Here is a 72,089-nt window from a genome sequence, read left to right as displayed (position 1 = left end):
TTACCAGTTTTATCCTCATATGTGCAGGACTGTTTGACACATAACATGCTACACCCTCTTTCACGAGTAAATTATCTAAAGAAGAACGCCTGTTCTGCAAGACCATTGTCCTGATTACCACAAGCTCAGAGTTAATATTTGTTAAAGCACTGACTTGTTAGTAGCGAGGCAGTAAATCAAAGGAGACAGTTTTCTAATCTTTAATTTATTTGAAACTACCCCTACAGAAGAAATAATAGCACCAGAGTTGTTAACTACTACTTGAGTGGCACTACTCTTGGCTCTTTCATGATCTTGTGTGTCAATTTTGTCACCTAGATTATTACCTTAGGATACACTTGAGCTGGGTAGCAGATATCAATGCATTTCACAGGGAGTTAAAAATATGCATCCTTTCCACAGACATTAACAAATCCCAGAGACAACATCATCCTTCATAGAAACTATCTGCTCACCTGTAACTTCCAATCTCTTTACACGTTAACAGCCAGATCTTAAATAATGACGTATAGTTTTGCAAAACCATTGCCCTGATTTCCACAAATGCGGAGGTCAAATTTGTTTAAGCACTGGCTTGTTAGTACCGAGGCAGTCAACCAAAGGAGACAGTTTTCTAATCTTTAATTTATTTGAAACTACTCTTACAGAAGGAAAAATGGCACCAAAGATGTTGCCTACTACTTGAGCAGTACTACTCTTGGCTCTTTCATGATCATGTGTGTCATTTTTGTCATCTAGTGTATACACCTTAGGAAACACATGAGCTAGTCAGCAGATACCAATGCATTTCGCAGGGAGTTAAAAATATGCATACTTTCCACAGACATTAACACATCCAAGATACAACTTCTCTTCATAGATATTATCTGATCACCTGTAACTTCCAATCTCTTTACACATTCACATTCAGATCTTGAATTTTGACCTACTGTCTCCACAGACTTTGCTTCAACATATGGATTACACCTCTTAAACAAAGGCATGTAATCTAAAATAGGTTATAATTAAAAAAAACAATACTCAAAACCACCCGACAGAAAATGATGTGTGACCCCCACTCATGTGGACCCAGGAAAGCATATACAACTATAGCAATCATGTGCCTGTATGGCACATGAGTATTTGTGGAAAATGTTAAGGAACACAGTTTCCGAAATGATTTCCTTCAGACCCATTCTTCTGTAAAAATGGTCATGTTAAATCTATGATGACTGTCTAAATATGTTGAACCAGGTTTTGCTTTGATGTAGCATGGTCAACAGAAGAAATTAGACCGACTATTAGGCCAATCATTATGATAACCAGGGCAATTGCTACAGGTGTTATTACTACTCTAAATTTGTTTGGTGAATTGTATGCCATGATTTCACTTAAGTCAGAAGAAAGGAAAACAAAGAGCAAAAATCAAAAGAAAATTCTACTCATTGTTTCTACTTTCCAAGTCAGCTAACTTTAGTTCATTCGAGGCAAGTATATTAGTTAAATTGACTTCATAAATTTGAACCTAACCATACAACATCTTTTCTCTATTAAGGACAGCCATATTGGACCCTAATAAATTCAAAGTATATGCAGAAACTAAATATAAACTTTCAGCATTTTGATGTGTGTCACCCTAATTTACTCAGGTAACCCCTTAACTGTTAGGCCTTTGTCCCCCACCCCCCTCCCAATACAGAGCCCTTTTTTGGCTGTTTGGGGTAGTTTGCGCTTTGGGTTCCATAACTTTACTTCCAGATAAGGTATCCATGCCAAATATGCATCCCAGGGTTTGTGGATTCCCTGGAGGGGACCCAGAAAATGGTCAAAATAGCAACATTTTGAGTTTGTTTAAAAATAGGGAAAAAGTGCACCAGAGTGCATCAGATAAAAGTGTCTGTTTTTTCCTAAAAATGGAATCCACAAATGGTTAACTGTACTAAAATCACCATCTTCCCAGCTTTTAGGAACATGTACATGTAAAGCTGAGGCAGAAAACCTTGCCTATTTTCCCTATTTTTTGTGCTGTCTACTTCCAGATTGTGGTGGGAACCTGTTTGAAACCCATGGGAGATCCAGAAAAACTATAGATTTCTAAAACTTAGGCAAAATTCTGAATTTAGCAAGGGGTCATATGTGTATATTCCTCAAGGCAGAGACGTATAAGAAATGACGAATTTGTGCCAACTCAGGGATTGAGATGTAGGTTGATTTCTTTAGCCCATGAAGGACACCTGGGTCAAACCCTCACCAAGAAAAGGCTACACAAGGTGTTTTGGTGGCCCAGAATGGATGAGGATGTTGTTGGTTGGGTGACAAGATGCCAGGAGTGCAAAAACAGTGAAAAAAGACTGAAAATAGGTTCAAAGTCAGAGTATGGGAATATTGAAAAAACTGGGGAGCCTTGGCATACCATCAGTATGGATTTTATAGGACTAATGAGTGAGTTGAAGCCTGAATTAATGTATGCTCTTGTAATGATGGATGTGTATTCCAAATGGTTGATGGTGAAGTTTATGAGGAATACCATTGGTATGTTAGAAAAGGTGTTACATGAAGAAGGTTACCCTAAAATACTAATTACAGACAATGGTACTCAACTTACATCTGGGGGATTGTGGGATTTCTTATCTGGATGTGAGATCAAGCACAAACGCACATCGCTGTACAACCCGCAAGTGAATGGTTTAGTGGAGAGGGCCAACTGGTTGGCAAAGGGCACCATTTTGATGGCTCTTGGGATGGTAAAGAGGGTGAGAGAATGGCGAAGGACTTAGTTTGGGCTCATCGCTCTACTGTTTGAGCGTATGAGTGGACAGAAGCCTGAAGTTAAACTTCTTCCTGCCTGGTTGCTGTTGAAAAGTGATGATATTGTTTACAAGAATAGTGCTAAAGGATGCTGGGAGTGACAGGATAAAAGTGGGAGAGTGGGTGAACTGAAAAAATAGATGTGTGGGTGGAGGGCTGTCTAAATGTATGGACCTGTTTAAGGTCAAAGCTATCTATAATTAGCATATTGTGCTTGGTAATGGTGATAGGTGACATAAGAGGAGGATGGCTCTCTATCAGGAAGGAAGTGGAGTGTCATTGTCACTTGTTTCTGGCAAATGTATGAGCGTGTACATGATGATGGATGCCAATGAATTGGTGGGAACAAGTAATTGAGGTGACAGGAGGGTTAGGGAGGGAGGTGAGTGTGTGGAAGTCTGGAATAGAGCTATCTGAGCTTGCAAACCTCCCTGTTATCTTAAAGATTATGTGGTGAAATAACTTCACAGTTTCCCTTTGGGGCCATGGTGATGTAGGGGGCTGTAGATTTAATTTAATACTTGCTGTATTTGTTGTATTGATTAGGTTAAAGCTATACTGAGTTTTTGTTAGCTTCCTGCTGCGGCTCTGCTTGCTTCCTTGTCCAGCGCTGGAAGACCCTTTTTGGGAAGCCGCGTGCTCTATAAGTTTCAATAATAATGATAAAAGATAAATTTTTACTGCTTTTTGTTAACTTTCCTTACTTGCTTTTGTTCACTATATTTTTCCTGTTGTGTTTATTTTTGTTTTTGCAATATGTCTGTAAAGGGGGAAGATGTGTTATGACTTGTGTCTTCCACTCTACGTAGTGTTTGGGAGCATGGATTCCACTCACTCTCAGTTGCTCCACAGCTGGCAGGAGGGAAGCCACACATCCAGCAGGCACCAATAAAGAAGGTTATAATTGCACCCACCGATGTGTGAGAGGCTTTAATTACCACACCTTTCACACATGTCCGAGGCCCACCACGGCAGAGCCTATGTGCGCAATGTGCACTGCCATATTGATTTAGCATTTAAAATGCCTTGCCAAACCATAAACCTTCTTTTTATTGCATATGCGTCACCTCTAAGGTAGGCCCTAGGCAGACCATATGACAGTATGCTTTGTAAGTAAAATGTAGGGCATGTACATTTGATTTTTGCATATCCTGGTAGTGAAAAATACCTACATTCATTTTTCACTACTGTGAGGCCTACCCCTCTCATAGGTTACAATTGGAAATTAATTATTACACTTTTAAGCTGTAATTCCTGATTGCGAAGAGGTGGCTCTGTTATTTGTAATATCATTGGAATTGTAATGATAAATCCTCTTTGCTGACAAAGTTCAATTTTACATTATGATTTTGAAATGCCACTTTTATAAAGATGGAATCTCACTGCAGTTAGCTCTGTGTGCCTGCAGCTTCTCTCCAATACACATCTAGGGTGGGTGACAGCTGGACTTTGTGCATTCCCTCTACACAGCCACACACAAAGGAATGTTAGGAGTGACTGAGTGGCCACCTGCATCATGATGGGTCATCCTGGGCAGGACGAGATGGAGGAATTGACAAACATGAATGGGCAGTGTCCTGCCCCCAGACAAATGGTTTACAGCCCTGCAGTGACTCTGGAGCCAGAGCTGGGAACGTAGGAACTTTGTGCATTCAAAGCCTCTCTTTGAAGTCACCTCCACTTCAAAGGCACAACTGGGCATAAGTACTGGGTCTCCGACCCCACCAAATCAGACACTACTGAACCTGTGAAGAAAATCTGCCAGTAGGAATGACTTCAGTACTGCTACAAGGGCTGTCACTCTGCTGGACTGTTGTTCTGGAAGAACTTAATTTCTGCTGCGCTGTCCTGCTGCATGCTACACTCTGCCCTGCTGCGTAAGAACTGGACTCTTTGACTTGAACCCAGAGTGAGCTTCAAAGGCATGATGGCTTGCCGCATGTTTTAAGACTCAGGGATATCAAAGTCTTACCCCCTGCTCCTGTGCCTAAATCATTGAAAGTGGATCCAGATGCTTGCTCACCATAATAAACGATACATCCGAACCACTGCATCACTGCCTCTGCTGGAGAGACGATTGCCACATCCCCTAGACTGTGTTGAGAAACCTGCCACATCGTACTACCAACAAACCATCTCAGAGCCAGCTCTTTGTCTTCAGAACTGGTGCACACTACCATTGCATGAAGAAATTCTCCATATCACCTCAGTTGCAGGATCAACACTGACACATTGCTTAGCTACACCCTGCATCTCTCTATTGCGACCAGGATCAAGGTATTTTATTCAGCAGGGCTTGCATGGCTCATTTATCTGGCCCTTGCTCCATTGGGTTCAGCCTGAGCTCTTTACTTTACCCCGTCCACCGCAACCAGAAACCCACCAAAGGCACTTATTGCTTCTAAGTGCAATTGTGTCTTTTCCAACTAGCTCCTCCTCTCACAATTGAACACTGACAGGACCAACAGCATGAGAAGTGGAATGAGGGTAGTAAAACTACCTTTCCCAGATGTTTATGTCCATCGTGGAGCTGACGCACGCTGGATTGTGTGTATCCACTCCCGTCACTATTTGAAGACAGCAACCGCGGAGAACGCTGCAGCGAATTATTGTTTTGTCCTTGATCCGGCTGCCGGTAGAGTAAGGGTGCTCTCGCACCACCACCTATTCGTTCTCTATTGTTTCTGCTGCGCTTGCGATACAGTGAAGAAAGGAGCCATGGTCACGATCCACTCTGAAGGTTACGATCATTACGTAACACACCCAAACAGATTTTCCATTAGTGAGGTTTGCGAAGGGAGCGCCTCTTGTTGGAAGTCTCGTTTGTTTGCTGTACAGGCAGTGTTTTTCATTTGCTTGGACGCCATGCTATGGGGGCAAATGACTAAGTTTGGGTCTAAAAGCCCTTACATGACTTTATTCAATGTTTAGTCCTTTTGATGGGATTGCTTGAGTATTCCCTGCAGGTATTCCATCCAGTTGGCGAAACCGGTTAGGTTCTCATGCGGGGAAGGATATTGGTTCTCTGAGCCAAGACTGCTCATTGATTACGTATGCCAGTTAGGCAGTATAAAAATATGTATTTCTGATTTTGATTCCCTGTTCTACAAGACAGGAGGTTCTATTCTGAGTTTTTACTTTTTTATTATGATCGAAATCAGCAGGATCTACAAACGCTAAACTTCAGTATTGTTTTGTTTTCTGTTCACTACACAGGGGGTATCATCTTCTGCTTGTTGTACTTGGTTGCCCCCCCCTTGTGAAAATCCCTGTCCTATTCTAACAGGTAGGTGAAGAGTCCATGTGTAATCTACCATTCAAGAACCAGGAGGACTTTGGTTAAAGCAGGTGTTTTACTTAAGTCTGGTTTTGCTGTTCCTTTACCTCAAGCAGCAACACACCAAGGTCCAACGGAGTGTATGTTGTCCAGGAGCCAAAACCAGGTTATCCCTTGCTTCTATTTTTATTTACAGGTATAAAAAAGGAACTGTAGGGTGCGTGTTGTGGTGTTTCCCATGGATATAATGTAATTGCTGTTCTTTATATCTACAGATCTCCCTCCCTGCTGTACCGATACTTTCCTTCCCTCACCTGATCCCTTCTTTGTATCACTACATATTGGAGTTGGAAAATAGAAAGAAGGTGGTGGGTGTGTGAAAAAGGAGTACATAAAGAAAATAGAGAACCGAAAAAAAGAGAACAGAGTCAATCAGAAACACACTTTTGTACTTTTGCACATTTGCACTTTTGCACTGATTTTCAGGTATAAATTTCTGTAGGGTAAGGTTGACTCTTACAGACAAAATGCTGTTTTATACGGACTTTTGGCGAGTCCCGTGGCACCAGACCGTAATGACTTAAACTGTTACCATCGGAAAGGTATCATGTAATTATAATCAATGCAAATAATGGCACATTGACTTCTTGGTGAGGTGGTGGATGGTTCTCTTGTGGCACTCTTTCTACCCCTCCCAAAAGGATGTTGTTGAATAGAGCCTGAATTATCCAAAGTTACAGTGTTGCCTCTCTGCCTCTCCCTCACAGAGTCCTTCCTGTCATTTCAGCCCTTTATAGTGGTGATGGCTTGGCCTGGGGCTGCACAGCACCTAGGGGTGATGTATCATCCTGAAAAACCCTCCAGGCGACCGCAACACAGACAGGGATGTTGACATAACTCAGTAAGATTCACAAGCAAACCATTAAAATGTTAGCAATCAATAGCAAGAAAAACAAATCCTGGTGTTTCAATAAATCTAGAAAAGAACTAGGGCTTTTACAGTCATTTGCATGTATGTCACATCTATGGGTATGAATAACCCCATTAACTCAACTTTAGAGTCAGTTTCAACAATACTAATCCAAAATAGAAAATCCAGAACAGTCAAATACAAATTAGTATTTCCGTAAATAAAACTCCCAGCACACGACTTGCCGACACGTGTTTCGTGTTTTCAAAAGACCTTTTCAAGGTTGGTATGTCAAGATATACACCAATAAATAAACTCTACACATATATAAATTTACACAGGACAACATAAACATTTACATTATTTTACACATAGTTCTGTTGTACAAATTGTATTAATGAACAATACTAATATATATATATATATATATATATATAAGCACATATATATATATATTATGAGATAAACCACATAACAACACATATGACAATGTCACACCTTAACTCAAGAAAAGGCCTAAATGTTAATATATACATATCGTCATGGAATCTATGTTAAGAACACAGAAGGTATTTAAAAACAACACAGGATGCCCAAGTGAAGTAAAGAGTTGTGAAAGATAATGAATAAACTCTTGTTTATATAGTTGAGGTAGAGAGCATCAAGGTCATGATATACACCCGAACGAACCAAAAGATAAAAACACCCACGAAGTTGGTGCAAAATGTCAAATAAACAAATAACCCACCATATAAATAGTACGTATCACAGAGATCAGGACCATGTCAAGAAAGGAAGTGAGAAACAAGTATGGAAAATGCAGTGAACGGTGACTGCCAGGTGCAAGAGAACGCTGTGAACAGAAGTAGGTAAACACATAGGAACATTATAAGTGGCAATAACCAGACAAAGAGAATATGATCACCTTATCTGGACCTGAGTAGAGAGAGTAATTTGACCTCAGCACTAGGCACCACCACCCAAGCAGAAGCACAGGGGTTGTCATTACAAGGCTGGTGGATCTCGTAAGACCGACTGAAAAGTCTGAGCGGTGATCAAAATAGGGAAATATTTCAATGGCTGCTGAATAAAGTGAAAAGCATGGTACCATTGTCTTCTTGAAAATGCTGCCTTTCTTCGGCACCAACAAAAGCAAAAATATTGGTGTCAGATGGAATTCCTGGGTCAAAACCTTTGACGATTTCAGTGATGTGCTAAAAGAAGGAAATGCCAAGAAGATCATCAAATATCTAAAGAATTTAGCTGAAGGTGTAAAGAAATGATAAATAAAAAAACCACAAGTTGATAAAGTGATGTACTGTGATATCAAAGAGGAGTTAAACCCCAAGTTCATCCAATGCCAAATGTCGACTAGAATGCCAGAAAGTTCCAAACGCAATGTTCTACACACTCCCACAAGGCCAAGCAGCAACATTAGTTGAGGTAAGTAGAAACTGAACAAAGTTGATTGGTATGAAAAGCTTCATCTAAGAGTTCCTCACAGTCATTGTCAAGCAACAGAGAGGACGATTGGTTGCGATGTCAATCTTGACTGCTGGACGATGTGCACATGCAGGATTAGCTTCTTCCAAGAAAGAATGCTGGGTGAAGCTACTTCAACAAGTGAAAGTGAGAAATTCATTTGAACACTGCTCCAAGATCACGCTGAAAATGAATGGGTGCCCCATACCTTTTATCGTAGACTGTGGTGTGTCGATAAACATTATGCTAGTGGAAAAGTACAATGAATTGTCTCCAGTGCTTCGTTTAACTCAGTCAAAAACCAAAATGTATACGTAGGTGTAGGAAGGTGGATACCTGACTATGGTTACCCCGGATTTTTAGCCTTGTGTTTAGCTGGTTTTCGACTTAGTTGGCCTGGGATCCTGCAAATCAGGGCCCCAGGCTATCTGCTCTCTCTTTAAATGGACTCCCTGTGCTATAGGTACATAACCAATTTAGTACTGGACACCTTGTCAGCCCCTGTACCATGCACTATAGGTGCCCAGGGCATAGGTTCATCCAAGGCCTACCAGGGGCTGCAGCATATCTTTTGCCACCCCTGGCTGGTACTTAAATCGACACAACTGGCTGTTCCCACAGCTGGGGCAAGGTGGTGTACTCACCCCTTGCTTAGATGTAGTATACCTATGTCTAAACCTATATCTGGACACATCTATACCTATCAGTCACTCCTATGGCAGGCCTTTACAGTCCTGGAGGCAGAGTGCATGGTTTTATGTGAGATGGTGCTCTAGCATGAGCTGAGCCTGTCTGCAGTGTTGGGACCAATTCCTTAATGCTGTTCCAGTGATACTATTAACTAAAGACATGTGATGCCAATGGTATTTTACTTACAAAGAATTTTTTGACAGAGACAGATACTAGAAATTATCTCTCTCAGAACACTATGATTTATACAGAACCAATCTATGACAATATTGATACGTTCATCTAGTGGCTATTAACACCAACTAAAATAAATGACACAAGCAAAAACACTATGATTAGTAATTTTCTAGTAAGTCAGACTTCATTTCCCCTCGTGAACTTTTTTTACGCGTGGAAGAGTAGGATAGTATGCGTGAGGTGCTGTAGACTTATAGTGTTATTAATTTGTCCAGAGTTTCTTAGAGTTATTGACATAGCCACGGTGTGTTATTCGATCATTCAGGTTCTTGAGTTATTGGTGTGGCGAGATATACAGATTAACACAGGCTGTGTTTAATGGAGATTTTTCACTCGATTTCCACCTGGAGGGATTCGAATTCATAACTGCTTTTTACCATGCTTGAATTGGGCTGGAAATTTATGACATTTTGCTGTGGTATGTATATCATCTTGCTTCACTTAGCATTGGCAAGTACTTGACACGACACTATTGGTGTATGCATGGGGACGATAGAGGTATGATATTAAATGGATGTCTAATAGAGTAAATTCACTTGGTGGTGGTGTGACTATGAACACTTTTCTGTTTCGGTGTGTAAATAGATCAAGATACCAGAACCTACAGGAATCTTCTCTCTTTGTAGTTGTGGGGGCACCCTTGGGTGCCTGTGTCCGTGAAGTACTCAGTCGTTCTCCTTTTTTAAAATGATGTATTTATTATGTTATTTTTGTTTTAGGTAAATCATTATGATTATTTGATGCCCATTGTCCTGATGAGGCCTAAAACTGTTTGAAAGGCCGGAACGCGTCGACAGTTATCACCAGTTTCGACACCCTTTTGATTTGGAAACTTCATGGATATAATCCCTAGGAGTACAATTTAATTTGAAGCTATAAAGACATTGATTATTGCTTCCCATGCTCCTTGGATTTTTGCTGTTCGAAAAGGAATTAAGGCCGTAAAAGACATTGCCAATATTTTCCTTGTATACAACTAATTGGGCTTCATATATAACCCATGGATTTAGAGTTAACAAAAAGAAAATTTGATTGTGTTGATTTCTTTCTCACAAGATGAAATATTGTGTGAATAGTTGATTCGTACATATGATGAAAAATGTAAAAGTTTTTTTCAAAGAAAATTACTAATCATAGTTTTTTGCTTGTGTCATTTATTTTAGTTGGTGTTAATAGCCACTAGATGAACGTATCAATATTGTCATAGATTGGTTCTGTATAAATCATAGTGTTCTGAGAGAGATAATTTCTAGTATCTGTCTCTGTCAAAAAATTCTTTGTAAGTAAAATACCATTGGCATCACATGTCTTTAGTTCATTGTATTTCACCCAGATGTCTCTTGGTTTACCGGGTTCCCCCTGTCGTTAATATTGATTTAATTGCACTTTCTCAAGTGTGAGGGTCTGAATAGGATTTCATCCAAGGTCCAGAGAGTTGGATCATAAGAAGGTTTGTGTATTGGGTTCATCTAGGGCTATTAATGTTTGTAATCTGTATATTATTGTATATAGACAATTTAATATTACGACTGTTTCACGTAGATACACCTTCCACGGTGAGAGAGAAGTTGATACATTTTGAATAAGACATGTCAGAACCAATTACGGTCACTTATAGTTCAGATGAGATAAGTGCTTTAGTATCCAAAACACCTTCACTTTTCAGTGGAGATAAAGGAGAGGCCGTAATTGCTAGTGTAGATAAAATTGAGAAACTTAAACAACTCAAGAAGAAAAATATACGTACACAATTGCACGCTCAGGTACTTTCTGAACATCTTAAGAATAAGACGATACCTGTTGGTTTACAGGTAAAAAATATTCCAGTGATTTTTATAACTGACAAGACTTATCTAAATAGATTTGGTGGTGTGGGCACTAAATGTTCTATAGATTGGATGGCCCTCTCTGTTGAGACGGCATTGAGATTGAATTAAGAGGAACTCAAAGCAATCGAAGAATTAGAGCCAGAGATTTTGGGGGACAGCACGATTAAAGATACAAAGAAATTACTAGAAGCAGCAGCAAAAACCATTGCAGATTTCGCTATACACAACACTAACTTAAAAACTTCAAAGGTAGCAAGGGACATAAAGAGTTTTAAGATCGAAGATATATATCCTTATTTGAAGGACGATTTTTTCACTACCAACAATCCGAACGCACTGAATCTGCAATATCGTGGTAGGTCCAGGAATAAATTCATTACCTTTTCTGAAACTTCATCGGATTCCAGCCAAGGGTCAAATAACGGCTATTATCCCTTTCAACAATATCCAAGATCTAGACCTCCTTTTTACAACAGAGGAAGGTTCAGACCATGGGGAGGGGGACCGAGATGGAGGGGGATCAATTACCAAGGGGATGTATATCCCCCACAGATGGTCTTCCAATCTGGAGACCAATGTCAGACCCAGGAATCAGAACCCTTTCGAACCAGGAAGAAGACCTACAGACGATAACGCTTCAGATACAGGACAGAGCACAGAGAGATATGATCCCGATCTATAATCTATCTGACCATATTCTGTCCAAATCAGAGATATCTATTTTATCGAAGGGCTTGACATTTGTCCCGACGAGACTACAAAATCCGATTGATAAAAAAATTGAAGTTTTGGCCTTTTTGAGAAAAATAAGGCTTAAAGCCTTCTTTCTAGAACGGGAAAGTTTGACACTACTCAACGTCAGTGGACTAAAAAATAAATCAAAGTTCTTATCTGAGAGTGTCTTGCTACCTTCAGAAATACTGGTTTTTGAGAACCAAGTACTTAGAGACTAGGACTTACTCCAAAATAAAAAATGCTTCTATAAATCTAATTGCAGTAAACAGGAAATGCTTGCACTTAAAGATCTATCTCAAAATCGAATATAACTGTGAAACCCGCAGATAAAGGCGGGGGGGGGGTTGTTTTGTGGGATACTGCTAAGTATGAACAGGAGATTACTAATCAAATTTCTAATCAAATGTTCTATAGGGCATTAGATGTGAACCCCACTCCACGTCTTAAAGAATTAATTAGGAATATCACACAAGAAGGTCTGGACTGTGGTTGGTTATGCAAGAGTGAGTTTGAATTTTTGAATAGTGAGCAGAACAGAATTCCAAACATATATGTGTTGCCAAAAATACATAAATCATTGACGACTCCACCGGGGAGACCCATTGTGGCAACGTGTGGCTCCCTATTGGAACCATTGGCCCAATATGTGGATGTATTTTTGTTCCCACTGGTAAGAGAAATACCAGCGTATATTAGAGATACCATGGATTTGATATCGAAGGTGGAGGGGTTAGAATTTGACCCCAGTAAACAACTGCTCTCCACCTTCGATATCGAATCGCTGTATACAAATATACCTTAGGAGGATGCCCTAAGTGTGTGTGAATTTGTTTTGGACTCTAGACCACGCCCACACCAAGTACCTACGAAATTCATTGTTCAATTGGCCCGAATTTGTTTGAAAAACAACTTTTTTAATTTTAAAGAAAAGTTGTAACTCCAAATCTCAGGAGTGGCGATGGGGTGTAGTTTTTCTCCCGAAATTGCCAATTTGGTGATGGGTCAATTTGAAAGGAGATGGATATATAGCGACACCAACCCATTTAAACATCATGTGGGTCTATGGTGTCGCTATATAGATGACATCTTCATGATTTGGAATGGAGATTCTGGACAATTGACTGAATTCCATACTTGGCTTAACAATAGAACCCAAGAGTTCAATTTCACCGTATCAAGCGACTCCTTTAAAATCAACTTTTTAGATGTGTATATTGAACATGAGGATGGGCATTTGGCTGTCAGTTTATATACTAAACCGACAGACCGTAACACACTACTACACTTTGATAGTAGTCACCCTAGGTCCTTGAAGGAAAATTTACCTTATGGACAGTTCCTGCATATTTGGAGGAACTGTAGTAGTAAGGAGCAGTATTTTTTTCATGCCAACTATCTAAAAGAAAAACTGACTGCACGAGGGTACCCTAAGAGACTGATTAAAGTGGCACTTAAAAGAGGATGGTACACACCTAGAGAGACTCTATTGGTACCTAAAGAGAAAAACAAAGGCGAAACTTCATTAACATGTGTATTAACTTATGATCCAAGAGCAAATAGTGTGAAAAAAGTCATTCAAAAAAATTGGAAATTGCTGGGTGACATTGATATTCCTAAACCACTATTTGCATTCAAGAAGGGTTCTAATGTTCGTAGCCAATTAGTAAGAGCTAAGACCTACGCGGTGAAACAGGCACCTAAAACTACGAGGGACTTATTAGGCCTTCCCCCGATAATTGGACACTTCAAATGCCACAACTGTGTGGCATGTGAGATGACAAAGGACTCGAAAGAAATTGACATTAATGGAAAATCACACACCCAGAGATCATTCTCCAATTGCAATTCAAAAAATCTTGTATATTGTATCAAGTGTCCTTGTAATCGATTTTATATTGGACAAACGACCCAGACTGTGAAAACAAGGGTCCTACAACACAAATCAAGAATCAAGTGTATGACCATAGGGGCGCCTTTGGTCAGTCACTATCAGAGATACAATCACTCATTCAACGACATATACTGGACAGTATTATGCGTGGTAATAAATAGAAATAAAGAAGACACTGAGACTAAGCTTAACCATCTAGAGGACAGACTTATTGAGAAATATCAGACTTCTAAGACTGGACTTAATGATAAAGATGAGATATGGTCTCTAATTGGCTGAAATGAGCTACCTGATTTGGTGGCAATACAGATTTGGAATTCTATGTAATTATGAAATGTGCCATGTTGATATGTTTTTTGTGTACCTGTATATGATGTATATTTGATATATATATATATTGTTGTTTTGTATCACATATTGTACAATAGGTTTCAGAATGGAAGAGGGACGAGGTATCTCACGGGGATAATGGTTTAAGCTTTTCCTCTTTTCCTTTGCCTTGGATTTGTTCAGCCTTTTATTTATGGTTACGTGAGAGGATTGATTTTGTTTATAATTTCATCCTTATTATTATTATGATTTGTTTTCTCCCCTTTGTTTATTTTTGTTTATTTTTATTTTGGAACACGTTGATACTAACCATATTAAATTAGTAGATGAAAGTGCACTTAGAATGTCTGAACGAGTGGTTTGCTTGTGTATAAAGATGGCGGCCATGTTATGTTGGGCCGAGTGTTTGGAATGAAGTCTGTTGTTCATGTTTACAGCAATAGGTAAAGCGTGTTCATTGGCTAAAATGGTCCGAGTCCGGCACTTATTTCTACTAATCTGTTAGAAGCACCGACTAATAGAAGACTTAGGCTTCTTTGAATAGCGTGTTTTTGTCGTAATGGGACTGGCGAACACAATGGGACCGTGAATAATAGGACGAGCTTAAGATAAGGTAAAGTTACGAACGCTTTAATGCCGTTTTTCCCGTAGTTAACTAGTGTGCTTGAGTAATGTCGGAGGTACATGTGAACCTCGGGGACATGTAAGTCAGACTTCATTTCCCCTCGTGAACCTTTTTTACGCGTGGAAGAGTAGGATAGTATGGGTGAGGTGCTGTAGACTTATAGTGTTAATAATTTGTCCAGAGTTTTTTAGAGTTATTGACATTGCCACGGTGTTTTATTCGATCATTCAGGTTCTTGAGTTACCGGTGTGGCGAGATATACAGATTAACACAGGCTGTGTTTAATGGAGATTTTTCACTCGTTTTCCACCTGGAGGGATTCGAATTCATAACTGCTTTTTACCATGCTTGAATTGGGCTGGAAATGTATGACATTTTGCTGTGGTATGTATATCATATTGCTTCACTTAGCATTGGCAAGTACTTGACACGACACTATTGGTGTATGCATGGGGACGATTGAGGTATGATATTAAATGGATGTCTAATCGAGTAAATTCACTTGGTGGTGGTGTGACTATGAACACTTTTCTGTTTCGGTGTGTAAATAGATCAAGATACCAGAACCTATAGGAATCTTCTCTCTTTGTAGTTGTAGGGGCACCCTTGGGTGCCTGTGTCCGTGAAGTACGCAGTCGTTCTCCTTTTTTAAAATGATGTATTTATTATGTTATTTTTGTTTTAGGTAAATCATTATGATTATTTGATGCCCATTGTCCTGATGAGGCCTAAAACTGTTTGCAAGGCCGAAACGCGTCGACAGTTATCACCAGTTTCGACACCCTTTTGATTTGGAAACTGCATGGATATAATCCCTAGGAGTACAATTTAATTTGAAGCTATAAAGACATTGATTATTGCTTCCCATGCTCCTCGGATTTTTGGTGTTCGAAAAGGAATTAAGGCTGTAAAAGACATTGCCAATATTTTCCTTGTATACAACTAATTAGGCTTCATATATAACCCATGGATTTAGGGTTAACAAAAAGAAAATTTGATTGTGTTGATTTCTTTCTCACAAGATGAAATATTGTGTGAATAGTTGATTCGTACATATGATGAAAAATGTAAAAGTTTTTTTCAAAGAAAATTACTAATCATAGTTTTTTGCTTGTGTCATTTATTTTAGTTGGTGTTAATAGCCACTAGATGAACGTATCAATATTGTCATAGATTGGTTCTGTATAAAACATAGTGTTCTGAGAGAGATAATTTCTAGTATCTGTCTCTGTCAAAAAATTCTTTGTAAGTAAAATACCATTGGCATCACATGTCTTTAGTTAATTGTATTTCACCCAGATGCCTCTTGGTTTACCGGGTTCCCCCTGTCGTTAATATTGTTCCAGTGATACTGCCCTACCATATACTCTTAAGTGCATTATAATCCTTACGGTTATTGCAACTCTGGTTTGGCTTTATCAAAACATGTCTTGTTTGGTGTCATACACATTGGAATACTGTCCCCTTGCCAGTCCTGGTAATGGGGATAGCATCCCACCCTTCTAGAGGGTGCAGGCATGTTACTTACTGAAAACGCGGTTAATTCTAACCAGAGCCCCAGCATCACAAAATGGATGCTGCTGCCACAGACACATGTCTGGCGTCCTGCTGCTGACCGAAACTTGGCAGAGGACGCCTGGACAAAGGGTTTCCTGTCACAGGGAGGTGTCACACACCCCAGACAGGAGATAGTGGATTGTAGCAGGGAGGGTTGAAAGAAACTAGACACTGCCTGGGGCGCACAAGGTGTCCCTGGGCAGATTCCAGTCAAACCGGTTCTGGGGCACTCCTGCCCCAGTCTTGGCGCGAAGCTGGACAAAGGGAAAGGGGTGTAACCACCCCCTTCCCAGGTCCCACCCATAGGAGGGACCTAGCAGGTAATCCAGCCCCTTGATTCGAGTTAAAAGTAGGAGCTGTGCCAATGCACATCAGATTATCCTGACTGAAACTTATGAAAAGAAACTCTGGACCCTTTGACATCCCACTCCTCGTGGAAGACTGAAGAATCTCCCTTGTGGTCAAGGAGTGACCACCCTGTGCAAACAGGCACCATCCAGCACCTCAATGTTTGCTTTGTTGCAGTTCCCACCGGAACTCGATCACCCAGCGTGCCTGCCTTCTAACAGCCCGATCCACAGTCCCTGCAGAGCTGAGACCCATGGAAGCAACCTGAAGCGTGGGAGCGGCCATCTTGGAGAAACAACGAAGCGCTGACCATGCAGCATCCAAGGCCTCCTCGAAGATGTGCATTGGAGTCTGAGAAGCTTCTGCCCTGAGCTGCTTGTGCACCGAAGCGCACCCCTCCACACTCGACGAGTGCTGCGTGGGGCCCTTTTGCATCTTTCTGCTTGACGCGTTGGTCTGGTCGCTTGCCTGTTGGCTAGTGGCCCCAGTACCGACGAAACCTTGAATTTACACAGCTAGTCTGGTTGCTCCAGACTGGCACTCGCTCCCCTGAAAAGGAGCACCCGCTCAGACCTTGCTGGTCCGAGTGTTAAGCCATCTTCGATTCCTGCGTGGGTTGCATTTGCCAAATCCTGTTGACTCCGATCTTAAAGCCGACACCGCCGACAGCGAGAACCTTTATGGGACAGCTAGTTATTCACTCCAGGACATCCTCGGTGCCCCAGAGACCACGTGGCAGCGGAGAGAAGCTACACGACATCGACCTGATTGCGCCCAACATTGCCTGGTTCCTTCTTGGTTCCTTCCTGGTCACTGGCTAGTGACCCAGACTCTGTCCCCTCTGCTTTCAGGTACTCTACAACTTCGATCCACCCTTGGATCGCACCGGACACTTCTCTTCTGGACGCCTGCAGCATCTTCATCTCCAGGCACCCTAGATCTTCGTGACGAAACCCGACACACCTTTGCACCTGTGCACCTGCTTCCTGTGGGTGAGGTAACTCTTGAACGCTGGTGCTCCTGTAGTGTTTTACACCTCTAGTGTCTAAGTCTAAAGTTTTGTCCTCCTAGGCCAGTCGGAAGACTCTTAAAACTGTAACTCGATAACTTTTACGCACCATTGACTTTACATTGGTGCATGCCTGTGCTTTCTGCACTGCACCCGAATTCCGCGGGCTACTCCCGCCCTAACTGCTGTTAGTGCATCGTAGTCCAAGCGATTCCCAAGGCCCTAGGCCTTACCCCAGATCGATTAGTGATTGTTATACCACTTTATTGATATATGGTTTGAGTGGCCACCGGCCTCATCCAAAACGTGCAACTTGTCTATGTTATACTGTGCTTTTATTTAAACGCTTGTGCTTCATTGCTCATAAAGAGTAGTGGGGATTATTCTAAGAATAAATACATATATTTTGATAATATATAACTTGTGTGGTGTCCTTTCATTTGGTATTACAGGATTGTATATGGTAAAACAGCTCGCTTTACTCGCCCTTTGAAGTTAAGCCTTTAAGGCTGCTTAGTCCATGCTACCCCTAGGATAGCTTGTCTATAAGGTTGACTTACAACCACCACCATAAGGGATTGTTTGGACTGATATAAGGTGCCCCCAGAACTGGAGACATCATACGTCAGGCCAACTTCTCACAGTAGGCTACTTCAACACCACTGCAGTGCTAAAGTTCATCCATAGCAATGGTGAAACATATAAATACGAAAGTACAAGCATCAATTCACGTCTTACCATGCACTTCATCGAGCACATGTCTACTCAGTTTCAGTATTGCTGCAGATATGGGGCTAATTTCGGTAAACTACAATGTCAATGCCTATCATGATATAGAGAATCAGTTTCCATCTTTGTTTCATGGGCTAGGAAGACCTATGACCATGAAAGTGCAGCTTCACATAAATGAGGACATCCGTTCTGTTGCTCAATGACATCAGTAAGTAAGTAAGTCAGTATTGGATTTATACAGCGCAAACTAAGCCCAAGGGCATCAACGCACTAATGAAAGCTGAAAGAGAAGAGCGAACTAGACAACATGCTCATACTGGAATATGTGAAACGAGACAAGTTTTTTAAGTTTTGCAGAAGAGAGAATGAGACGCCTGACCAGAAAGCTCTTCCGGTAGGACGTTCCACTGCCTGTCTGCAGCCAAGGAGAAGGCTCTACCTCCACACCTGGACTTTTTAAACCTGGAAAATAACAGGTTTTTGTTTGAGGAGTGAAGAGGCCTACTAGGAACAAACCGCTGGAACATCGCCCTGATTCCCTCTGGGCCTAATCCATAATAGGCATTGTGAGTCAGGCAGAGAGACTTGAACAGGATCCTTTGGTCAAGAGGCAACCTAATGGAGGCTGTAACGGAATGAAGTTTCTGAAGATTCATCACCAGCCTAGCGGCAGCATTCTGCACCAACTGCAAACATCTCACTAGACCCTTGTTAATGCCCAAATGTAGGGCATTACAATAGTCCAGTCTGGACGTTACCAGTGCAACAACAGCCTGTTTGCGTGCTTTAAAAAAAAGAAGATGAGCAATTTTTCTAAGGACCCTAATGATCCCAAAACAGGTTGATATGGTCCTGCTGACCTGACAATCCAGGGAAAGTGAATTATCAATGATCACCCCTAAATTCCTTCCATGTGAAACCGGACAGGGACAGGCACCTAGACTGGCAGGCCACCAGTCAGTAGACCAAACGTCCAATTTACTGCCAAAAACCAGGACCTCGGTCTTCTCTCCATTTAATTTCATGAAATTATTCACCATCCAGGAGGAGACAAGGTAAGGTCAAGTAAAATGAGCAGAGTCGTATGCCTGTCGTCAACTTTAGTACGGATATTATTAAAAACAGTAGTAAGTGCTGTTTCCGTACTGTGATGGCTTCTAAATCCGTGTTGGGACACATCGAGCAGTAAGTGGTCCTTCAGGTAAGTACTAAGATGGTAGTTAAGGTGGGTCTCCAAAATCTTAGCTGGGACCGGCAAGAGGGAGATCGGTCGATAGTTTTTCAATTGTCCCGGGTCAAGGGAAGGTTTTCTAAAAGTGGCTTCACTAATGGCATTTTCCATAGGGTGGGGTACTGTCCTTCAGAAATGGCTGCATTAAGGATAGCCGTAAGGTGTGGAACAATGACCCTACGTGTGATTTTTAAAACCTTGAGGGGACAGGGATCAAGTGGTGAGCCTGATTTGACTAATTCTAAAAGGTGATCAGTCTCCTCCGGCAGCAGCCTGGGAGACGTAAGAAGCCTGGGAGAGTCATCCAAAGGCACAGCATTACTGAGATAGGTTGAGATGTGAGCAGATGGAACAGCCCTGGGATTAGCGGCTTCCAACACAGAGTAAATGCCTGTGATCTTTGATTGAAAGAAATCTGATATACTATCACAGAACTCTTGAGAAAATTCTGAAGGGTCAGCTTCATGGGGAGAAATAAGGGAATTTATTATTTTCAAGAGATCCCTAAAAGAATTCAATGATCCTGTGATCTTGGAATAGTAGAAACCGTTTTCCTCCATGATAGCGGCCTTGTAATCCTTTAGGTACTGCTTGTGCAGTTTACTGCCTAGAGGCTCTAAGTTGGCATGCCATTGCCTCTCCTGTCTACGGCAGACCGGTCTCAATTTTCTAAGTCTTTCCGTAAACCAGGGAGCAGAAGGTTTTTTTCTCGCTGAGTAATGGCTCCTGACAGGGGCAAGGGAATCCATTGCCGCTGACAAATGCCGTGAGAACTCAGCTGCCACAAGGTTGACATCAAGGGACCTAACGGGTTAAACGTTTTTAAAGAAATTGAAGAACAACTCTTCACTAATAAGACTCAAGTTCCTCTTTTCCTCCACGTTTCTGAAACCCGGAGAAGAGAACTCTTATGTCGAGAAGCATAAGTCAAAAGGGAGGGCAAAGTGGTCTGACCAAGCGAGGGGAATAGGTTCTCCAACCCTAATACGAGGGTCATTAGAGAACACACCATCCAGAATATGCCTCGCGCTATGGGTAGCATTCTTGACCAACTGTGAGACTCCCCATCCCCTCATAGTATCCCCAAGATTATGAGTATCCATGCACTGCATATTGTCTAAGTAAAGTTAAAATCTCCCAACAGCGTGAGATTAGATCTTTCTAAAAAAAGGTTCTAAGAGACTACTAAAATCATAGCTAAAAGAGGCCCTAGGGCCTGGTTGTCGATAGCATAACACTCCGTAAAAACTCTCAGTAGGTTGCAGATTAATAGAAAAATAAAGTGCCTGAAAGGGATGAGAAGGGGTAGTAAGTGTTTTACCATGTCTTCTCTGTGAAGAATTCCAAGTCCCTCTCCCCGCCTACCAACCCTATATAGCCTAGAAAGAGTATAACCAGCGGGTATGGCGTCAACAAGGCCAGGACCTGAAGAATCAGAGGCACATGTTTCTGTGATGAAGCCCCAGGTAGGTCTTCTTAATGAGACAAAGTCTCTGAAAGCCACCTTGTTCCTAATCAACGATCTTACATTGATGAGGTACCCATGAGTCATTCGTTCTATCTGGTAGGAATTGGTCTAGTTTTCCCTCAAGATATTTCAGGAGGAGGCATGGATAACGGAAATCCCACATTCATTGCAAACCACAAGTTGGTCCTTAGTTCAAGGTCAATGGAGTGATAACAGGAAGTCCTTAAAGGCCGTAACTCTAAAAGTGCCCCGCTAGTATAACTCACCCGTTCCTGCTGCACCATGGAACAATGAGCAGCATTTCTGGCACTGGGCACGATCTTAGAGCGGACGGGTGCAGATGGGCTTGCCTTTGGCGCGCCGGCGGCGCAACTGCTGCGCGCGTCCGCTTCGCGCCCAGTAAGTCATGCAGACTTTATACTCCCCGAAGAATTGCATTTAATTCACAAGAGGGTGTTGAGAAAAAACTTGATACATTATTAAAGCACTACATCATTGTGCGATCCACTGGTCCGAAGTCATGAGTATCACCCATAGTGGTAGTGCCGAAAAAGGTTAGTAGAGGAGCCATGCGCATCTGCTTTGATATGCGCCAAGCGAACAACGGGATTGATAGAAAACAATAGCCAGGTCTGCACATTGCTGACATGATTACGCAGCTGAATGGAGCTAAGGTATTTTCCTGCCTTGATTTTAACAGAGGGTATCACCAGCTCAAACTGGAAGAGAATTACAGGTACATTACTACCTTTTCAGCAATCGTTGGTTTATTCAGATACAAAAGGCTATGTTACAGAGTGTCATCAGCTGCCAAACATTTCAGATGTCATTTGTTGCATAATACAGCCAGTCACAAATGCTTTTATTTACAGTGATGACATACTAGTTTTTGAGTTAACATAAAATGTTCATGATAAAGCTCCTACACAAATTTTAACTTTAAATGCAGCCAAGTGTGAATTTCACCAAACCAAACTCCAGTTCTTTGGTCATATCTTTTCTGATAGGGAAATGATACCGGATCCAAATAAAGCAAAGGCCTTGTCATCTGCTTCTACCCCTCAAGATGTAACTATGCTCAGATCTGTTCTTGGCATGGTCAGTTACTGTTCAAGATATATACATGAATTTGCCACTGTGGGTGCCCCTTCGAGAGACTTAACTATAAGAAATGTCCCATTTCAATGGTCAAATGAATATGAACAAAGCTTCAAGATAATCAAGTATGCAATGAAGAACACAACTGAAATGGCATACCTTGATCCGAAATTGCAGGCGGAGGTAGTGGCGATGCAAGCCCCATGGGGTTATTGACTATCCTTGCTCAGCACACTGGACATCTCAATGCCCCAATACACTATGTGGCTTATGTTAGCCGAAGTTTGTCAATGACAGAACATGCTTATTCCTAAACTGAAAAAGAAAGCCTTCCTGTGGTGTGGGTTTGTGACCATTTTCATGTGTTCCTGTATGGAAAACATTTATCAGTTTTTACTGACCACCAAGCAATGCTTATCATTTTTAGCAATCCTAAAGCCAAAATGCCCTCTCGCATTGAGAGGTAGGGGTTTCAATTTCAGGACTATGAGTATACAATTGTGCATTGTCCAAGAAAAGATTGAAACCCTGCTGACTAATTCCCACAGGTGCCAATACAGTGTCATGGCACTTGTTCCAAAGCGGCTGATGCCTATGTTAACTTCATTTTGAAGTCCAGTGCCTCTGGTGCCATATGAGTAGAACAAATCATTGATGCCCTGAGTACTGACAGGGATTTGCTAATACAAAAAGGCTTTATTATTCATAATTCGTGGTGAAAACACACTTAGCTTCTTCAGGATCACCTTGCACACCAGAAGTTCAAAAATGTGTAAGAAGATGTTTCAGTTACCACAGAAGGCTTCATCTTACAAGGGTCGAGTATTGTCCCAAGATCTTAGACAACAAGTTCTTGAACTGACCTATGAGGGACACCATGGAGTTGCTGCTATGTAAAAGCTTTGCGGGACCAAGTGTGGTTGCCTTGTCTTGATGAAAGACTTGAAAAATATTTAAAGGCATGCCATTTCTGCAACTGTTTATCATCCAGGAGAACTCCACATTTGTTAAAAATGTCTGATCTTCCAAAGATTGGGGTGAGTGACCCTCGTGGTATTTACCCCGATGGCCTGGTTTAGAGAATTTTGGATGTATAAGTAACCTGTGGCCTTCTGCCTTCCCTTTCTTCTCTGCTTAGAACTATAAACCAGGAATTTCCACCATATTCACGTGCTCAATCATCAATTCATTTTTGGACACCCACTGATACATCATCAATAGGTGAGTCATGGTCCAATTTAATTAATTACTAGTTGGCCTGACAGAAATTGGACGACTGTGCCTTTTGGAGATGGGCACTCGGTCGGTCTTTTTTGTTCTGTCTTTTCCAGGTGGCCCGTCCAGTCGCATTGGCGTGACCCCCACACATTACCAGTGGTAATGTACCCAACACTTTTAATTTGTAATTATTTTGAATCAAGTAGGAATCCCTTTATAGAATTAGCAAATCTAATTGGAATTTAATGACCTTTTAGGTTCCCCCCCCCCCGCCCTCTCCACCTTGTCCTGAAGAAGACCCGCAGCAGAGGTCGTGAATCTCCCCGTTTTTGCGCCAGGGTCGAAACGTCGACGATTATGCCCCCATCAATTTGAAGCCTACACCAATTATTCCTTGTCCCTGTACCCCCCTTTTCCTTTGTGTAGTAATACTATGTATATACAAATGTATGGGTAGGCCCTTGGTTGTTCAACTTAAAATTCGTTTTTTGAGTTGTACTAAATTATCTGAACTTTGTCCTTTGAGCTACTTTTTCTCTCTAATTCACTTGAACACCCTTTTCTTTTCACTTACTGCATCCTGCAGTTCCCCCTTTTTTTGATTAGTTATTTTACGAACTTGTAAATAAATTTGTTATACAAAAGTGAGATCAAATAATATTGCTCTTTGAATGTTTGTGTTGGGTTTGTTGTACCAATATCGTATCTTGCAAATAATACATCTCCTTTCTTTGGTTACAGATTTAATCTGTTCATTTTTCAGAGAAAACAATAAGATTTACATTAATTGATAATTTGGAGTTTTGTCAAGGACCACCTTGTTTTTATATATACTATTACCCAGGTCCTTTGACTCACTGGGTCAACCCCATTGTTTTAATGATCTTCCAAAGCATGCATGGGAGAAGATTGCAATTGATTTCTTTGAACCCCTTGACAATGGACATTATCTACTAGTAATTGTTGAGGAATATTCCTGTTTTCCTCTTGCCAAAGATCTGTCATCAACTACTCATGACAGAGTCATTGAGAGACTAGAGATTGTTTTGCAACATGCGGTGTTCCTTCGATTTTTAAATCTGACAATGGTCTGCCTTTCAATATCCGAGAATCTAAAGTTTTTTGCACTCGTTCATATTTCATGCATCAGAAAAGCACACTTCTCAGGCAAGAGGCAAATGGTGTGGTCTAGAGATTTATGAGCACTTTCAAGAAGCCCGTTCAGCGTACTGCACTGGAAAAATGTGAACACAAATCAGTTCTTCAGTCTACGCTTCGTGAATACAGCTCAACTCCCAACGTACACCAGCAGGTCTCTTGGCTCTGAGTTACGAAGTCAACAGTTACAAGTCCATGTCTAACTATATGCTTGGGTAAACAGCTATGTTTTTAGCTTGTACCTAAAGCACATGTAGTCCGTTTCTTGTCTCATAGTGTTGGGAAAAGAATTCCAGAATTGGGGTCCTTGCATTGAGAAACGCGACTCTCCTGTCCGTTTGCATCTAAATCTAGGGACCACCAATAGATTCATGTGTATAGAGCTAAGAGTGCACTTAGGGGATTATCTGTGAATCCTTGAGGATATGTACTCGGGCCTGTGCCGTGAATAGCTTTTCAAAGGATGCAGCCCATCTTAAACATAGATTGCTGCCCCACTGGAAGCCAGTGGAGCTCCTTCATCAAAGGCCTAACATGACATCATCTGGGGCCAGATGTGTGACCGGGGCATTTAGCAACTTGCAAATGGCACTCAATTGCAAGTCGCAATTTGCGATTACCTAAATGCCATGTACAACAGTGTCAGACAAACTGTTTGCGATTCCCAATGGGGTCGTAAATTGCATCCCTCATCAATATTCATGAGGCACTCTTAATTTGTGACCCTCTTAGGAATGGCTTGCCGTCCAAGGTAAGGTGGCCTGCTGGGCTCAGCAGACCCCCATGTCTGGGACCGCATTTCAATAAAGAAGTATTTTAAAAAATGCAGCCCGTTTTTCTGAAAGGAAAACAGGATGCATTTGAAAGAAAAATAAAACATTTTTGTCTTGTTTTTTAAGGGCAGGTAGTGATCCCTGAGACCAGTGCCTGCCCCTAAAAAATATTTCCCCCTGCATTTGCAGACGGGAAGAGGTCCCATAGGGATAAGCATGAGCGTAAAATCCGTTACGCTCGCGGATTTTGCGAATTTTCGGTAAATTGGCGATCCGCGAACTCCCGCGAATTTACCGCGAATTCGCAAATCCGCGATTGGCGGATTCCGGGGGCAAAAGTTCAAGCCTTGCTGGCCTGTTGTAACTATTTTACGATGGCGCCGGCAAGCTGCCAGCGCCATCCTAAAATAGTTACTAAGTTAGCTTCAACAGGAAGCTCTAATAGATAAAATAAAGCAGGTGCTCGAGCACCTGCTTTATTTTATCTATTAGAGCTTCCTGTTGAAGCTAATTTAGTAACTATTTTAGGATGGCGCTGGCAGCTTGCCGGCGCCATCGTAAAATAGTTACAACAGGCCAGGCAGGTGTGCCTTCTTCCCAAATATCACAATTGTATAGTGAACAAGCGCACAGCGTGTTTCAATTGTGGTTGGTATGTTAAAGAATAAAGTTAATTGGTGCTCTCAAGGTATCGTCTCCTGTCCTTGTGACGATAAGGAATCATAAGTGTTAGAAGTGCATCCAATCGGTGATTGTTAGCATCCCTCGAGGCACACAAACGTGGAATTCAAATGCGGGTTCAAATAATTCTCATATGCAAAAAAAGTTCAAATTATCGAGTTCATTTATTTCATTTTCATTGTTCCTTAAGTCATCTTATTTCAAAAAACATCAATCCATGATGATATTTATTATGCAACTGATTCACATGTGCTCCTATGCATTTCGGGCGTAGCCCTTCTTCCGGGAGCGTATCTATGAGTAAAGAAACGATAAACACTCATTCAATCTATTTTTTCATAAATTTCTGCATATCAACGATATTAGTAAATAAACAAATCAACAATGATTATTGGTGGTGACGGCATAAGGGTGTGTAAAAAAACCATGCAAGTGGATATGGTGCCCGTGAACAGTGAAAAGATCGTGATATGAAAAAACGCTTACAGAATTGTTGGGTCTGTGTTCCGAAAGATATCTGTGCGAGGAAAAGAGGGGGTTAGAATAACATAATGTCCGAGCGGGTTTGGCCTGTTTAAAGTTCGAGACTGGCCAGGATACTCACAAGAAAAGATGTCACGAGAAAAATACGGCGGGTGAGTTCGTCTGTTCTCGATGCCAGTCGCAATTAGGAAGGGCGCCCTTGAAACGCCCCTTCCTAATTGTGAGTCGCAAATCCTATTTAGCGAGTCTCAAATAAATTGCGACTCGTTAATTAGTTTTTGCATGCGTAAACGGGTCGCTAACCCATTTGCGCGTGAAAAAATGGGTCGTACATCTGGCCCTTAGTTTGATAATAGATGAGTCTAGCAGTTTGATTTTACATCAGATGTAGTCGATATTTCTGGTTGTATGGAAGGCCTAGATAACTTGCTTTTGCATAGTCCATTTTCGACAGGATCATAGCAATAATACTTTTGAAGGCTGGCCTCTCTGCTGAAAAATCTTCTAATTTTGAGAAATTTTTGTAGTTGGACAAAACAGGAGGAAGTGACCGAACCTATCTGAGAACTCATAGATAGATCTGCGTCAATTTTTATGCCTAGGCTCTTTATCATGTTCTTTCGATTTAGTGGGGAGCCTAGCTCCTGAGGCCAGTGAGCAAGAGTCCAATGCAGACGTTTATTGTTGGGGATAATAATCTCAGTTTTTTCAGAGTTTTGTTTTAATTGATTTTGGTACATCCAGTTCTTGATGAACAACATGGTGTTCCTTAGGGACTCCTTGGAGTCAGTTGAGTCATCAATATAAAAATCAGCTGCATGTCACCAGCATAGTTGTAGATTTTTACCTTCATTTGTTGAAGCGTGCATATTAGGGGAAGAATATGAATATTGAAAAGTTACGGAGACAGAGAGGAGCCCTGCGTTACTCCACAGCTCATGCTGACAATGGCACATCTGTGGGGCAAAAGACATACTGATTACTTTCAATCCTGTAAAAACTATTTAAACTAATTTAAAAACAGCACCTCTAGGACCCGCTGCAGTAACACGTTCCATCAGAATAGTATGGTCGATGGTATCTAAAACTGCAGATAGATCCAATAGGATCAAGGCCTAAGTGCAGCCCTCATCAGCCTTTTCTTTCAGGTCGTCCAGAACGGATAGTATGATGGATTCAGTGGAATGGGAGGGTCAAAAGCCTGCCTGGTTAGGGTCTGAAAAATTGGTTCCTTCTATGAAGGTGCTGAAAAGTTTGGCTACATGTGTCTCTAATGGGCTTGGCTGGGAAGGGGAGCAGAATGATCACTGCTTCTTTAAAAGCTAATGGCACAATCCCTTGGGTCAAGAATGAGTTTAGTAGGGAGAGGGCAGTCTTCGGGAAGGCTGTAAAGATGATTGTTTGTATATAAGGCAGACAGACATCTTTAGGAGAGCCTGAGTTTACCTTGTTAAGTAGTTCTATAAGTTGTTCTTTGTTAAGACAGGGAAAAGTGGCAATGAGAGGTCTATTGACCTTGATGAACTTCGAACCACTGATTTGACTCACAAATAAAAAATGAAGACCTGTGCAGAGAGATTCCACGATGCTCAGAACACTGTGATCAACATAAAAGTCCATGTTATTGCCAGGCAGAAACAGACATGCAAGTCTGATGCCCTTGTTTGATGCTGACCCACTGAGGGATGTGGCTAGTAAACAACACTTGGTGACTGCTCATCATCTTGGAAAGTCCATTATATGAGATTCTTCACATTCAAGCAACTGCCTCAACCTTCGCCAACTCTAGATGTCAGGAGTGAGACTTGTCCACCTGAGAATCCTGAGAGCCCAATGACTGTACCAGCTTTGTCACCAATGACGGTTATGGACACTTCTCTGGCATCTCCGCAGCCTTCCATTATCAAATCTGGGTGATTGATACAAGCACCAAAATGACATATTGAAGAGTTGTAATGTATGTATGTATGATTGGTACTATGTGTGAGTTAGAGATCACGGGACCCTTTTAGTTACTGAATAACTCTGTAGATCAGTGACGTAAGTGTGTGGATATGGGTGATGAAATTCACGATGTAGAAAGTTCAGTGAATGGTTACATACTGAGGAATAAAGACATGTAATATCAAGCTCAGTGTGTGGCATGATCAATTGCATGTACCTGGGCTTGGGAGGATGCTGCTGTTTTCATACACTCTGAGGATGCTTTCATGTATTTAGATGGATATGCATCTGCCACTGTGTAGTTTTCAAAAGAGGTATCACATACTTCCAGCCTAGATTTATCACCTATGTACCAGGTCTCTTCCTATGATCCTCGGCATCTCATCTGAACCATTAAAAGGAGTATAAGGAGACCCAGGGGAAGGCCCAGGTTTTTCCTTTCCCTTTCAACTTCTAATTCATGAAATACCCACATGCCCTCTCTTTGTTCTTCTGAAAGCTCTCTTCAATTGCCTAAGAATTAAAGCTCAGATTTTTACTAACCCACTCCTTTACATTAGTTGTATCAGTCAGAACAAGGCCACTATTTCCTAAAGTAGGATATGTGCTGTAGAAAACATCATCATAGGTCAAAAACAGTTCTTTTTGCTTTTGAACAACTAAGGTCAGGGGCCTACTTGGGAATACCTCATATACTGTATTTATTACAATGGCTTCTCATTGTTTACTCTGCACCCTTCTCAGCAGGTGATTGGCAAGCCAGTGGGCTGCCAATGGCTTTCTGAATGCCTTATGATAAGTACCCTATAAATGACTGTCCACATAACAGAGTAAGCCCTTTTGGTGGTATGCACTTGTTATTAAGGCTTGCGGAACAGGTGGATCATTTGACTGGTAACTAGTCACAGTGCTTTCAGCCATTTTTATAAATATTTAAGGATGACATGTGAAGTCTTCATTGTTAGATGTGTTATAGATTTGAGAATACAACTCACAAAAATAAAATCAGAATTGAAAAATCTCTACTGTAAGTACAGTTTTTGACTTTCTAAATTTGTTTATGGTTATACTAATGAGTGGCTGGATTCAGAAAATGCCCTACCAATGTCTGAGGACAGACTTTGAAATTAAATTGCATTTAAGAGGGAGACATATGCGCTCACAAGCACTCCCAACACTGAGGAACGGATTTAGATCAGGGAGTCCTTGGTTACTTGGCAGGACAATGGAAAGAAATTTAAAGCTCTATGTGTTGTAGTGTTTTCTTGCTTTTATTGTTTTGGGATTCTATGTGAGGTAATGGATTACCAGAGCTGGTGGTTGATGAGACCTTAATCGGAAGCTAGGGGTTGTGTTGTAATACCGAATACAATTTTTATTTGCTTAAACAAGAGTATTCCCCCACAAAAGTGGCAGTGAGGGTGTGATGTGGTTAAAGGTGTCCTGATGAGGTACAGTGGAAGACTAGACGACAACCGCCTCTGAGTCAAATAATGAAGAAAACAGGAAAGGGAATGGTAATGCAATTTGATGAAAAATATCAGATTTCTGGCTTACAAACCTCAGGAGATGTCTATGATAAGTTAAAGAGTGGCCATTGACAATTAATGTTGAAGGACTCTGATGCAACAGCTCATTTTAGGGAGTCAACTAAAACAGCAGCGAAACAATGGTGGCCACTTTATTTATGAACATTTACTATTTTAACAGCTGTGATGCATGAGTGGCAATGGTGACTACTTTATTTGTTTGTTAATTTTACAGTTGTGATTGCAGTTTATAACATATTTGTTCCCCCCACATTTCTATAAGATCCGGGCAATCCCATTATGGCAATGAAAGATTTCAAGGAGTCGTTTGAAACATATTTTTGAGGCTATTTGTGACAATGTGTTTGAAGCCAAGTTAGCTTAATTTAAACATTATCTGGGAGTCAAAGGTAGGAAAGCCTTGAAAACTTTGCCCATTGGTTATACAGAAGAAGATGGAGAAGCTGGATCAGACGCTGATGATGCTCTGACAAATATTTAAAGTAAATGAAAGCTCTGGAGGAGAATTTTAGGAAAAAATAAGCGTGGTGAAGGAGATGCACAAATGTTTTTCGTGTGCCCAGTCACAAAGACAGACTATTAAACAATACATAGCAGTGTTAGAAAACAATAGCCATTACTGACAAATTTAAAGAGATGCAAGAGGAAATAATACGATTTGAAAAGATCACTAGAACAAATAACATTAAAATCCAAGAAAAACTCTTAGGTCTCAAAGATCTTTCATCAGAAAAGTTGATTAGCATAGCAAGAAGTATGGAAAACACATTCTGCTATGTTAAAGAATTAAGGAAGGGCAAAATAAAGAATAAAGAAGAACAAAGTGAAACTTGTGTGGTCACAACTAAAAGTAGATCAAATAAAAAAGAAACAATGCAGATGTGAGGAGGAAACAAACCTTGTTACAGATGCAGAAGTGTGAGACATTTAGGTGAGATAAGCTACCAAGGCTCGATGATTTAAATGTAAAAATCAAGTTCATTTCTCAGGGAAATGCAGAATAGAAACTGGTGGAAACGTTAAAAATAGTGTAAATGTAGTAGATTCACATAAGAAACTGGTGCATGAACCTAAATCAGATGAGAAAGAGGATGATGTGGAAGTGATGGTGGTTTGTGGAGCGAACACGAAGGGTGGTTAGAGGAAAGGCAAGGACAACAGGTATTGTCCTTTGAAGTGTATCCTGAAAGTGAACAAATATTATGTGGACATGTGGGTGGATTCCTGTTCACCATTCACATTAGTAGACAAATCAACATGGAGTTGGTTGAGAGAATGTGTGTTGACTTCTTCGGATGTAGAGCCAGTGGGATATTGTGGAGAAAAACTTCCTGTCATAGGGTATTTCAAAGCAGAGTTGAAGTATCGGGAAGGTCAGCAAATGGAAGTGTGAAATGGGAGGATGCTTTTGTGATGTAAACAGCAACGTGATTTGGCAATGATCTTGGATCCCACCACCCTGATCAAGTATTGCTTATAGGGGATGGTGCAGTCAAGAAATGGAGTATGAAGTTCCTCAAACCATTTGCTAAGAGGTTGGGGTGCTTGCGTGATTTTGTGCCTTGCATTGTATTAAAAATTAGAGATGTGCCAAACGTACACAAGATGCGCAAGCAGGAGTAATTGAGTCCATTGAAACATTGGAGTGGTTCAGTCTTGTGGTATGGCCAGGACCCAAATGGCAAAATGCAAATGTGTGTGGACCTTCGGAACCTTAACGACAATATATCGTTGGGTAGATATCCATTACCATGCATTGAGGAGATGTTGATGAGCGTAAAAGGGGCAAAATATTTTACAACACTAGATTTATCAAGCTCATATCAGTATGTTCAGTTACTTGAGCAATCTAAACATTTAATGTCTTTTATAACACCTGAAGGTGCATTTCATTTCATTGGTAGGCCTTTCAGAGTAGTGTCAGTCTCAAAAGTAATGCATGGGATTTTAAACGGTATGGAGAACGTCTTATTCTTTCAGAATGGTGTGCTGCTTTGTGGTAGTGATGTGGAACAACATAAAGTGATGTTAGAAAAAGTTTTGAGAAAATTGGAAAGTGCTTGATTGACAATCAATCCAGTAAAATGTAAATTTGAAGTATGTGAGGTAGAATACCTGGGTCACATGTTGTCAAGCGAAGCCAAAAAAGAAATTTGTGGAAGCGATAGAAACGGCCCCTCTACAAATGAGTAAAGATCAGTTGCGATCATTTTTAGGACTCACAAAACATTACTCCAAGTTTTTTATGGTTTTGCTGAGAGGGATTATACTTTGAAATTGTTGATGAAGAATGGAGTGGAGTTTCAGTGGACAGAAGTGTGTCAGAGATTGTTTGAGAATGTTAAACTAGCTATTAGTAAAGGCATTGCCTTGAAACCATTTGAGCCAAGGGGCAAAATGATCATAGTAAAGGATGCAAGCGAGTATGGTCTTGGAGCTGCAGTAATGCAATCAAGCAAATGGTAAGAAAGAGTAGTGGCTTTTGCCTCACATTCCATCAAAGGGACAGAAAGCACATACTCCACCATTGAGAAGGTGGCTAAAGTATGTTGGTATGTTGGTTGAGTGTTCAGCACACTAAAACATTTGTTTTGGGATCCCATTTTGAATTACGGATAGATCACAAGCCACAAGAGATGCAGGAAAAGCAACCTCACATATCGCAAAATGACTTTATTAGTTGAAGAATTTTGATTTTTCTATTAAGTACATACCAGGAAAAATGAATGTAAAGGTAGCTTGTCTGTCTAGATTACAATCTTGATATTGATGATTATGTAGAAAAGTGCGAAAGGATGGTGTCCAACATAAGGGAAACATGAAGTGGATCAATTGAAGATGAGGAGTGGAAGAATGCTTTCTGGGAAGATCAAACATTACAATTGTTCATACAGGGCCGGCTCTAGGGCGGTGCAACCGGTGCCACCGCACTGGGTGCTGACTTCAGGGAGTGCACTGTTTGCAAGGTTATTTTGGTTTTAAAAGCACCTGCTGTCGCATTCCTTGTCGCCAGCAATGTCCAGTCAACAATAAAAATGTCAAGATAATTCACGCGATTAATGTTCTTCCTAGAGAGATATCAGAGTTTTGTATAGTTGAGGTTTTGTTTGATCATAAAATAGCAAAAAGGATTAATGTGCCTGTTGCAAAGAACATGCACTATGCAGATCACAAAGTGTATATAATGTAAATAGGTCATTGGGTTACTGCTTTCCTAAGAGGCATCCTTTTGTTACTTGCAGCTTATAAGTCAAAATCAAAATCCTAATATAGAAAAGTGAAATATTAACTGTCATCAAAGAATTGCATGCACACTGCAAAGTATAGATTGGAGCATTGTTTAATGTTGCAAAAAGGGTTAATTTGGGTAGGAATTGATTATTATTATTAAAGAAAACCCCTAACTTCGCTTTCAGATTCTGAGTTTGTACTTCTCCAGACCAAGAAGTCTTAAACTATACTCCCTTCCAGTATCAATGACACTCCTACACCTTGTAGACCTCTGGCTTAAGTAACATTTCCTATATGCTGATTTACACATTTAAGATTGATTGTCTCTGTGTAATGTGTGTGTGATGCAAAGTAATCTGACACCCTATGCTCGTATGAGTGGCGCTATATAGCTAATTAAATCCATCTGAAAGTGAGTAGTTATGGAGACATGAGGGGCACTGTTAAAAAGTGGTGGTGAGAGAATCCATAGTGGAGGTGGTCATCACTTCCACCATGGATGGGGGGGGCACCAACAAACATTGTTGCACCGGGCGCCACCAGCGCTAAAGCCGCCCTTTGTTGATAAAGACACTACCAGTAAAGATCAACTCCAAACCAGGAATGAATGAGATGCTGGGAGATTTTAAAAATGTGTGGGAAGAATTGGCTTTGGTGGATGGCATTGTGAAATACAATGCATTAGACCTGTCACCGTTAGGGTGGTTTTCCCTAGACTTTTCACCTTTTACTTGCTGTTTTTTGTGATTCTTATTGCTGGCCTTAAGACTCTGAGGTATTTATCACCGCTAACCAGTACTAAATTGCATATACTTCTCCCTTAAAGATGGTGAAATTCCTGTATACCTGATTGGCCGATTTGATTTACTAATACGTCCCATGTAAGGTGGTCTATCATTATATTCTCCGGGACTCTAAGTCAAATTCTATGAGTGGGCCTGCAGCACTGATTGTGCCACCTACATAAGTAGCCGTTTAAACCTGTCTCAGGACTGCCACTGCCGTATCTGTGTGTGCAGTTTACTGCCACAATGACTAGACATTTATTACAACTTGCCAAGCATTAAACTCCATTTTTATTACTCAAAAGTGACCCCTAAGGTAGGGACAGGGTGCTATGTAAGGAAAAGGTATGGCAAGTACTTTTCTGTTTTGCATGTCCTGGTAGTGACACACAACTTATTTCATTTTTTCACTACCGTGAGGCATACCCCCCTCACAGGCCAACATTGGGGATTCCTCACTACACTTTTGTAAGCTTTAATTCCTGACCAGAGAGGAATAGTGTTTCAAATAATAAATCGAAGGAACTCCAGACATAGTCATGAGTTATAACATAAGTAAGAGGTTTATTTAAGCTTAGATGGAGGATGGTAGTTACAAGATGGCATTTCATCAGTTAAGTAGTTAAGGTAGTACAGGCCCCACCAGGAGCAACATCCTTGCTGCTCAGCCCACATTCTCCAACTGTCTCTTTGTCCACACAACCAGGCACTCCAACATTCTACTCTCTCACCAGCATTCTAAACTTCCATATACACATCACGTTCATACTGGTTGTGCAGTAGGGAAAGGAAATCAAGGTATAACACATCCCCTTTCCTTGGGAACACAATAAATAAAGATGATTACAACATTGCGCAATAAAAGTACAATACAAGAGAAATATATAATGTACAAATGGAGATAACTAATTAAAGATCATACAGATAGAAGTACAGCATGGAGGAGAAACAAACAAAGTGCAAATGATAACTGCAAATATAGGAGAACAACGGATAGGAGTAAGAAAGAGAAATATGCAATAAACAAATGAAAACTACATATATAGAAGAACAAAGATTGGGAGGATTATCCATTTCCCAACAATATAGACTGAAATAGAAATTCCACAACTCCAACATTCTACTCTCTCATCAGCATTCTAACATTCAACATACACATAACATTCATACTTGCTGAGCAGCAGGGAAAGTAAATCAAGGTATAAGAGATAGCTTTTTCATGTTTTATATCTTTGGAATGCTAATGATAAATCTTCCTTACTGGTGAAGTTGGATATAACATTGTATTAGAAGGGCCACTTTCAGAAAGTGTCAAACACAAAACGGGGTTTGGCTCTTGTCGTCAGAATGGCTGAGCCACCTCAGTATCCTACAACAACAGCAATGCCAAGACTGAACCTTTTTAAGAACTACACTTAATCAAACTCTCTATAATCAATGAAAGCGGTTACTGTTTAACACAAATTTTTTTGGTTTTGTCATACATAGAAAAAAATACATAAATGATTAGCGATATTTGTCCCTCCCACCAACATTATTACATGCATAGCAATGAATACAAAACATACATTAAATCACATTCGAACATACAAAGAAACAACATAGATTCTATACATCAATGCATCAGTTCTTATTTCGAACAATATTCGGAGCGCAATTCACTGGAAATGGTCGTACCTACATAACAAGGTTTGTGTCTATGCTCTGAGCCACCTGAGAGTGGACATCAGTTCTGCGTCATGAGGAAAACCCCATAAAGGAGGATCAGGTGGTTCGAAACATGTCGACCATTTCCAGTAGACCCACTGACACAATTGAAAATTGTTGTGTAATATAGAGTGATGTTGTAAACCAGGGATTGTCCAAAGAGGATTGTATAAATTATGTACCTGGAGAAGAGTAACATTTTGACAGGGGCCCATGTCCAGAAAATTAGGGAGCTTTCGAATTGCTTCAAAATTACTTTAGCGTATAATGTATTTTCCCTGCTAGTACACTCTGAATGTTGTTTGAAAAATAACTGATGCATTAATGTATAGAATCTATGTTGTTTCGTTTTGCATTCCCTCTAGACAGCCACACACACAGAAAGGTGAGGCTCATCTGCATTTTGGGAACTCATCTAAGGAGAGCTGGACTCTACCTTTGCTCCAAGTGATCTCCAAGGGCTTGCTAGCTTGCCTCCTGTTTTCTTGAGTATTAGGAACATAAAAGACTTCCTGCAATTCTGCTGGTGCTGCTGGACTTTGCCTTCTGTGAGTCATACCATTGACTTAGGTGCCCTCTCCAAATTCTGTGGCTCAGACGTTGGTTCTGCAGCTGTTTTAAACACAAATCCAAGACTTCATCACCTATGCACTAATCGGAACCGAAGCATCGCCCTTTGACGCTGATGCAGAGGCAGTTCAACATCAGTGGTTCTGCAGCCTGAGTGGCCCGATGATGACACTCTGTGGCTCAACAACGACACATTGCCTTCATCTCATCAAAGCTCGAAGATGGTGGAGCGACCCAACTGATTGGAAAACATAATCGCATCGTGCCCTCGACGTCAACTCTTTACTCGATCCAAGGTACTTTCTCAGTGGCCCTGTATGGGTCGTACAGTCAACCTGCCCTCCATCGCTGTCAGCTTGACGTTTGGTTTGCATCGGTAACTTGCGACCTCAAGTAACCGTTTGACTGCTGGTGACTTCTAAGCATTGTTTTTGCATTTAATCTTTAACAATTCATTTCTTGACTTCTATTGATTGGATTATTGTAGTTTTAGACTTGCATTACTCAGGTACACATTCTCTATTGTTCTAAACCTGTATGGAGTTGTTTAATGACATATTCATTGAGTTACTGTGTGTGTGTGTGTGTTTTGCACAAATAATGTATTCATAACCTCTTTAGATAAGCCTGACTGCTCTGTGCCAAGCTACTAGAGGGTGAGCACAGGTTATCTTTGAATGTGTATCCAGGTATCTACTTACCCTGACTAGAGTGTTGGTTCCTGTCTGGCCTGGGTGTATACCTCAGCAAGCCAGGTATCCCATTTTTAACACAATGGCAGGCTGATAGTTCTTGTCAAATTAAGGGTACATTATTGGATTAGTTGCATGAAGGACACAGGAGCACTTATGCTATTAAAAGAAAGGTATGGGTGGACTTTTGGTGATCAGGCATGGATGAGGATGTGGAGAGACATGTAAGAAACTTTATAGCATGCACATGTAGTGACAAAAGCCACAAATCCATTGAAACAACTATTGAAACTGTATATCTTCCCAAAAGGCTGTAGGAAATGGCAGCCATGGATGTATGTGGTCCATATGGGGGTTTAGGAGATGACAGCAAATACACCATTGTAAAGATGGATTACTCCTTCAAGTGCCTTGAATTGGATTTTGTGAGTGAAGTAAAAGCTGTCCATGTAATCAAATGTTGTGAGAAGTTTTTTAAGAGAGAGGGTTGTCCTGCTGAAATTGTAACAGATAATGGGCCATTATTTGTTTAAGGGAAATTTACTACATTTCTTAAAAGGGAGGGAATTAAACATCACAATACAGCAGTTTACCATGCTCTAGAAAACAGTTTTGTGGAATGCTTCAATACGGTAGTAGGAGAAATCATTTAACTGGACTTGGGTCAGATTTAAACTGGATTAATGAGATACAAAACATGTTGTGGATTTATTGTACCACACCACATACTGTCACCTTTAAAACCCTTTTTTGTTTATTGAAAGGTAGAGTGCCATGTACAACACATGTACAGCGTAGAAATAAATGATGAGACATTCCGAATTTAGCGAATGTAGGATGAGAGAAAAAGTGAAAAAGTACCAAAGGAAATATGCACAAAGACACAGTTTAGAAAATTGTAAAGAGCTGCAAGAAACTCAAAAAGGTGATTGGGTTCAGGTGATGATGGAAAGCTATAAAAAGGTAGATTGAAGGGGTCATGACTTATGAAGGTGTGTAAGGCTAAAGGCAATTTGTGGTGGAACATGAGAAAAGTGTTTTTGTGTAATAAAAAATGTGAAAGTGACAACATGGGAAAAAAAAGAGGACAGGAGTATGTCAACAGGAGAAGCAACCTTGCGAAAAAACAGAAACCGAGATCTATTGAGACATAGTCCTGTGTGGGTGAGTGAATATGTATGTTATTAATTCAAATATGTAAATATGTTTATTTTAAAAAATGTATATGGATGCTTTTACTTCTTGTGTTAGTCTTTAAACAATTTCCTTGCATATACATTTTCAGTACTTCTAACGGAAAGGTTATATTTAAGAATAATTTTTGTAGTGAGTAGTGAACATTGTTTGTGAGGAAACAGGATGTGTTGTAGTGTTTCCTTGCTTTCATTGTATGGGGACCAGGATGTGTTATAGTGTTTCCTTGCTTTCATTGTATGGGGATTCTATGTGAGCTAATGGGATTCCACAGCTGGAGGTTGAAGAGACCTGAGCCGGAGCCTTGGGGTTTTGCTGTAATACCAAATAACATCTTAATTTACGTAAACAAGAGTATTCCCTCACAAAACCATGGTGTAACATTGTTGCACCTTTGTGTTTGAAGGTTCTTGCTGGGATCACTGCCAATAGTCAGAACCTATAGTGGGTTCATACTTGATTTTCTCCAGGGAACCCATGAAATCTTTTAATATTCTCAGCATTTAATTTGAACTGGTAATTGCCAGTAGAGACTGTCACTTTTCTTTTCTCATTGGACATTTCCCGAAAACAAGAGAAGGCAAAACACACAAAGGGGAAAGAAGGAGGAAGGAGAAAGAGAATGATGGAAAAGAGTAACAAAGAGAAAAGGCAGGAACTGACAAGAGGGGTAAAAGGGACTGGGAGTGCCTGCAGTCTATTGAAGAGGCATGAGGTTGATTCTAGGCTATGCAGCCTTGGTATATGGTGTGTTGATATTTAATAGCGCTGGCCACATACTTTTGAGCAGAGCTTCTAAAACCGGCACACAATATTTTACCAATTAGGAACTAGATGTCCCTGAGGTAAAAAACTGAACAACAGAGGATTTGCTGCATGACAGTAATCTTTGCTGTCTTTGATATTCCCTGAACGCTTTAACTTTTTTACAGGCTTTTGAGTAAATCGCACTGTAGTGAAAGAGAGTTGGCGATGTCAGGGAGAGATAGGCATTGGTTTAGGCATACACTCCACTCTAACATGATCCTTTAAAATGGCTGAGTCAAGTCCCCATAATTCAAGCTTTGAAAGAATAACATATAAACAACACAAAGTATTTAATCTGCAAATACATTTATAAATATAAACTCACAGGATTTCACTTACATTTGATGTAAGTAAGAAGTCTTTGTTGTTTGATTATTAAAAATCATGACAATCTTTAGAGCACGGACAGCAGTAATAAAAGTAGGGCATAGAATTAACTAGAATCGAATATATAAATAGATAAAAGAAGGAAAGACCACTAAAATGTCATCACTTTCAACTGATATGATACTAATATTGTGAGTAATTTAGCGATAACATGCCACACTAGAACAATGAAACCACATGAACATGATCCTAAAAGTAGGTTTTCTGTTGTGGGGTAATTATTAGAGTTTCGTGGGCATTTGCTTACTGACAAGACATCTCCAGGTTTGTACACAATCATTGCCTCATGCCATTTTCCTAACTCCACATCTATAAAGTGACTACATGCTCATTTCACACTACCATGAACAGTGTTAAAATAGATTATACAATGTCCATTACTTTTAATACAGAATTGATAAAGGGACTCCGAACAGTAAAGTGCTTACGTGCAGTGCCTAATGCTAACCTAAACTATAAACATTATATTTCTATCAGTAGGTAGGATGTAATAAATTACTTCTGATTGTGCTAGTAATTCCTGTTCTCCATTTCATTCTGAGTTTAATTTTTTATCTGTTATGAGGATCAACTTGACAAATTGTCTAATTTTATGGATTGATTTCACAAAAAGGCATAAGATTATTGCTTGACGACCTGTTCTCACTCCTTGTTCATTAAAGGTGGGTTTCAACAATGCTTGCCTTCCCTGCAATAGACAAGGGCAAATACACCTGTTATGTGTTAGCGTTTTGAGGGCAAACCCACAAAGTCTACAGTTTGGCATAGGCCAGTTGCATACCCATATTGGACTCCATCTTTTGTCACATATTGACCAAATCTTATTTAAAAATTTTTATCCATCATAAATGTCTGTATTTGAATGAATAGGTAGGGTTGGGGCTGATGGAGCAAGGTTTCGCACGTAAAGCGCCTTGCTTGGACTCAGCGCTCTTAAAATAAACTGTAATACACTAATAAACATGTTTCGTCTTATTAACAATGCAAAACATGACGGGGCAGATTTACAAGCCCAATGCGCCACTTTTGCGTCACTTTTCCCATGTTAAAAGTGAAGCAAAAGTGGCGCAAGGGCCTTTTAAATCTGCACCGACATGTCTAGTAAGCTGGGGAAGCTTGTCTATGTGCTTTTACTAACACTAACGCGAGTGATCTAATATGACCACCGCAATGCCGGGAACTTTTCTGCGCATGCGTCTGTCACACTCATGTGACATGATGTACTTACTGCTTGGTGGGAAATTCTTGCTTCTGCGCACGACTTGTCCGAATAGCTGACCTGTCACTGACCCAATGAACTCAATAAGCGATCGAGAACAGAGGTGCTGGCGGAGCACTCTGTCAGAAGATTCGGGAGCAGAGGTGCTGGCGGAGAACTCTGTCATAAGAATCGATAACCCAATCGGGGTTCTGGGAAGGAGTTTGATAACCCAGTCGGGGTTCCTGGGGAGAAGATTCGCTAACCCAATCGGGGTCCGACTGTTAGCTGCAGAGAGGGGTGTGATGCAGGCGTTGCACTTTAGCTGTGGGTGCCAATCTTGCCCTGCGATGGTCCTGTCCTGATCCAATTTGGTCCGTACTTATCCTGATTATGGTCTGCACCTGTTCTTTCCTGCTGGCACCTGCATTATCGGGGTCCTATCCTTTATCCAGCCCGTGGCCAGGGTTGGTCTTCACACCATTCTAGGTAAATATAAAAGTCGTAAGGGTATGTCATCATGCTGTTTCCCTTTTCTTACCCTTCCTATATTTTGATGCTTAAAGAACATTTCATGATTCTCTCACATCATCTTGCTTTGAAATTATTCTTGATTGATCAAGCCTTGACAAATTTAGTATGGACATTGACATTTAAAACATTATTTAGATAAAGCGTTTAAATCTTTTTCTGAATCTGTGGTTATTTTATGAGTGCAAATGTTTAATGCTACCTATTTTCTTGCTAACTCCCTTGATCCCTTTGAACTTTAGGTACCCCTGACCATGCTTGGTAAGTCAAGGTATAGGTCCTAAAAGGTTCAAATTAAATAACTGGTATAGCGTAGGTTTACCTGTTCAAAGTGTGTATGTGTTTATGGGCCCAGGTGAGTATGGTAAAATTCTGGGCAGGTAAACCCGCGCTCTTTCAGTGTTTTTGGTGGCAGGGGATGGTTAGGGTTTAGCTAAGATAGGTAGTTAGTCGTGTGTTGATTATTTTTTTTAATTCAATTGATTTTATGTATTAACCAAAACCCATTTGTATTGTTCTATTTTTGTTTGTAATCCGCGGGGGCAGAATAGCGGGTGGTAAATGGTAGCAACTTTGCATTGAGGTCACTTGCCTAAGGAAGTAAGTGCATGGTTAGGTAAAACTGGAAGCACTGATTAGGGAATTTTCTGTATAAATGTGTGAATAAATGATAGCAAAGGAGTACGCTGGTGAAACTTTGACCTTATATCACCTAGAAAGGGTAAGCCCGAGGGAGTAACAGGTTCTCTAATGCTTGTATGAAGAGTAGGCTTCAGGGATCTACTCGCAGTGTATGAAGAGTAAGCGGAAAGGGATTTACTCGCAGTAAAAGAAATTATCTTTCCTTTGAATTTAGTCACTTAGGCACAGAGGGGAATGTTTTTACATTGTTAATTAATAAGTATTGCATTTAAAGTGAAAAGAAATAAGTTCTCGTATTACCTTGCAAAAGAGGGAGCTGCGCTGACATTACTCAGAGCCGCGCTGTTATTGGTTGAGACAGCGGGTGTGTAACTGAGGTATTTGTAAAGGAGGGGTGAGTGCAGGAGCGTGGGAACTTGTCTCACGAGAAAAGCCGCTCAATCATTGGTCAAACGTAATTTGGATTCAAATCACTGATTGGTTTTCAAGAATAAGAAACGCACTGGTATTTGTGAAGCATTTTGTAAACAAATTGAGTGAAGCTGCATACTAAAATTTATCGGTGCAAAGTATATGTGGCATTTAGATCCAACAGTTATAGGAAATAGACCTGATAGGAGGTTTTGCGCATGAGCAATACATAAGGGGATATGTACGGAGGAGAGAGAGAGAGAAAAATGTTGCTATATGAAAGAATTAAGAATTTCTTTAAAAAGGACAAAACAATTAAAACTAGAGAAGGGATTATTATTCCAAATACGCCTGCATCATACATGATGGTAGAAAGGGGCTACCACAACCGTGTGTGGTTAGAGAATTGGACAGAGTACACAAAAGATGATGGTGTTTTGGCATTTCCAGAACATGGTACCTTTAATGGTAGAGTTTTGTACAATCTGAGAACACGCATGAATGAATTAGATCCCAGACCTAGATTAACTCAATACGAAGCATTAGAAGAATGGGAGACTGAGGCTTTTGAGCGAGATAGACCCAGAAGCGACAGAAATTGGAGTAAATTTTATCCCAGATTTACAAAAGAGACAAGAGATAAACAAATGAAGAAATGGAGACAGTCTATGTTAGTAGAAGCATTATATCCTGTACGGACTTTGGAGGAAGCGTCAGGAAGCAAATGCACAGAGAAAACAAAAAAAACGTAATGATTAGTGGTGAGTCAGATGATGACTACTTGGAGGATTTGTTAATGAAAAGCAACCTTACCATGTGGAAGCCAATGGAGTTAACCCTAGCGCCCCGTTCTTAAATCCACCTTTGGTTCCACAAGTAGTGCATGAAACCTCGTTAGCAAAAGTGTTACAGGAAAGGGAACAAGAAGCCATAAAAAAACAGAGAAGTGAATTAATTCAGAAAATTTCACAACTAAATATGAGTCCTGAAGCCTTGACCATTCCGGTAACCATAGGTCCCGTTGCTCCATTATATGGAGAGAAACTGTCCTGTCCTAGACCTCCTGTTATAACTACACCTGTAGTGCAACCTAGAAAAGAACCCTTGATAGTTGATGATCAAGCAAGTGATTTCCCTGATGGATTTACCTATAAATGAACCGGTGGGTGATTCTGTCAAGAAAAACACTCCTGGAACTTCTATGGAGGTGCGGATGGAAACATCCTCAGGTACAAGAAGTGCTACTGTAGTAACTCCAGAAGGAATAGAGAGATGGTGCTGAGAAATAGAAAGACCAAAATCCCAGCCGAAGGTATTGGATATTTTTAAATAAAGAGTCGAATTAGAGGAACTGATGGCTGGAAATGTGAGATTAGACAAGCTAAACACTCTCAGCGAGGACTAATTGTTGTTTATATGTCGAAGTATCGCTCGCAATAACCAACAAATTTCATGAAAAGTTAATGAGTTTGGCTGCTGTAATGGGAATTGACATTGGAAAATCTAAAGTTTTACAGAAACCTTACCGAGCTGAATTTTCTGACAAAGATTTAGAAAACATGAATGTGTTAGGACGTAAAGTGCAGATCAAGGAGTTACAAACGTTGTTGCAGAAGTGTGGTGATTTAGACAAATGGAAAGCTAGATGGCCAAAGAAAAAGGAGGAGGCCCAAGCGCAAAAATGTTGCAAATGAATATTTATTAAAAGAACCAGAAAAGGTGGAAAGGTTGTGCCAAATGAGAGAAGTGCCTGGAGGAGGTTATGTGCATGTCCCATGGTCTCGACAAGATATTTTGTCATTTACAAATGATTTCCCGAAACTCAGAGTGAAACCAGTAGAGTGGTACAGACAAGTCGAGAGATTTGTAAAAGTTTCAAAAGTACTGCTAAAAGATTTAGATGGGTTAATTGACATTGTGGTCCCTGTGGATCTATGGACAGAATGTAAGATAGCAGTTGATTGGCCTAATGATGAGTACCCTAGTGGCCCGAAGACTGGAGCCCCGTCAGATGAGGTTATGAAAAAATATAATCAAGTAATACTATACTTGAAAGGAAAGGTACCCACAAAGGAAACTGACGGGACAAGAATAGACAGAACTACACAAAATAAAGATGAATCAGTACATGCATATTATGAACGTCTTTTACAGGTATTTAAACAGTACAGTGGGTTGGAAAGCATTGACACAAAAGACATGACCCATTTTATTTATCGATTTGTGTCAGGGTAAAAACAAGAAATTTCGCAAATGATTAAAGACTCTAAAACCTGTTGGCAGGCCAAGCCGATAGATGAAATACTTAAGTATGCAAAATATTGTGGGGATGAAATTGACAATAAGCGAAAAAATTTAGAAGAAGAGGTAATGTGGGCACAAGTAAAATTAGCAGAGCAACAGGAACTTCAGTTAAGCCAATTGAAAAATAATCAGAATCAAGGAGATGGAAATGGGGGTAAACCAAGAGGTAGAATGAACAGGGAGGACGCCAAGAAGAAATTTCCTTGTCATGGGTGCGGAAAAATGGGGCATCGGAGGAACGAGTGTAAATCTGTATTGAGTAACTCTGTACAAATCAATAATTTGAATCGACAGACGCAGAATGGGGTGTCAAGGAAGCCACAGCAACAGGTAATACAGAACCAGTTACCACTAGCACCTATGCCAGATTCTGGGAGCCAAGCAAATTACAAGGTGGCTACCACAAATTGGGAGGGAAGTGGAAGGATAGACGCAGTGACATTATATGATTCCGGAAGGCATGCATAGGTGGATCTGGTACTCCAGGTTCCTCTGCCACCAAATGCCAATGGCTATTGATAATTTTCTTTATTTCTGTGCTTCGAGTGTTGAAAGTCGTGACACATGTCATTCTCTTACTGTCATTCACGCTCTTTTTTGTGCTTTTTTCACTAAGCTTGTAGGATAGCCCCAAAAGCACAAAAAAGCTTAGTGAAAAAAGCACAAAAAAGAGCGTGGTTCTGTCATTGGGAAGTGTTGCTAGAACCTAAGACAAGGAAAGAGAATGGAAGGGTAGGAGTGAAAGGGATTATGTGGTACACTCTTTGTTACAAAAGAAAAATGCTGATAACCAAACATCTTTGTGGAATCTTCCCCCCTTGTTAGGCCACTACAAATGTGGGGCCTGCAAGGCATGTTCTATGGCTGTGGAGACTAAACAATGTACATATAATAATTTCACCCATACTCTGCGACATCATACCAATTGTAACACCATGGGGGTGATTTATGCTATTCTCTGCCCCTGTGGTTTTATGTACATAGGCCAAACTACGCAGAAGGCAAAAACATTTCCTGAATATACCACCTCGGTACTGAGCCTATAATACAATGGTTACAATTGGCATCGATAGTATCCCACAATTTATTTTAATTTTGACAATTGGAATCTGGCAATAATAAATGCCCCTTGCGATGTCATTGAACATTTATTAATTTGTACAACATTCTTTTTGGACTTGGGATCGAGTGGCTGTATGCAATTGCCCTTGAATAAACAGCCGCGAAGTATGTCTTTCATCTTTATATGGGTGACGTCTTTTTATGCACCACGTGATTTCATGTTACGTGCTGAACAGACGCGCCCGATTGTGTTTGGAAGACGGTTTTCTTCCGTGACCGGTTTAAATCCTTACGGTCACACTAAGCAAAATAGGAACGTTTCGCACCATCCTAACAGGTAATTAAAAAACGGGGCCAGTTAATGAGCAATATATAATGTGAACTCTTCTTACAAATAGTTTTTAAAAGTACAAGCAATTCTGATGCCGGTTCCGTTTTTCATGACAGGACCCTGGGGCTTTACACAGCACTGCCTCCTTTGATATTGCTCACGTTTGGATAATAGCCTGGGTAAGTGAAGTTTGCGAACTTCTGCAATATTTTGCACTTACTGGCTGCTTTTTAAGATATTGTGTACTCAGTCCTTCCCTTGTTTATGTTTAGAATAACATTGGAAACCGCTCCCCCCCTTTTTTGAATGGAATATTCACTATGAGCCAAGTATTGGATGAACACTGGGCACACCACTGACGGGTGAGTGCTCAATTATTGATCTGTCAATAGTGATTGACAGGGAATATATCATTGTGCCATTTGGAGATGGGCACTTAGCCAGTCTTTCCTTTTGTGTCCCTTAGGTTGCCCTCACTCATTTATTATCGGGACGCGCCCTTCTTTTCATTATTCATGGTAAAGTACCCAACCATTAACCAAATTTTAACAAGATTCTTCTAAGTATTTAGGCTAACTGAGCTATGTTAAATTGCCTTTTAGGTCCCTTTTGTTGCTTTCCACCTCCCTCCCTCCCCGTTCAGTCCTGAAGAAGACCCACAGCAGAGGCGTTAAACTTCCCTTTATTGCGCCAGGGTCGAAACGTCGACGGTTGTATCCCTCTTGTTTTGAGGCTTATACCATAGTACCCTTGTCCCTGTCCCTTCCTTGTATGACCTATTAATGTATATAATTCTGTATGGGTAGGCCTCTGTGTTTGTTCAACTAGAAGAATTGCAATTTTAGTTGTACATAAATTTTGAATTTGTTCTTTGAACTATTTTTCCTTTTTCAATTCACTTGAGCACCCTCTTTACACTCCTACTGCATTCTGCAGTTCCCACTCTCCCTCCCCTTTTGTCATCGAATCTGTGTTGCAAATGTTGTAAATAAATGTGAAATACATTGACTGATCAGTAAGATTGGTTGTGGTTTATGATTATTAGATTTTGGCTACGACACATTGATATTGAATTCTGGCTTTGTAAATAATTATTTCTCCTTCTTTGTTTTGGATTAATCTCCTCAATATATAAACAATAAGTGAAACACCAAATGGTGCTGTAAGATATGTCTAGGACCATCTTTGTTGCTTTATACTAATTGATACCCAGGTCCTTTGACTTATTGGGTTAACCCCATTGAATTAATAAATCATTAGATAAGCAGGGGTTTAGCCTCTCACACCAACCCCCATGCCTATAGAAAAAAACTACAAAATGCAGTGCATTAAGGTACATTTCACATATACAAATCACTAATATCATTTCATATTCACAAGAAGAAATAGTGGACAAATAAACAATACACAACATATCATAATAAAACATACATAAAATCAATAAAAATACGTTCATAATTCATAACGATTCCTAATGAAAAGAGCAGATCTAATAAAACTAAGCATAGAGCTACATATAGCAGCAGTTGATAATGATCTCAAGTACACAAAGCCTTCCATGTATGTGCAAGGTCTAATATCCCTCAAGAGAGGTTAAATAAAGCAATCTCTTGGGGCTTTACAAAGCGAACAGAAGAGTACAAAGTGCACTGTGCATTGTTGGGCTACATTATTACATGGGCAGGGGGGCAGCCTCTCACAGCAACCCCCTTGCTTCGGGAAAGCAGCCAAAAAGTGCAGTGCTTTTAACCGGAATCTGGCCAAGTAAAAACGCCATTGTATATGTGTGGAGAAAGACAAGTAAAACTGTTGCTGTAATGTAACCACTTGGTCAGATGTATGTTTATCTTGTCTAAACAATCCTAAGGGAGTATAATAGGCATTCTTAATGACCATCTTCATGTCCAGATTAATAGAGTCAGGATTTTCATATAAACTTTTTAGGCCTATTTTATAAAAAGGTTTCCTTCACATAACGTAACCAAGGTATCATCATGGCTTTGTCGAGATTCATACAATCCTTTAAATTTCTTTTGAAAACAACAAATCCTCGGAGGTCCATATTTATATCCAAAGGGGACACATTATTTCTGTCGCTCACGAAATATAGACCCACCTCTGAATGACAGAAAATGTTTGGAGAACTATTAGGAGTAGATAAAAGTTGTTTTCAAAATTTGTTCTCCATAATTTGTATTTGTTCACTTTTGTGGTATCCCCATACCCCTGCCCCGTAAGTCGCCATTGGCAAACATTTGGATTTATACAAAGTCATCAATTCTGCTATTGGTTTTTGACCCAGTTTACTAGCGAAGCGGAAAAGGGCCTCTACTGATCTATTTGTTTTTTTAAGCCGGGTCATTATCAAGTAGTCCCAGTTTACTGTTTTATTAAAAAAGATTTCCTAGATAGTTACAATTTTTAACTTTCTCGATAACCATATTGTCCACAATATATTTACAAGTTTTAGTTCTACTTGAACCACAGACCATTGCAAATGATTTAGTGAAGTTCACCCTAAGATCTAGTCCCAACATGAATTCATTAAAAGCATTTAGACATTTTTGCATACCACATTATTACATGGGTGGGATGACGAAAGCATGACTGCCTTCTTGAAGCCGAGAGACTCCCTTTGCTCAGTTCCAGCCTTAGGGATGCCTGACTATTCAAAAGAATTTGCATTGTTCTGTGATGCACGCGACATTTGTGCATTGTCTGTTCCGACTCAAACTCATGGATTAATGAGACGTCCTGTGGCATATTTTTCATCCACACTAGATCCAGTTGCAGCTGCATTGCCAGGATGTCTGAAAGCAGTAGCTGCAACCTGTATGAGTCTCAGCAAAGTGAATCCATTATTATGGGACATCCTGTAACCGTGTATGTTCCACACTCAGTGGTGATACTCAGTATTTGACTCCTATTCGGCTGACTAAGTAGGAGCGAATTCTTCTAGGTGCAGGGAATGTAACCATTGTCAGATGCACTGTCCTAAATCCAGCTACATTGTTACCTGAATCGCACTTTGCAGAAGTAAAAGGGGAAGTCGTGCATGATTGCATCGACCTCACAGAATACAGTACAAAGTCCCGACTAGACATAAGAGAAGATCCATTGTTTACATTTAATTATTGAACTGTTCGTGGATGGCTCTTGCATGAGACAAGAGGAAGGAGGATTAAGTGCTGCCTATGCTGTGAGTACTCTGTGGGGTCCAGTGGAAGAATCCTATTTACCTGGAGTCAAGTCTGCACAAGTAGCTGAATTAGTTGCATTGGCAAGAGCCTGAAAATTTGGGAAAAATTTGAGAGTAACTATATACACTGACAGTCAGTATGGTTACGGAGTTGTGCATGACTTTGGCCAACTTTGGATGCAAAGGGAGTTTCTGACTTCTTCGGGTACTGCTATTAAGAATGGACATTATGTAAAAGACTTACTAGAAGCAATTCAATTACCAAAAGAAGTGGCTGTGGTTAAGTGTGCTGCTCACCAATCTGGAAATGACAAAGTGACAGCACAGGTAACCGATATGCTGACCAACTAGCCCAGCATTGTGCCAAATATAAGACAGCAATAAATAAGAAAATTGATGCACATGGAAACAGCTGTCAACTTATGTTGCTTGGAAGGTAATCTTTATCAACAAAGCGGAGTGTGGCGATGATGAGGTGTGAATCTGTGATAAAATATATGAAGATAGAATGCAATACTATTGCCATAAGCCACACCTCTTAGAGTCAGGCTGCTTCTGCAGCTAGTTCAGAGAGGTTTTTAGCACATACAAATTGCTGTTGTTTTATTGTCAGTGTCTATATGAATCTTATGGCTCTGTGGAAGTAAATGAGCATAGGGATTTAATAGGGATTAAATAACTCATCCTGGGAACGCCCAGTACCAGCTCAAACAGACCAGTGAACCTCAAGACAGTGAAACCCCACACCCCACACTACTACTCACCCCATCACTTTTCACTGGGGATTGCCCACAGGCCTCCAGGGGTCTGTGATTTGACAGAATGCGTCAGGGTGCATGGTGCCATGACATCTTCACAATACGGCACACAATATCAATGCTCTCCCCTCATGTTCGCAGCACAGTACACCACAAAACGCCCGGTGCACACCAAGATGCACCAGGACTAAAGACAAAAGGGAGAGAGAAGGGTAGCTGGTGAGTGGGGCACACCGGGGGTGCCACAAGCCGCACCTGGTTCCAGCCAGGCCACCTCTGCGTACCGCCTGGGGCACACACTCTGCGGTCACCGGCTAAGGCAACTGCACTCGCAGCACGCCACACATGTCAGACTTGGCTGGGCCTAGCTGAGCTGAGCTGCAGAATATGGGCGTCCCCATGGATGGACCTGGCCTAACCCTGGAGTGGGTATTTTCCATCGATGCTCGAGTGTCTTGGGTCCAGGGATCCGGGAATCAATGGGTCCGCCCTCGTCCACTCTTTGTCATCAGACTTAAGAGGTCAGACATCGGCTTCCGTTTGATGTAGATTTACATTTTTGGGGGAATTCTCAAAGAATTTCAGGAGTAGCACTAGGAAACTGTGACATTTGTAAAAGTAGTGACATATCCATATTTATAAATGGTATACATCACACCAATGTAAATGATTACCAAAAGTCTACATGCACATGCTATTTATTCTCCACAGGCCCAATATTTCTGCGAAGAAACCGTTTCCCCTCCACTTAAGCAACAAATTTCGACAGTTGCAGCCTTTTATGGGTAGTCATATTCAGAAGCAGCTACACATGTAATTGTAGGTGCAGTAGAATTACACGTGTGAAAATGATTTATTGATTGATTACCAAAAGTGCATTTACACATGCAATTGTTTCGCTCTACAAGGAAACATGTTTCTTTGTTCAGAAGCACCTTTCACCCTTTCAAATTGAGGATGCTTCCTCCCTATATGCTCTCTACATAGAAATTTACTAGTTTGTGGGTGCTCTCCAAATTTCATGGCATTCCCAAACTGGTGACCCCTGCACCCCGAAAAGATGTAAAGTAATAGGACATGTGAGTAAACTGATTTACATGTGCATTGCCACATTTTTTAAATTGCAAGAATGAATTTACACTAATAAACCTAACACAGTTTTGCACATGTGTTTGTGATATGGGTCCCTGGAAATGTGTCTTACTTCTGCTTTAGGCTTTGCCGAATTAACATGTGGTGCAATTACTAGAAAGGCTAGCCTCTTCGTTTGATCCCCAAGCCCTGGAGAGTCCCTTTATTGATGTATACCTCTTTGGAGCCCAAGTACCTCAAGCCTGACTCAAGCTGACTGATTGCTGTATGATCCTGGAGACACAGGAGTCTGAAACATACAGAGGGGAATTCTGTCTATCATGACTGAAAAAAAGTATTACATCTACAAGGTAGAGTCCTGGTAGTCTGTGGAGACTGGTAAAGAATGTTGGACTATATGCATAGTCTAGGGCGCTCCCTCAGAAGCTGTGCTGCAGTCGAGAGAGTTTCTTAAAACCAGCCTAAGGATGAGCAAAAAAAATCTAAATATTGCTACTTTTCCCTAAATGCCATAAAGCAGTATTTTTTAAGGTAACCAACGGAGCAATTTGTGTCAGATCTGTATTGAGGTAGTGCCATGCCCGTTTAGGGGAGAGTCTAGCCCTCAAAACTTGACCTCCTCGGGCTTGTAGAGCTGTGCAAAGAAGATACAGCTTTCCAATATTTTCAGAAGATGAACCATAAACTACAAAAAATACACACACACAAAAAAAAAGCGACAGTGGCATTTCTAGAAGTAATTTGTGTGTGAAACACAGAATGGGCTACAGATAAAACTGATGGGACCACATACAATTGGGAATTGTGAAGAGTGAGTGCAGTATGTGACTATGTATGTATGTATTACACACGTGGTAAGAGTGCCTACATAGTTATGGTTATATCAGTCTTTACATTGAAAAAGTGTTTTTGGTTTCCCACCTTTGGTGAATATGCACAAAATTTGTCCAGAAAAAGTTCATCTAGTTTGGGTTCTAAATGGCAAGTTAACTGCAGATTTGTCAGGCGGTAGCAAATAAAGGCAAACACAATTCCATTTAACTTCCAAGGAATTCTTTTCCCTTAGATACAAAAAAGCAGCTGAATGGAAATACACCAAACTTGACACAAATATAGAACTTTATTAAAGGAAGTTATTTTAGCTGGCTTGCTTTAAATGTGTTCAATACTTTTAGATATAGCAGTATTTAAAAAGTATTCTGACCTGGGCCTGAAGAGATTAACTTTTAAATATTTCAGGGCCCATAATCCGCAGATCCCTGTAAATCCAATTATAAAAAGAAAGGTACGACAAAGGGCAAGGTAGCATTTTTTCTTGTCTTCAATTGTGGATTCACAAATTAGGCTTCGACTTTCCACACAGGACATCACAGAAAAATCTCATATGTGCCTTATATTAACCAATGCAGTAAACTAAGCAACATTTTTGGAAAAAGCAAAACAAAAAGTTCATAAGTGGACAGGGAGAGTCTTTTTTGACACCCAACACACATGGGGACAAGAGAGCCCCTTGGCATTAAAATTAATATTTGAAAATTATTTTTATTGGAAGATTCATGAGTCCTAGGCCCTCCATTTGAGATGCAGTTCTTTCCAGGATTTCAGATTTCACAAATCTGGCAGAAGACTTGCAAACCAGAAAAAAAAATCTTTGATGGACTATACAGTTGTGCTTGACACACCCTAGCCGCGCATGGCCTTCAGCTGTGTGCATAAGCAGATAGCCATCTGCATTGTGTTGAACACTTGGCCTGGCTGTGCCCTGCAGGCAAACCCTACCGCAAATGGCTGAATGTATTGCATCAAGGGGAATGAGCATATTGACCATACAAGGCAGCTTGGGAGCAGGATTTGGGCCGAATGCAGCAAAAACCCTGCAACCAAGCCCCAAGCGCACGGCGTAAGTGAGTGCTCAGCTGATACTCGTGTGCCAGCTGGTGGTTGGCCACACTTAACTGTTGAATGTGGTATATGATCAAAAATCCCAAAGGTTCACCGAAAAATCAATGTTAAAGTAAAGTTATGGTTAACTTTTGTTACAGCACTTGAATATTGTTTTTAAATAAACTCACAGATCAACTTAAAAGATCACACTTAAAGTGCAGTGATGGTTACAAATTCAAACTGAAAGACCACTGTATTTCACGTTAGGGCTAGGATTATAATTCATGACTCACATAACTGTCATGCAAACCATACCTTACATAGAAAACGTAAAGGCGTATTCATAGGGAAATCACATGGACTAATAGTTCTGGAATTAGTGCATGATTACTTATAACAGAGATTTCGACAAGACACTTAGGAGCTGATAACGAGTCTGACGGTCCACGGACTACCAGACTCATAAGGGCACGGCGTTGGCAGTCTCCAGACCACCCTATTACAATAAGGGCAGTTGGACTGCTATTGCCCTCTGCTGCCACCAGGGAACTGCCGTCCCCTGTTGGTGTGGTGGCGGTCAGGAGGTTATAATATGCTTGGGGGGATTGCTGCAGTCATGCCAAGCATATTACAAGATGTCACTCCGCCTTGGTTTTCATGGCAGTTCCACTGGCATGAAAATTGTGGCAGAGAGGAAACAAAGGGGGCCCTACAAGGCCCCCTGGTTCCTTACACCTTGTGGATGAACACAGTGGGGCACAAGCTGTGTCCCCCTCGGTGCATGCATACCAGTTCTTGCACAGCATGGAATTTACTGTCCATGCCGTGCAGGAACTGTTTTTTGTGTTCCCATTGCACTGCCCATTTTTAGAGGCACTACTGTGGGAAAACTCAAGAAAAAGTCCACCAGACAGGAGGAAGCTGCTAATCTGGTGGGCGGCCCAACCAAGGCATTAGAGGTGTGGTGGTGGGGAAGACCCCGCACCACACCGGTAAAGTTTTAATCCGGCCCCTAATACATTTTTATCTGCTTAAAAAGAATTATACTAAGGCAAAATGAGAACAGTATTGGAACAATTGGATGATGACATCAGTGATGTTCTTAGTGATGTAATAAATTATGTGATTTGAGATGTCATCAATGATGTAATTAATGATGTCACTTAACATGCCATGAGTGTAAAAGCGTGGGAAGTCTTAAGCAGTGTATGACAGGGTCACAACATATGGTTTCTTTAATAAATAATAGCCATAACTTGCAAAGATCAGGTTTTTTTAAGGTGTTGTTTGTAACCATAACTTTAACTGTGTTTACTCAGAGTGAAGCTTTAAAAAACCATAATGGTCTTATAAGCACAACTAATCATAACTTCACTTTACCTTTAGTTTTTTTCTGAGAATTTCTGTGATTATATGATCATATTCCACATGGAACTATTTTTTTGGACCTCACCTTCTGTTTTACAGTCTTTGGCTCTGCACATTATGGAACTGGTCGAAGGCCTTGCACCCAATGTGCATTGGGCTGCGAACCCCAGCAGTGGGAAGGTTAACCATGAGAAGAAAGGATTGGATGTAGAGCACAACATATGGCCTGACCCTGCGCCTCTCTCTCTGCAGGTGACCAGCCACCACTGCACATGGCCTTCTGGAGGTCTTACAAAGTTCCAGCACCAGTCGCCACAGGTTTGCAGAAATGAGGATTTGTTTCACAGATATCAAAGAATGCACTGGAACCCACAAATCCTGGTTTGGAGTTTGCATGCCCATGAAAAATATACTTCATTTTAAATAATGTTCTTTTGGGGATCCTTTTGGGACCCTCTCACCACAGCTGGAGTTTGGAGGATTCTACTCCCATTCCCTTTTGGCTCAATTGTATTTATTTACCGGACGAAGGACCAAAGCAGAGAGTCCTGTAATGAAACAACACATTTTTGCAACAACACATTTTTCTCTGTGACCTGTAAGAAAGCTTCAGTTATGGACATCTGGTCTAGATTTTCCGGACTGAATCTGCCATCGGGACCAAAAGCTCCCTGGTCAAATTAAGTTTTAACATTTATTTCAGTTTAGGCTCATGGAGAGTATGAAAATCCAGGATCACGGATCTTCCTGGATTAATGGTACCAATTTCTCTATCTAACCTCTTCATGTCCAAAATAAAACACTCTTAAAATGCTAATTCAAATGTTACTCTATTGCACGTTCACCACTAAAAAAAAATATTCAAACATTGAATTGTGTCATCATGTAAACTGCACACTCCAAAAGATGTTGAGTCTTGTTGCACCATTTTAAATTTTAAATATACCTGTTCTTCTTTATTTGGCTGATCATGCCTTCATCCTCTTCTGTATATGACTGTGTAGAATTGCATGTGCCCTAGAATAGCATTTTATGGCATAGGGCCTTATGTATGAAGGTATCCATTTGCGATTTCGATTTTTAGCGAATCACAAACTCAGAATCGCAAATCGGTATGTATGAAATAATTCGCAATTAAATAGCAATTCGGCAAATATCGCTATTTAATTGCGAGATTCCCAATAGGGATTCCTTAACCATAAGAGATCGCAATTTATGGTAAAAAATCGCAATTTTGCAATTCCTTAATGGAAAAAATCGCAAATTTGCGAATTTTTCGAATCTGCCAATCAGAAACTCAGGTGGAGCTTGATGACATCACAACCAGGAAGTGTGACTACCCATGCTGCACCTGAGTTTCTTATTCAGTCAGAGAGAGGAGTGTTGGAGAGTGCATTCAGCAGTTAAGAACAGAATGGCAGAAAGTGGGGACATGGCCAGCCAGGAACCACAGCAGCAACAGCAGGCTGAAGTGCAGAGGAAGAGAAAGCAGAAATTCTCAGAGGCAGAGTTGGAGGTATTAATACAGGAAATGGTACTCAGCCATGAGCTACTATTTAGTAAAAAATCATTGAGGGTGCCGGAGACGCGCAAGAGGCGCATTTGGGCTGAAATCCAGCTGAAAGTCAATGCAGTGGGGGTGACACACAGGAGTGTCGATGAACTCAGAAAGCGATGGTATGACCTGTGCCAGCGCTCGAAGGAGAAGTTGGCTGCCAGGCTGGAGCAGTACAGGGCAACCGGTGGAGGGACATCAACAGTCTCTGACTCTACACCTCTGGAGGAACTGGTGGAGGGGACCCTGCAACCAGAAAGTGTTATGGGCGTGGCTGGTTTCGACAGCTCCGAGCAACAAGTTCCAGGACCAGGTAAGAAGCATGCCATCCCACCCCTGACACCCCCCCAAAAAAAAACCAGCAGCGACCTAGGGCCAGGAGTAAATTTGTAGTCCAGAACAGGTACACAGGAACACACAGCAATGCATTATGGGAGATGTAGTAATGTGAACAGTGAAGTGGTTCCTTCTCACCCAGCCAGTCCCCAATTGCATGTGCACGTCCGGAAAGGAAAGTACATGTCACATGTAACCCCAAACTGTGAAATGTATTAATTGCCAAGTGCAAGTGAGAACAGTTAATAAATGTGTGCATTTACATCAACAGCACCATCTGGAACCCAGCCTACAGGCAGTGGGACACTGGCCGAAAGTCAAACTTAGGAGACGCAAGGCATGAGGAGAACACAGATAGGGAGGACAGTCCCGTCATCCCTCCAAGGCAATGCAGGAGACACGTAGTCAGACCACTACCCCCACTGGAGGGCGAGGTAGAGGACAGTGATGACAATGTGCACCCAGAGCCACAGCCACAGCCACAGCAACAAGTCCGTGCACGTGATGAACAACTCCCACAAGGCACAACCAGGCGCAGGCCTAGCACACCCAGCACTGCTGCAGATCCGGGGGAGGGAACAGTCATTGCCGGCCTGGAGATGCATATGTTGCAGGTGCAGCGCCTGCAAGCAAAAAACATAAAATCTTTACACAGAGAAGTGAGGGCAGGCTTCAGGGGCATGACGGCTGACCTGACGGGTGCCCTGCAGGGACTCTGTGAAGAACTAAGAGCAGACCGTGCTGCAAGGCGCCGAGAATTGCAGCGCATGGACCTCTACACACAGGCCGTTAACCGCCTGGGCTCTGCCACCAATGTCCTCTCCAGGCGCAGCATACTGATGCAGCGCGAGGTGGCACACGGTAGCCAGGACGTAGCTAGGGCACTGGTGCAGGTTACAGCTGCTGTAGACGAGCTGCATGCATTGCGTACTACTGGGCCAGGAGTCCTAACACCCACTGAAGAGGACGCACTGTCAGTGCGGAGCAGCACCACCCCCCCACCCATCATGGAGAGGCGTCGTAGTGGCCGATACAGTCGGCCTACAATGCTTAATGAGCAGGACACTGCAACCACCAACAGGGGCTTCATCGCGCCAGAGCCGCATGTGAGGTGCACACTTTGTGACCACTGGAAGGGGGCAGCTAGCTACTTGACTTGTACACTACCTCATGTTTACAGACTTGCACTGTGACATTAACATGTGCAGGAATTATGTAGTGTGATTGGGTGCCATATAGGCTGTGTGAAGAAATTGATCCTGCAGTTAAGGAATTAAGCACAGTCGCACACATGAGATCCTGCTTTGTGTCATTTTTTCTTACCTAGAAATAGTTGCACGTAATCTCATCTCGCCTCTGGCGCCCAGATGCTGCACCAGCTCCACCAGCTGGCATATGTCCTGGGCCAGGCCCCTCCACATCAGATGTATCGGATTCAGAGAGCTCCACCGGTGTGCCTTTCCTGGTGGCGATGTTGTGCAGCATGGCATATGCTACAACTATCTTGCAGCTGGTCTGTGGTCTGTATTGTAGTGCCAGTCTGCTTTTGTGGAGGCATCTGAATCTGCTCTTCAGAATCCCAAATGTGCGTTCAATGGTGCCTCTGGTGGCTATGTGTGCTCTGTTGTATTGCCGCTCCACTGCGTTGGCCGGATTGAGGTAGGGCGTCAGTATGAAGTCCTGGACCGCATACGCACTCTCACCTGTGAGGTGGAATGAATATGGTTACACACAGTTCTGCACATGCTAGTTTTACAAAATGTGGCCTCTGTTCAAATGCATTTACCTAGTAAATATCCCACGCCAAACTCCCCACTTGTGAGTCTACTGTGTATCCCACTGTGGCGGAAGATGAAAGCGTCGTGGGTGCTGCCTGGATATTTTGCAACAATGTCTGTGATTATATGTTTGGCATCACACACCACCTGTATGTTGAGGGAATGGTAGCTTTTGCGATTCCTGTACATGTACTCGGTCTGGGAGGGAGGGGAGATTGCCACATGTGTCCCATCTATACATCCTATGATGTGGGGGAATTGGGAAATGTAATAGAAGTCCTGCTTGGTCTGGGCTAGTGCCTGTGGGGTGCTTGGGAAGTGAATGTGGTGGGGCAGCCTCTGTACCATGGCATCAAGGAATGCATGGAAAAAGCGCGAAAGTGCACTTTGTGACACCCCTCCTGCTGCGGCTATCACCCCCTGGAAACTGCCTGATGCCAAGAGGTGCAGGGAGCACAGGACCTGGATGTGGGTGGGGATGGATTGTGTCCTGCGTGTGGGGTGTTCAAGGAGGGTCTGAGTTCCTCCATTAAATCATGGATACTCTCTTAATCCAGTCTGTAGTGTGTGTAGATGTCCTCCTCTGTGCGCTGGAAGATGGAAATGCGCGCACAGAATATCCTCTCCTGGCGTCTCCTTCTCTGTGCAGCAACTCTGAGTCGCAGACTCCTGGCTATCACGTACAGCCCAGCCATTGTGGAGAGAAGTCTGTTGCATTCTGGGACTCCTTAAATAGTTTGCACCTGGTTACCACCTGCTCCCACTTGGTGGTAATTGCGATTCTCTAATTTGCGATTTTCATGAATTCGCAATTTGCGAATTTTTCATACATACCATTGCGATTCCCTACATTGCGAGAGCCTAAACTCTGCAAATTCCTTTGCGATTTCTTACTTTGGGATTTGCCATTTGCGAATTTCGCAAACTGTGAAATCGCTAAATTAGGAATCGCAAGGAAATTCGCAGATTATAGGCTCTCGCAATGTAAGAAATCGCAATTTTCGCAATTTCTCATTTTGCGAGGCTCTTTGGCTGCATACATTCGGAATTGCGAATTTTCATTCGCAAAAGGCTGTTTTTTGCGATTCGCAGAGTTTGCGAATGAAAATTGGCTTGATACATATGGCCCTTAATCCTTAGTTTTTTTAGGAAGTAGATGCTGGATCTCCTTCTTAATCATCTGGGGCTGCTGTAGTCAGCTCTTTCATTACCAGCTGTTAGTTGGCATGATTCACCCTTTACACTGTTCGGTACAGTTCATAAACTTTATTCAGCTAGTAAAGAACAGCCACAAAAGTACATAAAACATATAATTGGAGCAATATAAAACATATCCTGTAGACAGATATAAGAATAAAAACAATATTTGACAAACCCAACAAAAACTTTTTAAAATAGGTAGTCCATAATCTCCATACAATCATTACAGAATTCTAACATCAAAGGGCCAGCTAATACATGACACTTTTCCTCAAGTTAATGGCTTTCAAGATAAAAGACGCAACATTAAAATACACAAGGGATCCTTTAATGCAAGCAGAAACTTCGGGGCTTCTTTAAAAGAGCTAGGGCCAGAAGTACAAAGAGTTTTTGCGTGCGTTATGGGTTGTAACCCCTTTGCGCCTGAAAAACCTGTGGCCCATGTACTAATCCTATTTTGCGAGTCACAAATCAACTTGCGACTCGCAAAATAGGATTAGCAGTTTGCTATTAGGAAGGGCCATTCCAAGGGCATCCCTTTCTAATAGCAACCCGTTAAGCTATGTAAGAATGTTTTGCGACCACAATTGTGGTCGCGAAACACTCAAGTTTACCACCCTTCTCAGAAGGGTGGTAAAGCACTTGCAAATGGGTAGGGTCGCCAGGGGACCCCTTCCCATTTGTGAATGCATGCACAGATATTTTTAAGGACAGGCAGTGGTCCAAGGGAAATTGAAACTGAAAAATGTCATTTTCTTTATTTAAATGCATTCCGTTTTCCTTTAAGGAAAAAGGGCTGCATTTAGAAAAAGTAACTGCTTTATCTAAAAGCAGTCCCAGTCATGGAGGTCTGCGGACCCCAGCAGGCCACAATCCCTGGGAGTGCCAGCTATTCCCAATAGGGTCCCGAAGTGCGACAGCCTCATTAATATGCATGAGGCATGCAATTTGCGACCCCATTGGAAATCACAAACAGCGTCTCAGACAATGTTGTGCATCCCAATTAGCGAGTTGCAACTAGGACGCAATTTGTGACTCGCTAATTGCCGGGTCGTACATCTGGCCCCTAATGTTCTGGGCAGCAAGAATAGGTTTAAGATAAAAACACCTATAGTTCAGATAAAAGTTACAAACTATTAGAAAGTGCAAGGTGTTTCATTTGCTCCGACCATCACATGGGCAAAGGGTCCTATCTGTGGGACAAGGCTTCATATCTGGGAAAGCCATCAAATGATGTAAAATACCAAATCTGAGTCTTGTCAAAACAAAACAGTGCTGCTTATTAGTAACAAGGGATAAATAACATGTATACCCATTGATTTAATCATTTCAATGCACATTTGCCATTCCAGTCTTTGCTGCAAAAAAGTTCCTCTAATAGTCTTCTTAGAATGTGATAACACCTCGATGGAATCTGTCTATATGGAAAATATAAACAACATGTTAAAATAAGAAATAATATAAGCTAACCAAGGGATATGTAAAACAATGTACAAATGTAAACAGTCTAGAATACTTGATTTGGTAAAGCTGGTTTCTTCTTTTGCCCATAAAGAAAACCATAAAAGCAAGGGTCTTACCAAGAGTATGTCCTTCAGGGGCTGTAGGCCACCCTTCTGATGTGCAATCACAGTTGAGGTGGAAGCAGGGAGGCATAGTAATCATTTTAGAAAACTATTTTTCTCAAATTGCAGGCTGTATTGGAAACATAACCCCAAAGGCTGGCCCCATATGTGGCAGTAGCCACCCTTCTAGCCTTGTTTTTTTCCACCATTTCTCTGATGGGTTGTCCACATCATTTGTATAAAAACCTGAACATTCCTTGAGAATTCCTACTCTTTTTGCCTTTAACATTTAATATCTGTTGAACCCAAGAACCTTTACCCATAAATAAAACATAGCAAAAAGAGCTATCATTGGCGAATTGAGTTTTATTGATAAAATAAGTTTGACATTTTTAAAGTTTTTTAAGTCTGTGTCAGCAAATCATTGTAAAAGTTTTCAATTTTTTGATCATCATCTTTTTAGAAGACATAAACTCCTGAAAAGCGTTGTCAGTGTATGGCAACACTAGTATAGAACACCTGGCAGCACATTATCCACCCAATTAATAAAAAGTGAAAACAATAAAGGGACCAAGATGCAGCCTTGTCAAAAGCCCCTCCCAACTTTAAAAGTGGGAGAGTGTTCACCATGACTTATTGGATACATTCCCATAAAGGAGTGCAGGGAAACCTTTAATTGGCCTGGGGCACCAAGGGAAATCAATGATGACCAAAGAATGGAATGGTAAACTAAACCAAATGCACTTCTTAGGTCTGCAAAACTGAGATAAAGAGCACCTGATTTGTCTCTTGTGCATTTCCCCAATCAACATATCTAGATTGATGCATTGCTCGATGGTTCTCAAGCCCGCTCTGCAACCAAACTAGACTCTTGTTAGGAAAGAATACTCTTCTACCCTACCCATTGCTCCAGGCTCATCAACATAATCCTACTCATTACTTTCAATCTAGGAGCATAATGGGACAATATTTTTTAGGGCATTATTCATCACTCTTTTTGCAGAGAGGTACAATTATAGAGGCACCCCAGGAAGGTGGGAACATATCAACAGTGGCTACATTAAACACTCTTGTAAGGATAGGTCCCAATAGTTCAGTGACGGATATAAATGTATCCACCTGCACCCCATCGGGTCCGGGTGCCCACCCCCAGCACTATCATGCAAAGCTGAGAGAATCTTGTCAATCGTGATATCCAGTGGAAGGGGTTCTTAGCTGTACATCACCTCACAATCTTGGGTGCAAGCATGATCAATCCTACCCCTACTATTTTTCCTAGTAATATTCAATGAACGGATCAAAAGTCACTTAATGGAACATGTAATATGATTAAAACAGCAGATTAGAAGATACATCATCCTGTAAACAGTAATTTATTTCGGTAAATTGTAGTATGCTGTTTATATCAATACCTGCCACTTAATTCGCACACCATTAAGCCTTTTAATAATAATAATAATAAAGGAGCTTATAAAGCGCTTAGTAACGCCATCACGGCATGTCCCCGCGCTGAAGCTATCAGTGAAACAGCATAATAAGAGATCCTATGAACTATGCAGTGTATAGATGTGTTTTAAGCAAGGCCCTGAACCGCGCTTCACTGCTCTCCAGTCTCATAGCAAGGGGAAGTTTATTCCATTGTTGAGCTGCTTGGAGCGCAAATGATTTTAGAAGTGATATTATTAATTAAAGGGAATGATTCACATTTCTTACCTCTTAGACCTGGCACCATTGGCGGGGGTCTCCCTTCAATTGTTTGCTGTTGCTTCCTGTGTTTCTGCTATGCTTTTGCTGGTATAGATGCTTTGGGCACTTTGCCACTGCCATTTAGTGCCAAAGTGCAAGTGCTCCCTATTGTAAATTGTTGTACTGGATTAGTGACTCCGTGATTGTCCTGTTTGATTTACTTGTCAGACCCTAGTACAGTGCACCATGTGTGCCCAGGGCCTGTAAATCAAATGCTGGTGGTGTGCTTGCAGCACTAAATGTCCCACCCACAGAAGTGGCTTTAAAATATGGCTAAGGCCTGCCATTGCAGAGCCTGTGTGCAGTCTGGGACTTGGCAAATTGCCAGTCCCTAACCCTGCTCTTTTCTACATATTAGTCACCCTTAAGGTAGGCCCAAGGGCAGGGTGCATTGTATGTGAAAGGTAGGACATGCCCTGATGTGTGTGGCATGTCCTGATAGTGAATTACAGCCAATTTTGTTTTTCACTATTGCAAGGCTGTTCCCAAAGGCCGGAATGGGCAGCATGATTATAACATCTTATAATTATAACTGACCCTAGGAACAAGATGGGAAAATAAAAGATTACTATGCCTGAACTCAGAATGTTAAAATACATCTTTTAGTGTGGGTGATTTTTACATTCTGTGTTTGAAAATACCACTATTAGAAAGTAGGTATATTCTTGCCTAACCATCCATTATGCCTCTGCTAGGGTTGTGTATTCCATGTCTGGTTTGTGAGTGACAGGGGGCTGGAGAGGGCCTTGGCTCCAGCAGTCTGATGGGTCAGGGCTGAGCTGAATAGGACCTGCATTGAATAGAGAGTAGGGGAGGAGATTTACTTTCACTCACCTGAGCCTTCATAGAATAAAGAGTAGGGGGGAGGAGCTTTCCTTTCAGCTACCTGGGCCAGGTCTACTTTCAACAATGCTGTCTCCACCTTCTGCCAGGAAGCTGCACCAGGGAGGACAGAACTGGTTTTGGCTGAACCCCCTCTGCCTTCTGAGGACAAAGGATTTTGCAGTATAAATATTGGGGCCCAGACCCCAGAACTTTAGATCACTTCTGGGAATCATGACAAACCCTTTGCTAAGGAGAAGAACCAGAGAAGCCGAAAGAAGATCACTGCCCCTGAGCTGTTTGCTGTTGGGGTTGGTCTGCAGTGGTTACTCTATTGCCAAGAAAAGGAGAAAAGGAACTTTGTGTGAACTTTTACTATCTTGAGGAAGAACTCCAAGGGCTTGAAGTTGAGCTTGCCTTCTGTTCTGAAGTATCAGGGACACAAAGACTTCACCACCAGCTCCCCCTGAATTCCCTTGCTAGAATTCTACCTGCAGTGCCTTCTGTTGTTTTGGGGCTCTCTGGAGAATGCTTGTCGCTGGGAGTGCGCCACAACAAGGGAGAAGCATGTCGCAGCAGTTGCCGTCGCATCACCGAAGAAGCATGTCACCATTGTAGCTGTTCGCCGTCGCATCACAGACGAAGCGTGTCGCATCACCGGAGAAGCGTGTTGCCGCCACAGAGGTTGCCGTCGTATCACCGGAGAAGTGTGTCACATGGCCTGTCGCGGCTCAAGAATCTACCGAGTTCACTGCAAGTCTGTTGGGCATGCATGCATTGCATCCACGTTGTTGCATCTCATCAAAGACGCCATTTTGTTGCATCGCATTGAGGCGCCATCTTGTCGCATCGTATCCAGAACACAGAAATAAACCATTGCATCTCCTCCTCTCCAGTAAGGAACCAACACATCACCTCCCCTGCGCTGCTGTAAGTAAGGAACTGTCACATCACCTACCCTGCAACCCTTTTGTTTGTATTTCGTGACACATCCAAGGTACTTTGAGAGTAAAGTGTCGCTTTTACTATTTACATTGAACTAAGCTATTTATATCATCTGAAAGTCATATTTTTATTACTGTATTGTGGATTCTTTGTTGTTTGGTGTTGTTTTAAATCTAGTAAAGATTATGTATTTTTCTAAACTAGTGTGGTGTCCATTTGTAGTGTTTTCACTGTATTACTGTATGTGTTCACGAATGCATTACTCACTGCCTCTGAGATAAGCCTGCCTGCTTGTGCCAAGCTACCAATGGGGTGAGCAGGGTTTATTTTTGGAGTGTAGCCCTCTTACCATGACTAGAAGCAAGGTCCCCTACTTTGTCAAAGGTACCTACCTCTGCCAACTAGACAACCCCATGTCTAACATAGATGTCAGCGGTGGGATTTGGACTTGCATTTGTGACTCATATACAGTGATTGGTGTACACTACTAGGGAGTCCAGACCATAACGCGACCATCTACATTTTGGTAGAATGTTTTCCTTGGGACTTCTATTTTTGCTAAGAACTGCCAATTCTTGCCACCATGACAAAAGCAGCATCGAACGCATCTATGGATCTATAGTTTGAAGAAGAGAGGGTTGGTCCCTATATTGTGCAACAGCTGAAAACCTTCTGTAAAAGATTTTAAATCTCTGTGAAAGGCATCACCAAGAAGGGAGTGTTCCAAAAGGCGCTGAGGGCCTGGTTAGAATCTAGAGCTGCTACTGAGCATCCTGAGGTGGCAGAGAAAACAGATGGGCAGCTGTATGGGTCATTGGGCCTGACCGGGGAGAAAGTGCCTTCCAGGCCAGGCAGCAGCGTTTCTTCAAAGGGCCTGTCCCCAGAGGAGCTGAAGGACAGGGAGAGAGATAGAATGCTTAAGTTGGAGCTAGCCAAGCTCAAAATGGGTGGTCAGATGGAATTAGAAAATAAGAAGTTAGCCTTGGAGGAGAAGAGAATGCATTTAGAGCATGAACGGATGTTGAAGGAGTTGGAGTTGAAAGCCAAGAGTTTAGAAATTACTCCCTCTGGTGGCAGCGCACCATCCGTGCCTGTAGAAACAAGAGCATTCATCCCCAAAGATGTAATTAAGTAGGTCCACAAGAATGAAGCTATTGGGCAATGGTTTAAGGCCCATGAGGTAGCTATGACCTCTCACCGGGTCCCTGAAAAAAATTGGAAAGCAGGGTTGTGGGGTTGTGGGATAGGTTCCTCAGTGATGGGCGGGACACCTAGACTTTTCCTCTGAGGATCAGAATTCCTATGTCCACATGAAGTAAGCCTTAATGATCAGGTATGGGTTGAACCCAGAGCTGTATAGACAAAGGTTTATAAATTGTAAGAAACTGGAGTCAAGTACTTGGGTAGAATATGTTTTGCAGAGTGTTGGATGGTTGGGTGAAGGGTAGCAAAGTGAATGATTTTGAAGCGCTCTATGATTTGATTGCATGAGAGCACTTGTCTAGTAATTATTATCCAGAGCTACGGCAGCACCTGATTGATAGTAAGCTGACTATCCCTAGTAAGCTTGCTGAGGAGGCGGACCGCTGGGTTAGTACCTGGGTCCACAAGAGTCATGTGGGAGGCTTCGCCAAATTTTGGCAGTGTCCCCAGCGGAAGAGTGGGGGGGGGGGAGAAGGGTAAACAGAGGGAGTTTTGGAAAGGGCCCCAAAGTAATCCCCAAGGGAACCAAGGGAAGGTTTCCCAGCCTCCTCCTGAGAAGAAAACAGGGGCCCGACAGATAAGCCTGTTCAGAGGGGTCACAAGAGATGTTTTGGTAGTGGTCAGGTGGGCCACTGCTACTGGGCGTCTCAGTGACCCAACAAAGGTAAAACAGCACCCACTGGTGCACCACCCAGGCAGATGGCTAGTGTAGCCCTGGGAGAGGATGGGTACCCAAGGCTGGTGGGGTCCTGCAGAGATATCCCTAGTTTCCTTAGCAGACTGTGAGGTGGTTCCCAGGACCCAGCTGCCTGATAACACTAAGAAATACAGGTAGTGGGTGACCATCAATAGCCAAAAAGTGGAGGCTCTGTGAAACACTGGAGCCAGTGTGACAGCTGCCAGTTGTCAGCTGGTGTCTGAAGAGCAGGTGATCCCCAATGCATTTTACCCTGTCGTTGCCGCTGACAACACAGAGAGCCACTGCAAGGTGGCTCAGGTTCCCGTTGAGTGGGGGGGTCTCAGGTACCTTTCAAGTAGCTGTGAGGCCAGCCATGCCTGTTGACTGTCTGCTAGGCAATGATTTGTAAAGCTCCCCTTGGTCTAAAGTGGAGCGAAGAGCTCATTTGGAGATGTTGGGTTTGCCAGAGTGGGTGTGTGTGACCACTCTGTCAATGGTAGCAGGTAAGGGTATTCAAGAGGACCTAGAGCCTGAAAGAGTGGCCCATGCTCCTGCCTTAAAGAGAAGAGGCAGGGGGCATGGGAAACCAACCCCCACAGTTCCCACGGTCCAGGAGGAGGCAGATCTTGAGGGGGATGCACTGGAACCTACAGGGGAGCAAGTAGCTGAACTGGGGACCTGCCTGAACTGATCCATTGGCAGCAGGAAGGAGGACCCTCCAGGGAAGATTTCTGCCAGGAGCAGAGGAAGTGCCCTTCTCTTGTGGGTTTGCGGCAACAGGCCACAAACCAGGCGGCCGGTGATCAGTCTGGATCACATTGGGTCCACTGGGAGAATGGTCTCCTGTATAGCGAGCATAAGGTTGCTGAGCCTGGGTCAGCCCTTGTGCGGGTGTTACCCCAGCGCTTCAGAGCTTTCCTACTGGGGTTGGCTCATGACGTGCCTTTAGCACAACATTTGGGGCAAGACAAGAACTTTGAAAGACTTGTCACCCACTTTGATTGGCCCTAGTGACATTGTGGAGCCTCTGGATCCCAAGACAGCCATGGGCAACAGGTTCATCCTGGTCTTGGTGGACCATGCCACCCGGTACCTGGACGCCATCCCTCTCAGGACTGTGACGGGCCCCATGGTGGGACGTGCATTGATGGGGATTTTCTCCTGTGTGGGGTTCCTGAGAGAGATGGTGTCAGACCGTGGTACCAACTTCATATCTAAGTATATTAAGTCCCTGTGGCAGGAGTGTGGTGTAACCTACAAGTTCACCACACCTTACCACCCCAAGGTAAGGGGCTGGTTGAGACATTCAACTGGACCCTAAAAGGCATTATTATGCGTCTTGAGGAACCTATGAGGCATAAGTGGGACGTCCTCTTGCCATGCCTTATGTTTGCTTACAGAGAGGTGCCACAGAAGTCCTTAGGGTTCAGTCCCTTTGTACTGCTGTATGGTCACCCTGTAAGAGGACCTCTGAGTTTGGTAAAAGAAGGCTGTGAGAACGCTCCCAGTAAACCTCCCCAGGATGTATATAGTTACAGGCTGTCCCTCAGAAACCAAACTAGACGTTTAAGACAACTCGCTCAGGTGAATCTGGAAGCCAGCCAGGAGGAGATGAAATGATGGTACGATCAGAATTCCACTCTGATCAAGTTTCAGCCTGGTCAGAAAGTGTGGGTCATGCCCCCATGGAGCCTTGTGCATGCCAGGATAAGTGGACCGGACCATTTGAAGTGGTGGAGCGCAAGAGTGATGTCATCTACTTGGTGGAGTTGCGATCTCCTAGGAACCCTTTGTGGGTCCTGCATGTCAACCGCCTGAAGCCCCACTTGGAGAGGTCCCCACTTGGGCATGCTCCAAGCAACAGATAATGGAATGGAGGAGGAGATTGAGCCTCTTCCTGACCTCCAGTCTGCAACAGAGAAAGATGGGTCAGTGGACGGTGTAAACTTCTCTACCTCCCTGACCTCTGAGCAGCAAGATGACTGTCGCCAACTGTTGGGCACGTTTCCTGATCTATTCTCCCTGACTCCTAGTGTCACTGATTGGTGTGTCCATGATGTAGACACTGGGGGAAGTCCTCCTGTAAAACACAAAACTTACAGAGTGACTGACAGGGTCGGAGCTTGCATCAAGGAGGAGGTCTCCGAGATGCTAGCGTTAGGGGTGATTCAATCAAAGCATTTATAGAGCGCGCTACTCACCCGGAGTCTTCAAACAGTCTTTGGGCCAGCCCAGTGGTCTTGGCCGCAAAGGCTGCCACACCGGGTGCCACGTCAGAACTCCGATTCTGTGTGGACTACCAAGGGCTCAATTCAGTCACCAGGACTGACGTGCACCCCATCTCCAGAGCTGATGAGCTCATTGATAGGTTAGGGGCTGCCCGGTATCTCAGTACTTTTGATTTAACGTCTGGGTACTGGCAGATCGCCTTAACTGATGGGGCAAGAGAGAGGACAGCATTTTCCACACCAGATGGCCACCACCAATTCCGGGTTATGCCCTCTGGGATGAAGAATGTCCCTGCAACCTTTCAGAGGTTGGTCAACCAGGTGTTGGCTAGACTGGAAGATTTCAGTGACGCCTACCTGGAAGACATTGCAGTGTTCAGCGCCAGTTGGTAAGAACATCTGCACCACCTCTGGGAAGTGTTGATGGTGCTGTGGAGGGCAGGCCTCACACTCAAGGCGAGTAAGTGCCATATCGGGCAGGGTTCTGTGGTATACTTGGGACACCAGGTTAGGAGTGGCCAGGTGGTACCCCTACATTGATACCATCTTGGCTTGGGAACCCCCCCAAGACCCAGGCTGTGGTGAGAGCCTTTTTAGGACTCAAAGGGTACTACAGGAGGTTGTCAAGGGGCATGGCCCAAGAAAGTGAACTGGACTGACACCTGTCAGATGACTTTTGATGCTCTGTAGAGTGCCATGTGCAGGGTGCACGTGCATCAGGCGCCCAACTTCTCTAAAGAATTCATTGTGCAGCCAGACGCTTCAGAGCATGGTGTAGGGGCTATACTTTCACAGATAAATGAGGAGCGCCTAGACCAACCTGTAGCCTTCATCAGTCGGAGGTTACTTCCACAGGAATAGTGGTGGAGTGCAATTGAGCGTGAGGCATTTGCTGTGGTCTGGGCACTGAAGAAGTTGAGACCATACTTGTTTGGGACTCACTTCCTGGTTCAGACAGACCACTGGCCCCTCAGATGGTTGATGCAGGTGAGGGGTGAGAATCTAAAGCTCTTGAGGTCGTCCATTTCCCTACAGGGGATGGACTTCACGGTGGAACACCACCCTGGTACAGAACACCCCAATGCTGATGGTTTGTCCAGATTTTTCTGCCTTAGTGAAGAGAAGCCCAAGAGGGTGGGAGGTTTTCCCCACATTTGAGGTGGAGGGGACACGTGTTAGACCTGGCACCATTGGCGTGGATCTCCCTTCCAGTTTTTTTGCTGTTGCCTCCTGTGTTTTTGCTCTGTTTTTGCTTGTCTAGATGCTTTGGGAACTTTGCCATTGCTATTCAGTGCCAAAGTGCATGTGCTCCCGGTTGTAAATTGTTGTAATGGATTAGTGACTCCATGATTGGCTTATTTGATTTACTTGTCAGACCCTAGTACAGTGCACCATGTGTACCCAGGTCCTGTAAATCAAATGCTGCTCGTGGGCTTGCAGTACTGTTTGTGCCACTGACAGAAGCGGCTTGTAAAATATGGCTCAGTCCTGCCATTGCAGAGCCTGTGCGCAGTCTTGGACTGCCATGTCGAATTGGCAAGTGCACACACTTGCCCATCCCTAAACCTTCCATTTTCTACTTATTAGTCACTCCTAAGGTAGGCCCAAGGGCATGGTGCATTGTATGTGAAAGGTAAGACATTCCCTGATGTGTGTGGCATGTCTGATACTGAATTACAGCTAATTTTGTTTTTCACTATTGCAAGGCTATCTGTTTCCATAGGCCAGAATGGGCAGTTAGATTATAGCATCTTATAATTCTAACTGACCCTAGGAACAAGATATGAAAATAAACATTTACTATGCCTGAACTCAGAATGTTAAAATACATCTTTTAGTGTGGGTGATTTTTCATTCTGTGTTTGAAAATACCACTTTTAGAAAGTAGGTATTTTTTTGCCTAACCATCCAGTATGCCTCTGCTAGGGTTGTGTATTCCATGTCTGGTTTGTGAGTGACAGGGGGCTGGAGAGGGCCTGGGCTCCAGCAGTCTGATGGGTTAGGGCTGGGCTGAATAGGACCTGCATTGAATAGAGAGCAGGGGGAGGAGATTTCCTTTCACTGACCCAGCCTTCACAGAATAGGGAGTAGGGAGAGGAGTTTTCCTTTCAGCTACCTGGGCCAGGTCTGCTTTCAACAATGCTGTCGCCACATCCTGCCAGGAGGCTGAACCATGATTTTGGCTGGGCACAGACACCCTCTGCCCCCAGAGGACAAAGGATTTTGCAGTATAAATATTGGGGCCCAGACCCCAGAACTTTAGATCACTTCTGGGAATTAAGATGAACCCTTTGCCAAGGAGGAGAACCGGAGAAGCTGAAGGAAGATTACTGCCCCTGAGCTGTTTGCTGTTTGGGGTTGGCCTGCAGTGGTTACTTTATTGCCAAGGAAAGGAGAAAAGGAACTTTTTGTGAACTTTTACTATCTTGAGGAAGATATCCAGTGGCTTGAAATTGATCTTGCCTCCTGTTCTGAAGTCTCAGGTACACAAAGACTTCACCACCAACTGCCCCTGAATTCCCTTGCTAGGAATTCTACCTGCAGTGAGGTTCCTGCTGTTGTTTTGAGGCCCTCTGGAGAATGCATGTCGCTGGGAGCTGGAAGTCCGATCCAACGAGGAAGAAGCGTGTCGCCATTGCAGCAGTTGCCCTTGTATCGCCGAAGAAGTGTGTCGCCGCTGTAGCTGTTCACCATTGCATCACCGACGAAGCGTGTCGCATCACAGTAGAAGCGTGTCGCAGCCTCAGAGGCTGCCGTCGCCTCACCGGACAAGTGTGTTGCAAGGCCTGTTGTGGCTCAAGAGTCTACTGAGTTCACCGCATGGCCATCGGGCATGCACGCATCGCATCCACATTGTCTCATCACATCAAAGACGCCATTTTGTCGCATCACACTGGATCGTCGCATCACATCAAGGCGCCATCTTGTCGCATTGTAACTGGAACGCAGTAAGAAACCGAAGCATCACTTGCTCTCCAGTAAGGAACCGACGCATCACCTCCCCTGAGCAGCAGTAAAACACCAACACATCACCTCCCCCAAAGTATGGAACCAACACATCACCTTCACTGCGACCCTTTTGTTTGTATTGTGTGACCCATCCAAGGTTCTTTGAGAGAAATTGTTGCTTTTACCATCTACATTGAACGCTGTTTCTATCATCTGGAAGTCATATTCTTATTACTGTATTGTGGATTTTTTGTCGTTTGGTCTTGTGTTAAGTCTAGTAAAGATTACTTATTTTTCCATTTGTAGTGTTTTCACTGTATTACTGTATATGTTCACAAATGCTTTACACACTTCCTCTGAGATAAGCCTGCCTGCTCGTGCCAAGCTACCAAGGGGATGAGCAGGGATCATTTTTGGAGTGTAGCCCTCTTATCCTGACTAGAAGCAAGGGCCCCTACTTGGTCAAAGGTACCTACCTCTGCCAACTAGAGACCCCCATTTCTAACATTACCCTAGAAAAAGAGAGGTATATGATGGGGTCATGGTCACTTATCATGGACTGTACAATACTAGGGGTCCCACACTTACAACTTACAGCAGCAGATGCCAGTATATGGTCAATGACTGTAAATGCACTTCTTCCAGTAAAGAATTACATTTGCTCCCCTTAACATCACATCCACACTTCAATAACTATAAATCTAACTTGAAAATTATTAAATTTGATGTATACATATTATCTTTATGGCAGAAATGAACAAGGCACACCCCTTCTTGATAGTTATATCCACATAAACATGTTGCAGGCAGAGGGCAAGCCTGAGTGTAAAATCTCTTGCCAATAATAAAACATAACTTGTATGGATAGTACGTAGAAAAGCTTAAAG

This window comes from Lissotriton helveticus, chromosome 6 (assembly GCF_964261635.1).
Source record: "Lissotriton helveticus chromosome 6, aLisHel1.1, whole genome shotgun sequence".
Lineage (NCBI taxonomy): Eukaryota > Metazoa > Chordata > Amphibia > Caudata > Salamandridae > Lissotriton > Lissotriton helveticus.
This window is presented reverse-complemented; position numbering follows the sequence as displayed.